Genomic DNA, 72089 nt, shown 5'->3' with positions numbered 1-72089 from the left:
AGCAATATGGTACTGCCTCAAAAGGCTAAACATAGAGCTTCCCTATGACCCAGCAATTCCACTACTTGACATTTACACAACCATCCAGAAACTAGGGCATACTAAATCCACTACCACAACAATGTTCACTGCAGCATTATTCACCATAGCAAAAATATGGAACCAATCTAGATGTCCCTCGGTTGATGAGTGGATCAACAAGTTGTGGTATTTGTACACAATGAAATTCTATGCTGCTGTCAGAAAAAACTACATCGCCCCATTTTTTAGGAAATGGAAAGTCTTAGAAAAAATCATATTAAGTGAAGAAAGCCAGACTCAAAGGACATTAGGCTCAAAGGTTCGCCTCATTTGTCATAATCAATAGAAACCTTGGGCTCTACTAGCAGAGATCTGCAGTAGAGGAAAACCTTGATATATATGGCCACATAGTATAAAGCTAATTGAAAAGACCTCCAGGATATTGAAACAAAAGCCATACAATGAATAATTGTTGTCCTTAATGTACTATGTTATCTCTCATCTCTTTTGCTGTCCCTTGGTTATCTCATATTGTTACAGTATCTCACTTTGTTATCTGATATATTGGATTTATTTGTATTTGGTCATTTGAAATTAGATAGGGAAAGGGGGAAAACCAAGACGAGGGGGGGTGGAGGGGAGGGTAATGGGGACCAAGACATGTGAAAGGGTATCAGTATATGTGAATTAATGCACCTTCTATCTGGCAAATATCATGTAACCCTTTTATTAATTACAATAAAAAATAAATTAAAAAATAAATAATTTTCAACAAATAAATAAACTACAGACCTATGGCCACCAATCTTTGATAAGTTAACAAAAAAAAATAGAATGGAAGAAAGACAGCCTCTTCAACAAATGGTGCTGGCCGAACTGGTTAATCACCTGCAGAAATCTAAAGTTGAATCCTTCTTTGTCACCCTGCACTAGAATTAACTCCAAATGGATCAAAGACATCGAGGTAAAAGCCAACACACTGAAAACTTTACAAGAAGGCATAGAAGATACACTAGGCCTCCTTGGCACAGGTTGAAACTTTCTTAATAAGGACCAAGAAACACAACAAATCAGTGAAAGTCTGAATAAGTTGGACTGCATTAAACTGGGGAGCTTCTGTATGGCAAAGGACATAGCTAGCAAATTAATTAGGAAGCCTACAGAATGGGAGAAGATCTTCACCAACCATACAACGGAAAAAGGCTTCATATCTAAAATATATCAACAGCTCAAAAAATTAAATCATCCCAAAATTAATCTCCAAAGGAACAACCATCACAGTAAAAGATGGGCCAAAGACATAAAGAAAGATTTCACTGAACAAGAAATAAAAATGGCCTATAGACAACATGAAGAAATGCTTGACATCTCTGGTCATAAAAGAAATGCCAATCAAAACAACTCTAAGATTCCACCTCACTCCAGTTAGAATGGCCAGCATCAAGAAAAGTAATAACAACAGATGATGGAGGGGATGTGGCCAGGAGGGATCACTACTACACTGTTGGTGGGACTGCAAACTCGTTCAACCACTATGGAAAGCAGTATGGCAGTTCCTCAAAAGACTGAACTTAGAGCTCCCCTATGACCCAGCAATTCCACTACTTGGCATTTACCCTATCGTCCAAAAACAAGGACAGACTAAATCTACTAGCACAATGATGTTCATTGCAGCACTATTTACCATAGCAAAGATATGGAACCAACCCAGATGTCCCTTAGTAGAAGAGTGGATCAACACGATGTGGTATTTATACACAATGGAATTCTATGCTGCTGTCAGAACGAACAGTATTGCTCCATTCGTAAGGAAATGGAAAGCCTCAGAAAAAATTATATTAATTGACGTAAGTCAGACTCAATGGAACCTAGGTCCAATAGTCTCCCTCATTTGTCCTAATCAGTAGAAACCTTGGGCTCTCATAGCAGAGATTTACAATAGAACAAAATCTAGAGACATAAGTCTAATTACTATGACACTAAATGTAAGGACCTCCAGGAGAAGGAAACAAAAGTCATATAATGAGTGATTATTTTCCTTAATGTACTATGTTATCTCTCATCTCTTTTGCCATCCCTTGGTTAGCTCATATTGCTACAATTTTTAACCTTGTTATCTGATATATTTTATATGTGCTTAATTGGTTATTTGAAATTGGAATTTGAAGTTGGATAGGGAAGGGGGGGAAATCAACATGAGCAGGTGGTTGGTGGGAAGGGAATCGGGACCATGTCATGAGAAAGGGTGTCAATGTTTGTGAAGGTATGCTCCTTCTATCTGGTTAATATAATGTAACACTTCTATTAATCACTATATATATGTATATATATATATATGAAAAAAGAATGGTATCTGATGCTAAATGAAAGGACCTCCAAGATACAAAAACCAAAGCCATATAACAAGTGATTGTTGTTCTTAATGACATATGTTATCTTTCATCTCTTTTTTTGTCCCTTGGTTATCTCATACTGTTACTGTATTTCACCGGGTTATCTGATATATTGTATATGTGCGTATTTGGTTATTTGAAGTCTGATAAGGGAGGAAAACAAGTTGAGGAGTGGGGGTGGAGGGAGGGAAATGGGGACCACGACATGTAAAAGGGTATCAATGTATGTGAAGTAATGTACCTCCTATCTGATGAATATAATGTAACCCTTCTATTAAGTCTAATAAAAAATATATGAAAAAAGAATGGTATCTGAGGTTAGGTATGATGCTTCTTGTCTGTAATTTCAGCTACACAGGAAACATAGGCAGAAGGAAGTTGGTTTGAGACCACCTCAGGTAAAAAGACCATAGCAAGGCTCCAATGAATGGTTCATTTCTGAAATTCTAACTATTGGGGAGGTTGAAGTCCAGGAGGATCAGTATTCAAATACATCCCAGACAAGAAAGACCTCACAATTCATTGAAAAACAGAAAGATAGAAAGAAAACGAAGAGAGAAAGAAAAGAACAGAAAAGAAAAAATGATCATGGATTAAATTGAAAAGCACCAGCTGAGCCAGGAAGACAAGGAAGTGTGAAGTTTTGGGTTCCAACTTCAGTATAACAAAAAACAACAAAAACCAAAACAAAGTCCCTACCTGAAAAATATCTAATAGGGAAGGGTGTTGCTCAAATGGGAGGCTGGCTGCCTGGCAAGTTTAAGGTTCTAAGTTCAAATCCTGATATTACCAGAAACTGCAAAATAATGTATGTGTATGGTATCTTTATGGACACATGTGTGCATGCATGAAGTCCCCATGATAAAACTTTTTTATGGTCTTTATTTATTTACAAATCTATCTATTAAAACCATTTCACAAGGAAGTTTCAATAACTGATTTTTTTTTTTTTTGCCTGTCCTGAAGCTTCCTGAAGGTTGGCGCTCCACCCTTCAGCTACAGCACCATTCTGGCTTTTTTTTTTTGCCAGTCGTGGGGCTTGAACTCAGGACCTGAGCATTGTTCTTGGACACTTTTTTGCTTAATGCTAGCACTTGACCACTTGAGTCACAGTGTCATTTCTGGCTTTTCCTGTGTATGTGGTATAATGCCCCGAAACTTGAAGCCCCCGGAAGGATCGCCAGAGGCCAAAGATCAATGCAAACTGCAATGAGTCGTTTATTGACAAGCTCGAGCATGGGTCTCTGCGCACTGATAGTGAAGTGCAGACCAGAGGCCCCGAGCCCAAAATTACAGCATCTTTTGTACATTCTTTGGTAGGGGGAAAGCCCCAGTAAGCATTAGTAACAAATCGATACACCACTCGGGAAAATTCATACCAAACTTCTAGCAATGATTGGCGCAACACAAAGTGGGAAAAGGGCCGAGGCTAATCATTGGTCGGGCTAGCGGGCTGTCGTGCTTTGAACTGATTGGAAGGAGTCCCTATGGTGATTCTAGGAGGATGGTTTTATCTCCATGGTAATCGGCTTGCGATTGCCCTAGTTTGCTGACCCCTGCAAGTCTGACCATGTAAGTTCCAGATGGCCCTTGAAGCCCCAGGCCTAGGTGGAGGGTCTGGAATGTGTATACGCCCTACCAGAGGGTACTTGTGCTACAGATCCGGGAGTGTCTAGGGCCCAAGGGCAAGTGGGTGGTTGTAGATTAGTCAGAAGAACTGCTGTTACCTTCCTCAAGGTTATAGCAAGCAAATATACAAAAGCAGAAAAGCAAGTTAAAGAAAATACAAATTCAATACAAATTCAAAAATGCAAATGGTTCATCAAAATATAGATATATATTTTTTTCTATGCTCCTCATTGGTACTGAAGAATCAAACCCAGGGCTTCATGCATGCTAGGTGAGCACTCTACCACTAGGCCACATTTCCCCACTCCAATAACTGATATTTAAAGAGAGATTACTTATTTCAAACCAGACATTTCCTAAGGAGCATTTGAAAAGCCAGCCCCCAATCAGAGAACAATAAGGCAGAGAAAAATGAGGCAACCCCAGTGTCATCTATTGGCAACGATTCTGGTGAGATAAGTTGGTGTGATTGGCTTAGGCTGGCACGTAACTTACTTTGCAATTCTGTTTTCTTAGTTTCCTGGGTACTGGGACTACAGACATGTAGCTTCCTTCCCAGTTTTCTTCATGAGTTTTATTTTCTTTAGAATGACATGAAAGAATGAATAATGAAAAAAGACATCGGACATCCCTTAGAAATATAACTGTTATCCTTCCGGAATTCGTGGAAAGGAAATACAAGCCATACAAAATGATTGAATGATTGTCAAATAATGTTAACCAAACCAATATCATGTTCTCTTACATGATATTAAATCTTTTCCCTCCTTCGAATCCTTAAACAACTCTTTTACTGTTTCCTTTATCAGTTTTGTCAGTATAGGAATACAGTATTCTTCTTAGTAAATCTGTAAGACAACCAGCATCTGACCCATGAAAGTAGAACTCAGATGACTGAAACAACCTTTTAGGACTGAAACCACCACTTTGTTTACATCCTTAGTTAATCCCTGCTTCAATTAGAAGGTGGTGTCTACATCTCTCCTTCAGTGTAATTCTTTTTTGTTATATTGTTCTCAACAATATCAAAGAATATCAATACTTTACCTAAAACAACAGGTTTATATAATTTCACTATTGCCTATATTCTTTTTCTTTTACATTTCTTTCTGTATCTTCCCTCACATTAGTCTGATCTCTAATTCGAAGTCTTCCTGACTTAGCCGCTTGGATGCCAGGATTGCAGGCACTTACCACCATGACTATATTTCTGCTTATCCAATAGACACACAAAAAGCATAGAAATCAGTGGGTAATTGTAGATATAAAATATATATTACAAAGATAATATTTTTCCTTACAGTACTTGCCACTTTATGTAATGTGTTTTGATAACCAAGGTATTTTTAAATGGTGAAAATCACATTTTTAATATAATTAAAGAAAAATGCAAAGCAACATCCCTGTTTTGTTTTCCTATTCTAATGCTTCCTTTCTGTCACCTTCAAATTAATGAACTAGGCCAGAACAAAAGACTAGCCTGAGAGGTAAATTCTAAAAACTTTTACCTTTTGAGTGGGGATAATGACTATAATTGGCTGAAAGAATCTTATTCACTTCTTTACGCAGTGATTTTCCAAGTGAAAGTGAAAAAAAAATTGACGTATAATATTTCAAAGAAGGAGGTAGAGAAAGGATTTCTTGTTTTCTGTTTCTGACCTGCCCATCAAGTGACTTCCTGCACCAAGGCTCCAGGTGATTGGCCCATTTGTTGCTAAGTCAAAACTCTGTAAAGGCCACATTTGACAGCCTATGTACTAAGGCCGTCAAGACAAGAAACTCAGTGCGTGTTGAGGACTTCCGGGAGACCGATGACCTTTCGGAAACCTGATACAAAATGCGAAGTGTGGATGCAGGCATTTGAGGATGGCTTGATGTAACATATGTTTGAAAGCATTAATTTTCCTTATATAAAAAACAGGAAAAGACATTTCTATAGGTTTTTACAGTCATGATTTGTGTAATTTAAGAGTACCTTATCACATAATCTAGAAAACTAAAACAGTAACAGAATTTCATGATCTACTTCAATTTTTGTTTTTCAAAAGTTAAACTCAAGCTCACATATTTGTGCTTGTGAACCCAGTGCTTTAATACCTATGCCATGTCCCTGGACCTCTTATCTGTCATTATTATTTTTTTCAGCCAGGGCCTCTTTAAAAAAAAAAAATCTGTACAAGACAATGATGCTCCTTCTTACGTCTCTTGTGCAGCTGGATCACAGGAATGTAGCACACCACCAAATTCAGCATTTTGCTCCTTGAAATTGGGTCGTGGGGGTGGGGGGAGGCAGAACCTCATGAACCACTGCTCTTTCAAACTCAGTCTCCTAATAGTAATATTTATTGTTTCTGGTTGATTTATTTACTTTAATTTTGATTTATTTACTGTAATCATAGCTACTCAGGAGGCTGAGATCTGAGGATTGCAGTTTAAAGCCAGTCTGGGCACAAAAGACTGTGAGACTCGTATCTCCCGATAACCACCAGAAAACTGCAAGGGGGACTGTGGCTCAAGTGGTGGAATGGTAGCCTTGAGCTGAAGAGCTCAGGGATAGCGCCCAGGCCCAGAGTTCAAGCTTCACAACTGACAGGCTAGGGAAGGGGGAGCAGGATGTATGCATCCATTTTTACAAAGGGTAATGTTTTATATCAAGATTTCTTTTCTTTTTTTCCCCTCCATTGGCAGTACTGGGGTTTTTAGCTCATTGTCTTGAGCTTGTTAGGCAAATGCTCTATCACTTGAGCCATTTCTCCAGCCATTTTTGCTTTAGGTTATATTTTAGGTAGGTAGGTGTAGTCTCAAATAATTATCCTCCCGTCTATTCATCCTACATAATTGTTATTACAGACACAACACAAAATGCCTGATTCATTTGTTGAGATGTATCTCATTAATATTTTTCCTGGCCTGGCCTTGTTATGATACTTCTAGAACACCATGTCCAAAGTAGCTAAGATTACAGGCTGACCCACAGCATCTGGCCCCATACAGTAATACTATTTTCTTGTAATTTCATAGTTAAATTTGGTACAATAATTGTTTACTTCACGAAAATAAGTTTCAAAGTGTTGCTTTTACCTTCTAAAACATATTTTGTATTTTTCTGGTAGGTAGTAAATATTTAATATTAAAATTCATCAGTCTATCTGATCCTAAAGTTTTCTTCATGATAATAATTTCCATCTTAAATTTAATTGTAAATGAATGAAGCTGATACATATTCTCTCTTTCTTGTCAACTTTAGTAAGGTATATATTTCAAGGAATTATATAATTTAATTTTGGTTTTAAAATTGTTTTGCAGCAAATGTATCTCTGATACTTGCTTTCATCCTTTTAACATTTCTGCAGTATGTGGCATTATTTTTTATTTATCTTTCAAAATGATTTTTATAGTCTCTCCCACTCTTCTTACTCTCCTTGTTGATATATTAATCTTCAAAAACAGTTTTTGGTATTATTGCTCTTCTTTTGCTTGCATACTCATTAGTGTTTGACTAACATTTATCATCATTTTCTTCTACTATTTTAAGTATAATTTAATTATTTTCTAACTCTTGTTTTATTTTTTTGTGTGTTCTTTTAATTGTATTTTATTGCCTGGATAATGTATAAAGGGGTTACAGTTACATTTGTCAGGTGATGGGTACATTACTTCTTGACTCTTGATACCCTTTCTCATATTTTTGTCCCCCTTTCCTTCTTCCCACCCCCTTCCAAGCATCTTGTTTTCTTCCTTCCCTTCTTTTAGTGTTCATTTTTCCTCCTTTGTTGCCATTTTTATTTCTGTACCATTGTCTTAAATATAAGCTTACCTGTTTTGGTAAATGTAAAAGGGAAGCACAGAAACTGTGGGACAAAAAGTGGACAAAAGCAGTAGTGACACTAGACAATGTTAAAATGAACTATACAAGTTGTTGTAAGGATAGAGAGGGAAAACCTGGAGTAGGAGTGATACTTTTAAAAAACAAATGTGCTAGTTACTTGACTAATGTAATTGCAATCCCTTATGAAGTAAAGAAATTTTATCATGAATTTATGTGAAATGTTAGTTTTTCTCTCTCTATTAAATGAAACCTATAGGTTTTGATATCATGAAATATATTCACAGATTTGACTACTAAGGAAGACATGACCTCCAGAGATATTTAATTTTTGCTGATACAGTCTTCTTTTTTACATACTTGTTTTGGTAATATAGCTTGCCAAACGTGTGTTTATAGATAGTATGGTTTGTCATTTTACTGAAATTCTTTTATCTTATTTATTATCAGGACAATGCTAGGCACACAAATTATACTGGGATATATGCCCCCAAATGCTTTTTCTATATGTGAGTATGTAGAATTCATATCACTAAAATGAGTTGTAGGTATCCCAATATACTCATTTGGGTCTACAGTTTTACTTTATTCAAATCTTTTAAGTAATAAATTTAATTTAATAAATTTAATATATTTGTTATTGTTTCTCAAAAAAGCTGTGATAGTTTGTCTTTTATAAAATTGACTTATATCATATATCTCGTCAAAGTATGGACGTAATATATAGTAGTTTCACCTTCTTCTTTTACATACAAAAGATATCTTCCACTAGTTTTCATTTTTTGGAAACGAACTGGTCCCAAACTCATGATCTTCTTCCCTAGCCCTCAAAGTGAGGGGATTATAGATGTACCAAGATACTGTGTTCCTCCCTTCTTTGTACTAGTGATTGTATTTTTCGTTAATTGTCCTCATCTATTTACTTAGAAAGGCACTTTTTCTTTTGATTCTTTTCTTGACTGTTTCTGTTTTCAATTTCACTGCAGTCTTTGTTGTCTTGGTTAGATTGTCTATTTACATTCAGGGGTGTTCTTTTGTTCTTCTGTCTTCCTGTTTCTTACAGGGGAAAGTTAGAATGGTGATGGGAAAACTTTTGGAAGAAGGATTGATTATATCTCAAGACTAGGAAAAAGAAAAAAAAAGTAAAAATCAAATCAATAATAGACACTGCTCTGTTAATTTTTGTATTCAACAAAGATTTCTTTATCGAATTCCTCTGGCCATAAAAATTGGTGCTTAAAACTTTTACCTAATCATCCTGATCTGGTAAGTCTGTCCTGAGCTCAAGACACAACAGAAGATCAGAAAATGAATGTTTAGTGGATAGCATACCCCATGGAGGTTGTTTTATCAAACCCTAACTTTCCCTTTTCCCTCCTTCTTATTATGTATACATTCTACAGGGAATTCCTCTGTGTATTGTCCAGAAATTTCTATTCTAATGAATGGAATAGAAAGGCTTTGGGGAGTGATTTTAGTTGGGTTTATAGAATTCTATTTTTCTAAGAAATCAAAGGAAGATGAAATGATATGTATTGAAATATTAATAAGTAATTAATATTTAATCATGTATCTTCCATATTCACTGATCTCTATTCCTTCATTGAGTTATAATCTTCCATGCATTTTTTTCTTCTTAGAAACTGTTTCCATAGTATAGAACTATAGACAGTGAATTATTTTGCTTTCTATTAATCTTAAGGATTAAACTATATCAGTTATCAGGATATCATGGTAACTATAGAATTTTTGATTCATAATCTATTATTTCATTCCTTGGCTTTGTGAAAATATCACATCCACATTCTCTGATACTTTGGTCCACACTGTGTGTGTGTGTGTGTGTGTGTGTGTGTGTGTGTGTGTGTGTGTTGGTACTGAGACTTCAACTTGAACTCAGGGCCTACCTATTTCTCCTTAGCTTTTTCACTCAAGATTGGTAGTGTATCATTTAAACCACACCTCTACTTTTCTCTTCATGGCTATTAACTGGAGATGTTTCACAGATTTTCCTACTGGCAATGGATTTAAATCGCAGTCCTTAGATGTCATCCTTCAACATAGGTAGCCCAGCTTTTCCCATGGTCTTCAAGTGTTCAGCTATCCTATGCAGCATGGATTCCAGGTATTTTCCTGATTTTTAACATTTTTGAGTTTTGCTTTTGAGAAATTCTGTTATATTGTTATGCCTTCCTTTGTAACAAGCCAGTGTGACATTCACATAGAAAGTTCACTGAGAATCTATATTACAAATATTGTTCAGTGTATTTGAGAATTATATCTTCTCTAAAAGTTCCTTGAAAAGGAGTAGAGTGGGGTCAAGTGTGGAGATGTATGGAGGAATGAAGACAAGACGGGGGAAATGAAGTCAAGCATTCAACATAATAGCATATAAAAAGGGTGACACTGACCAAGATGCACTGTATTCATAAAATTCTTTGTTGAATGGCAACTCCATTGTACAACTACTTAAAGATAATAAAAGTCTTTTTTTGAAAAAAGGAAAATGGAGGAATGGCATGGGTTGGAAGGGATGAGGAAGAGTGTTGAAAGGGGGGCAGGGAATTTGGCCTAGTGGTAGAGTGCTTGCCTAGCATGCATAAAGACCTGGGTTCAATTCCTCAGTAGCACATACATAGAAAAAAGCCAGAAGTGGTGCTGAGGCTCAAGTGGTAGAGCACTAGCCGTAAGAAAGACCAAAGACAATGCTCAGGCCCTGAGCTCAAGCCAAGGACTGGCAAAACAAAACAAACAAAAAAAAGAGTGTTGAAAGAGATGACATTGAATAAGATGTATTTAATTCATAAACTGCTTTGTTAAATCATCTCTTCATTGTACAACTGCTTAAAGATAATAAAACATATAATTTACAAAGTTCCTGGGCTACACAGTATGAGTCTACAATATGAACTTTTCTTTTCCTGATAATTGCCCTGGGCACCTTTAATCAGTACGTTTCATCAGGTCTGATTGTTTTTAGGTGATCTTGTATTATTTTTTTCTTATACTACTGATACTTTTGCTTCTAATCTCAAGGTAACCCTTTACATAGAAATGTTTGGTATGTTTCACATCTCAAATTTCAAATCAGAACTAAGTAAATAATATTTTTCCTCTACAGAGATTTCCCATATGTTCATTCAATATGACCATACTTCTTTCTAAGTCCTAGAACATATTTAGAGTAGATGCTTAAAATTCCTGTCTGCTCATTTCAACATCTGGACAATTCAGGCATCTGTTTATATTGGCTTCTTCATTTTTTGATTATGGGTCACATCTAACTGCTTTTACATACATATTTTCTATGTTTCATTCCACATTTCTGACAATACATTACAGTGAGTTATAAAATGTATATCCATGTTATTACATATGTTAATTTCTTCCTAATAGGTAACTTAGGGGGCTAATTTCTCTCCAGACAGTTTGATTCTTTGTGCTGGCAGAACTGGTTAAGCACCTGCAGAAAACTAAAGCTGGATCCTTCTTTGTCACCTTGCACTAGAATTAACTCCAAATGGATCAAAGACCTGGAGGTAAAAGCTGACACACTGAAAACTCTACAGGAAGGAATAGGAGATACACTAGGCCTCCTTGGCACAGGTTGAAACTTTCTTAATAAGGACCAAGAATCACAACAAATCAGAGAAAGGCTGGATAAGTGGGATTGCATTAAACTGCAGAGCTTTTGTATGGCAAAGGACATAGCTACTAAACTAATCAGGAAGCCTACAGAGTGGGAGAAGATCTTCACCAACCAAACAACGGACAAAGGCCTCATATCTAAAATATATCAAGAACTAAAAAAATTGAATCACTCCAAAACGAACCTCCAAAGTAACAACCATCCCATTAAAAAATGGGCCAAAGACTTAAAGAGAGTCTTCTCTGAAGAAGAAACAAAAATGGCCTATAGACACATGAAGAAATGCTCAACATCTCTGGTCATAAAAGAAATGCAAATCAAAACAACTTTAAGATTCCACCTCACTCCAGCTAGAATGGCCAAGATCAGGAAAACGAATGACAACAGATGCTGGAGGGGATGTGGCCAGGAGGGATCACTACTACACTGTTGGTGGGAGTGCAAACTCGTTCAACCACTATGGAAAGCAGTGTGGCAGTGCCTCAAAAGACTAAACATAGAACTCCCCTATGACCCAGCAATTCCACTACTTGGCATTTACCCAACCACCCAGAAACAAGGACATACTAAACCCACTAGCACAACAATGTTCATTGCAGCACTATTCACCATAGCAAAGATATGGAACCAACCTAGATGTCCCTCAGTTGATGAGTGGATCAACAAGTTGTGGTATTTGTACACAATGGAATTCTATGCTGCTGTCAGAAAGAATGACATTGCCCCATTGGTTAGGAAATGGAAAGACTTAGAAAAAATCATATTAAGTGAAGTAAGCCAGACTCAAAGGAACTTAGACTCAGTGGTTTCCCTCATTTGTCATAATCAGTAGAAACCTTGGGCTCTACTAGCAGAGATTTGCAATAGAGCAAAATCTTGATACATAAAGACATATAATGTGAAGCTAATTGAAAGGACCTCCAGGATACTGAAACAAAAGCCATATAATGAATGATTGTTGTCCTTAATGTACTATGTTGTCTCTCATCTCCTTTGCTGTCCCTTGGTTATCTCATATTGGTATAGTATCTCACTTTGTTATCTGATATATCGAATTTATTTGTATTTGGTTATTTGAAATTTGATAGGGAAGGGGGGAAAACCAAGACGGGTGGGGGGCTTGGGGGGGAGGGAAACGGGTACCAAGACATGCGAAAGGGCATCAATGTATGTGAATTAATGCACCTTCTATCTGGCAAATATCATGTAACCCTTTTACTAATTATAATAAAAAAATAAAATAAAAAAGAATAGACTATTTCAGCTTTACTATAATAAAGCAAACTTCTTATACAATATTACTAAACTGAAAACTATGACCAGATTTAGAACTTAGTGGGCCATTTTTGCAGTTTTCAGTTGACGGTACTCTTCTGGATAAAGGTTCAGGTAAACTGAGTTCATGACAATCTGTCCTTCTGTAGAAAATGCCTCACAAATATTATTTCACATAATGGGACTTTCTTCATTGTTCAAGGTTTGCCCATTTCATCTTATCCTGAAGGATTGAGGTGAGTCATCAAGCTCCCTCCACTTAATAGGCTTGTACTCAAAAGTTACACAAAATATATGGTTAGTTGTATCTCAGTTCTGTTTCAAGCTCCGTAGCAACTGTTCTCTGCTAGACCTGCTGGACTCTTAGTGTAAATGAAGCTTAGCTCTTTGAAAAAACTGTCCTTGAATCTCACATGCAGATCTCTATGTTACCCCTGTACTTCTCCCCATTCTACTGCATGGATATCCTCCAAGACTTTGACCATCCTCAGCTATGATTTCTACCTTTCTTCCTTCTCACTGCCTCAAGACAATGTCTTTGTCTAGCCACCACTTTTCTTGCTTGCACCCAGGAACATCCCATGCCTACACACGTTTGGCAAGCATAGCAAGAGGTTACTTTATCTGACTTTCTTACCTGGTATATTGTATATACATTTATTTGTCTATTTAAAATAGAAAAAGGAAGGGGGAAAACAAGATGATTGGGTTGGGGTGAGGGAGGGAAATGGGGACAAAAACATGAGAAGGAACATCAATGTGTGAGAAGTAATGTGCCTACTACTTGGCTAATGTAAGTGTACCCCCTCTATACATTATCCTGAAGATAAAAAAAAAAAGATTTTTGAGGACATAAAAAAAGAACAGAGGTTTTTATTGCTTGGTTCCCAAGCACAGCAGATCCTTACTATAAGAATGAGTCTATTTAATAAATATCCTTCTTATCTCTTCTCAATGTCTCCCTCCATCCTTGATATTTATTTAATGTATATGAGCCATAATTTTCTAAAACAATAGATAGGAAGGGACAGTGTATTATATCAATAACAGAATTTCTTTGTGTATTTTATGTGTCTCCTCTCAGTTCACTATCTCAGAGTATTTGGCTTCATTATTTTCTTTGACTTGGAACATATTTGCTATCATACTCTTAGTCTATCATTTTCTAGAATAGATAGCTATATTTATCATAGCAAGATAAGTTCGCACTGTCTCACAGGTCTCACAAAGTGGTCTACCAAAGTTGGCTGATTAGCCTTTTCTTTTTTTCATATATTTTAATGTAATTAATAGAAGGGTTACATTATGTTTGCCAGATAGAAGGTACATTAATTCACGTACATTGATACCCTATCTCATGTCTTGGTCCCCATTTCCCTCCCACATACTCCCACCCCTCATCTTATTTTTCCCCCTTCCCTATCCAATTTCAAATAACCAAATACAAATATATTCAATATATCAAATACAAAGTAAGATACTGTAACAATATGAGATAACCAAGGGACAGCAAAAGAGATGAGAGATAACGTAGTACATTAAGGACAACAATCATTCCTTATATGGCTTTTGTTTCTATATCCTAGAGGTCCTTTCATTTAGCGTCATACTATATGGCCTTATGTATCTAGGTTTTGCTCTATTGCAAATCTCTACTATGAGAGCCCAAGGTTTCTACTGATTATGACAGATGAGGGAAACAATTAAGCCTCTCTTCCTTTGAATCTGGCTTACTTCACTTAGCTCACACCGATACTCCTCAAGTTCTTCAACGAAATTGAAAATGAAGGTTCTTTACCAAACTCATTCTATGAAGCCAGTATACCCCTCATCCCCAAACCAGACAGAGATTCATCAAAGAAAGACAACTAGAGACCTATTTCTTTTATGGGTAATAGGGAAGCTCTATGTTTAGCCTTTTGAGGCACTGCCATACTGCATTCCATAGGGGTTGAACGAGTTTGCACTCCCACCAACAGTGTACTAGTCTTTGGAAAAGACTCTTTAAGTCTTTGGCCCATCTTTTCATGGGATGGTTGTTACTTTGGAGATTAGTTTTGGAGTGATTCAATTTTTTGAGCTGTTGATATATTTTAGATATGAGGCCTTTGTCCGTTGTTTGGTTGGTGAAGATCTTCTCCCACTTTGTAGGCTTCCTAATTAATTTACTATCCCCAAACCAGACAGAGATTCATGAAAGAAAGAGAACTATAGACCTATTTTTTTTGATGAATATCGATGCAAAACTTCTCAAGAAAAAACTGGTGAACTGTCTACAACAACTTAGCAAAAAAATTATACACTATGATCAAACAGGATTCATCACAGGGAGGCAAAGCTGGTTCAACTTATGCAAATCAATTACATAATTCAACACATCAACAGGAGCAAGGACAGAAATCACATAATTGTCTCAGTAGATGTGGAAAAGGCATTTGACAATATCCAATACCCCTTTATGTTAAAAGCTCTGGAGAAACTAGGAATCCATGGAACATTCCTCAATATAATAAAGGCTGTGTATGACAAACCCACTGCTAGTATTACACTTAATGGTGAAAAGCTAAAGCCATTCCCTCTAAAATCAGGAATGAGACAAGGATGCCCACTCTCTCCACTCCTCTTTAACATAGTACTAGAATTCCTAGCCAGTGCAATCAGGCAAGAAGCAAGCGTAAAGGGGATCCAAATAGGGAAAGAGGAAGTAAAATTTTCCCTCTTTGCAGATGATAAGATTCTGTATTTAAAGAATCCTATAGACTCTACTCCCAATTTCCTAGTGCTGATTCAAAACTTTGGAAGGGTAGCAGGCTATAAAATTAAACCTCAAAAATCAACTGCCTTCCTCTACGCCAACAGTGAGAGGAATGAGGCAACAATCAGGAAAGCAACTCCTCTTGCAACAGCCTCAAAGAAAACAAAGTATCTAGGAATTACCTTAACTAAGAATGTAAAGGACCTTTTTGATGAAAACTTTAAAACCGTGAAAAAGGTAATTAAAGCAGAACTGAGGAAATGGAAAAACCTCCCAAGCTTCTGGATTGGAAGAATCAATATCGTGAAAATGACAATCTTGCCAATGGCTATCTACAAATTCAATGCAATACCCATCAACATCTCAATGTCATTCTCTAAAGAAATAGAAGAGGCAATCCAAAATTTCATATGGAATAATAAAGACCCCGTATAGTAAAAACACTTCTTAGCAGAAAGAACAGCACAGGAGGAATTTCAATACAAAACTTTAGATTCTATTACAGAGCTATAATAATCAAAACAGATTGGTACTGGCCCAAGAACAGGCCTGAAGTCCAATGGAATAGAACTGAGGACCCAGATATTAAACCAGAGACCTATGGCCACCTAATCTTTGATAAGGGAGCCAAACAAATAGAATGGAAGAAAGATAGCCTCTTCAACAAGTGGTGCTGGCAGAACTAGTTAAGCACATGCAGAAAACTAAAGTTGGATCCTTCTTTGTCACCCTGTACTAGAATTAACTCCAAATGGATCAAAGACCTAGAGGTAAAAGCCAACACACTGAACACTTTACAAGAAGGAATAGGAGATACACTAGGCCTCCTTGGCACAGGTTGAAACTTTCTTAATAAGGACCAAGAATCAAAACAAATCTGAGAAAGGCTGGATAAGTGGGAATGCACTAAACTGCGGAGCTTTTGTATGGCAAAGGACATAGCTAGTAAACAAATTAGGAAGCCTACAGAGTGGGAGAAGATCTTCACCAACCAAACAACGGACAAAGGCCTCATATCTAAAATATATCAACAGCTCAAAAAATTGAATCACCCCAAAACTAATCTCCAAAGAAACAACCATCCCATTTAAAGATGGGCCAAAGACTTAGAGAGTCTTCTCTGAAGAAGAAACAAAAATGGCCTATAGACACATGAAGAAATACTCAACATCTATGGTCATAAATGTTACAGTATCTCACTCTTTTATCTGATATACTGGATTTATTTGTACTTAGTTATTTGAAATTGGATAGGGAAGGGGGGAAAACCAAGACAGGGGGGTGTGGAGGGGAGGGTAATGGGGATCAAGACATGTGAAAGGGTATCAACATAAGAGAATTAATGCACCTTCTATCTGGCAAATATCATGTAACCCTTCTATTAATTACAATAAATATATATATGTAAAAATGATTTTTTATATTAAACCACAGACTTATGGCCACCTAGTCTTTGACAAGGGAGCCAAAAAAATAGAAGGGAAGAAAGACAGCCTCTTCAAAAAGTGGTGCTGGCCGAACTGGATAAGCACCTGCAGAAAACTAAAGTTGGAACATTCTTTGTTACCCTGCACCTGAATTAACTCCAAATGGTTCAAAGAACTCAAGGTAAAAGCTGACACACTGAAAACTTTACAAGAAGGAATAGGAGATACACTAGGCCTCCTTGACACAGATTGAAACTTTCTTAATAAGGACCAATAATCACAACAAATATGAGAAAGGCTGGATAAATGGGACTGCATTAAACTGCAGAGCTTTTGTATGGCAAAGGACATAGCTAGTAAACTAATTAGGAAGCCTACAGAATGGGAGAAGACCTTCACCAACCATACAAGGGACAAAGGCCTCATATCTAAAATATACCAACAGCTCAAAAAATTGAAATACTCCAAAACTAATCTCCAAAGTAACAAGCATCCCATTAAAAGATGGGCCAAAGACTTAAAGAGAGTCTTCTCTGAAGAAGAAACAAAAATGGCCTATAGACACATGAAGAAATGCTCAATATCTGTGGTCATAAAAGAAATGCAAATCAAAACAACTCTAAGATTCCACCTCTCTCCAGTTAGAATGGCCAGGATCAAGAAAATGAATAACAACAGATGCTGGAGGGGATGTGGCCAGGAGAGATCACTACTACACTGTTGGTGGGAGTTCAAACTCGTTCAACCACTATCGAAAGCAGTATGGCAGTTCCTCAAAAGACTAAACATTGAGCTCCCCTATTACCCAGCAATTCCACTACTTGGCATTTACCCAATCATGCAGAAACAAAGACATACTAAATCCACCAGCACAACAATGTTCATTGCAGCATTATTTCACCATAGCAAAGATATGGAACCAACCTAGATGTCCCTCAGTTGATGAGTGGATCAACAAGATGTGGTATTTTTACACAGTGGAATTCTATGCTGCTGTCAGAAAGAATGACATTGCCCCATTTTTTAGGAAATGGAAAGACTTAGAAAAAAATCATGTTAAGTGATTAGCCTTTTCTAAACTCAGATCCAGTCAATTTATATTAACCTGATGTCATTAGCTGATTTACTAGTTTATCTGTTAATGAGATCCACATTAATGATAGCATTAACTGCATTTATTGACACATAACTCACCTTTAAAACTTAGCATTTATATATACAATGTTTATAACTTATCAGGAAAGTAACTACTGGAACTTGCATATATAGCCACTTATCTCAATTTCATAGACTGTGAGCTAGGTACAACAAGTTCTATTAAAATATACAAAAACTGGGCTGGGAGTGGGGATTAGTGGTAGAGTGCTTGCCTAGCACACATGAAGTCCTGAGTTGATTCCTCAGTATCACTTAAACAGAATAGGCAGAAAGTGGTGCTGTGTCTTAACTGGTATAGTGCTTGCCTTAAGCACTCAGAGCCCAGGCCCTGAGTTCAAGCCCAAGGACCGGCACACACACACACACACACAAAGCACACAGAGCCAGGCACGGTGGCCCATGCTTGTACTGTGGCCCATGCCTGTAACCCTAGCTACTCAGGGGGATGATATCTGAGGATCACAGTTCAAATCCAGGCTGGGCATTAAAACACTTATCTCCAATTAACTACTAGAAAAATGGGAAGTGGGGCTGTGGCTCAAGGGTAGGGTGGTAGCCTTGAGCTGAAGAGCTCAGGCACAATGCCCACAAGACCCTTGATCCGCAAAATAAATGTATATATACAAAAACTAAAAAGTTGTTGAGGACTGGCACACACACACACACGCACGCACAAATATGTATATATAAGTATGTATGTGTATATATATATAAGTATGTATGTGTATATATATGTGTGTGTGTATATATATATATGTATGTGTATATATATATATACATACATACAAAAACTGAAAAGTTGTTTAATAGGAAGACTAGGACTTAATTCTAGGCTCAATATGAACTCTCCAAATTATCTTTACAAATAAGCCCTAATATTATTTTATCATGTACAAATTTCCTCTGTTTACATGAATTTAAAACATAGATTATTTCCTCTTTTTTGTTTAAACAGCTATAGAATGATAATTTTGATAAATTTTAGGGATAAGATTTTGGGGTAGGAGGGGATAAGAGATGAGTCTATGGTTGATGCAATGAAAGGGTTCTATTTTGGTGGTTTAACAATGAAGTTGAGAAAACCACTTATAGACTAAACTATTCATCATCTTTACAATTTAAACAGTAAGTGATGAAAACATAATGGATCTACTATTCAAGCAACCTTTTTCATTTTTTAAAATTACTTTTTCATTAAATCTCTTGCTCTGGTTCTTTCTTAATTGTGGTGAATCTATTTTTGGTTAGAAGATAAATTAACATAATTTATGATTAGAGTGAGCACTCATAAGAAATAAGCTTACAGGTTTCTTGAAATTTAGAGAAGTTTTAAAATGTGACATATTAGGTCACAAATTCTGTATGCAGTAGTAATTACACAGAAGTTCAAAATTCACACAGCGAAGAAAATATATACAAATAAAAGTTTTTTTTATCCAATCACTTTCTTTTTTTTATGACTTTTTCTTTCTTTCTTTTTTTTTTTTTTTGCCAGTCCTGGGCTTGGGCTCAGGGCTTGAGCACTGTCCTTAGACTTTCTCAAGGCTAGCACTCTACCACTTGAGCCTCAGCACCACTTCCAGCTTTTTGCTATGTATGTGGGGTACCAAGGAATCGAACCCGGGTCCTCGTGCATGCTGGGCAAGCACTCTATCACTAGGCCAAACTCCCAGCCCCTTTATCCAATCACTTTCTATCTGCTCCTTTTCTAATTCTTTGCTGCCGGATATTGCCAGATTACCAGCTTGTTCCTATAAACTTCACAGAATGAAATTGTGCACATGAAAATATTTGATTATTATTGTTTTAAATAGAGTCAAAGGTGCTTCTGATTTTGGAAGAGCTGAGATAACTAGAGACCAGTGTTCCCATCAAATAACATACACAGAAACAGTTTCTTTGAAGCTTCAAAGAGATCCTAAGAAAGTGGGAGGTTATGAGTTCAGAAGGTTTAAGAACTAAAATGGCTTCTTGTGCTTCATTTTTTCCAACGGTATTTGATGGAACTCTAACCCTTACTCCTGGGAATCCATGATTAGGTCTTAAAAAAACCAAGATATTTTGGCAAGAATTTGCGGTCTTGAATGTGTTCTATATATCTCATGATAGTTTCCAAATTCAAAAGCAGGATAAATGGAGAAAAACAAACTTTATAAAAGTATATCAATGGAAACATTTTCATAAGTAACCCTCACCTTTCTATTCCCTTTGTACCTACTACATCACTTTTTAATGTTTATTTCTTTTCACTACTTATAAAATGTAGAAGAAAATTTACTAGATGAAGCAGCTTAAACAACTAGAGAATATCACTGCATAAAATGCCTTTAACTTTATAAACAAATTCTAATAGCCAGCAAGGTTTATCAAACATGAAAGTATCTGGTTATTACATACAATTGCTATATTCTGCCTTTTGAAACTTTACTTGCTATTTTATTTTCCAAATTTCATTTATAGAATATTTTCCACAGTTCTGTGTAAGCAGAATAAGAAACTTAAATCTCAGAAATATGGGAAAAGTCAATTGCCATATTCATACTCAAATGAATTATCACGAATTTACCACAAATTAGTACAAATTTAGTAAACTAAAACCAGAAATTCCTTACTTTATAGCTTAATGAGATATGGCCTTTTTAGGTTGAAATATTGGACTAAATTCCTTCTAGTCATGCAAGGAGGATTTGTTCTTTTGTGTTTCCATTTAAGAGTCATGTTTGCAATTTTTGGTCTCATCCTACACCTTCCCCATCTTTAAAAAAACAAAACAGTACCTTTGGCCAGTCATCCTCAATCATATTTTCTTATTAAAGATTTGAAAAGGTATATTGGGTCCAAGCTACATAAAAAAGGCCAAGCTTTCTCATTTCCAAAGTGGTGATTAACAATTTATCGCAAACTTAACCTTTCCTTTGCCATGTGGCCTACCATAGTCATATACTGCATATGTAAAGATAATTTGGAAATAGTTTTCTTGTGTCTTAAGGGAAATGGATAGTTCATTATGACTAAAAGGCAAACATACAAAGGGTAAATACATGAAAATTGACAGGACATAAAACAGAGACAGTATAGCTATGTTAATATGGTTATATAACCTTTAATGTTTGTAATACAATAGGATAATGGTTGAAAGTGAGTCTAAAATAGAAGCTATAAAAGGTAATAGTGCTGATCAGTTGAAAGACTTGTTATTTTACAGTGAGAATAACACATCTAAAAATTGTAAAAATAGGTCAAAGCATTCAGGAGGAGATCTGAGATGATAGGGAATGTTCTAATATCAATTAGTACTTACACTTCACAGTGAGAATGTTTGTATGTCTAAACAAGGAAACTGATTCAGAGAAAGGGAGAAGTAAGTAAGTTCATATACAAATTTTGTTACACTGGAGTCAAGAAAATTTAAGTGTTAGGAAGCCCTAGATTTGGATTTAAGTTTGATTTAGAAAAAAATGAAATTGTTCAACATAATGCCATGTAACTGCCAAATGAGATCATATCTAATTTACACAGATAGAAAGAATAAATACTATTTACACAAAACATCATTTTACATGGAGAAACATTCAGTGTTTGTTTCAAATATGTTTTTTTAAACCTATATTTTTAGTTTTTCATTGAAAACACACACACACATATATATATATATATATTTTCTTTTCAAACTTGATATTTACTGAGAAACAGACTGTAGATACCAGAATATGGAATTATAATGCTTTCACATAAAAATTCTGTTTTAATGAGACATTTATATAGCACTTTCTGCATTAGTATCATCTGTTCATAGTCTAGCTGCCAATTAAATGGAATAGAGACTTTCCCAGAAATTCACTTTTACATAAAATCACACTTGCTAAAGTGGTTCTTGACATGGTGTGTGGAATTCCCATCTTGTAGTTCTCATCTGTGCAAGCTGAAGTATTTGCATAGGAAGGTTAAGTGAAAGTAGGTTGTGTTTCTCTATTAATGTTAGTTCCAATTTGATCAAATATATATGAGTTTGCCATTTGATTTGCTGTGATTGTGGTTATATAATTGAAATTCCATAAATAAACTAAAATAAACAGTATTGAAGAGTTACTAGGTTAAAATGCAGCTCCCTCCACCTAAAGAATATATTGACATAGCAACATTATAGATGACACAATACAATAATTATATCTAACTACATATCAGTGATAAGATCAGTGAATATGAAACTTAAATATAATATCTCTGCTTTACCATGTTTAAACCACTATTCAGGTTAGAGGTTGGCAAATTTGCTCTGTAGGACTAATTTGTCTTTCTCAGTATTGTAAATGAAGTCTAAACACAACCAAATATTAGTTGATATAGTACTTATGTTTTACTATGTACTAGACTTGACTAGGAAGGATAAACAATGGTTTACAAATTCTAAAAAGTATACTAGAGATACTTGGGTTTGAAATAACCACTAGAGATTTCATTAAACTACAGAGATTCTGCACAGCAAAGGACATAGCTACAAACACACACATGTAAATCCACAGATGGAAGAATATCTTCACTAGTATACAACAGACAAGGGCATCATGGTTAAAATATACTTAAGAGTTCAAAAAATTAAAAAACAAAAACAAATCCTCAGAGCAAAAATCAACCAGTTAATAAGTGGGCAAAAGATATAAAGAGAGACTTCCAGAAGAGGAAATAAGAATGTCCAATAAACACATGAAGAAATGTTCAACACCTGTCCATAAAAGAAATGCAAATCAAAGATGGCATCTCACCCCAGTTAGAATGGCCATTTTCAAGAAAATTAATAATAACAGATGTTGGTGGAAATAAGATAATCCAATAAGAGGATCACAATATCTCAATACTATGTACATATGACCTTATAAAATGATGCTCATCAAAATGAGCTACACGATATGGAAACATATCATGTAATTTATGCTGTTATTTGTTTTTTCTTTAATGTTTTCCTTTAGTTTACTCTTTGTTGTAACTGTTTTTGATTTTGATACATTTTGTTTTGTATATAAGTTTATCCGAATTGGGAATGAGAAGGGGAATCACAGATACAGGGAGAAAAATGACCAACGGTGAATCTAAGCAGCAGTGATACTGACAAGACATTATGTTGGAAATGAACTTAAAATTTGAGGGAGGGAAAATAGGGTGGAGGGAAAGTATGAGAAAATGAGGGATGGATCTGCAATAGAGCAAAACTTTGATACATAAGGCCATATAGTATGAAGCTAATTGAAAAGACCTCCAGGATATTGAAACAAAAGCCATATAAGGAATGATTGTTGTCCTTAATGTACTATATTATCTCTCATCTCTTTTGCTGTCCCTTGGTTATCTCATATTGTTACAGTATCTCACTTTGTTATCTGATATATTGGATTTATTTGTATTTGGTTATTTGAAATTGGATAGGGAAGGGGGGAAAACCAAGATGGGGGGGTGGAGGGGAGGCTAATGGGGACCAAGACATGTGAAAGGATCTCAATATATGTGAATTAATGCACCTTCTATCTTGCAAATATCATGTAACCCTTTTATTAATTACAATAAAAAATATTAAAAAAAGAATTGAATCTAAAAGAAAAAAAAGAAAAAGAAAATGAGGGATGGGTTAACCATGTTTGACCAGTATTGTACTCATTCTCTTGCATGTGTAACTAAACTTTCTGTACAACACACTTACAATAAAAATAATATATTCCCTGGACATTTCTCTTCAATTAACTTGGAAAAGATAGGAAATGCTCAAGCAGTAGAGCATCAGCCTGGAGTGAAACAAATCAAGTGAGAAAAGCAAAGGCCTGAGTTGAAGTTCTAGTGCACACACACACACACACACACACACACACACACACACACACACAACCTACTAAGCACAAATCTAAAAAGATGGCAATCACTCACATAAAACACCCTACCAAATCCACCAAATTTACATACTAACACAGGTTAAATTAAAAACACTTACAGAAACCCAATAAAAACAATGGAATAACCACTTTCATTATTTCTTCCTGTAATGAACCTAGCAGATCTATATTTTTCTTACACATAATACAGTTCTATACAGAGAAATAGGCTTCTTAATGAGAGGTGAGTTTGGAAAGCATGATTCACTTTATTGGTAGCAGAATTCTTAACATAACGTTAACCAATCAGAGTTTCAATCTCGAATCCTGCTTACTTCTTTTATTCTTAGCATGTCTCTTTAGAGAGAGGCTGCACCTACAAACCTGGAATAATCGATGTTATAAAGTTGTTTGGCATTGAGTTAATAATGGGAGTTATTGAAAAGATGATTTGCACATAAAATATATGTCCTAAAATAATAATTATCATTATTTTGGTCAATATTCAAATGTCCCCAGATAATCTCCATTACAGCCCCATATACTCAGTTTTTCAGTTCTGCATTTCACGTAGTAGTCTCTGAGATTTTTTTTGTTGTTGTTGTTCTTTATTCTCTGTATATCTGGGAATTTGTCTCAGTTATAATAACAGGCACAAGCTAAGGTTTTTAGGCCTTGTAGCAATTTTCTCTTAAATAGCCATGGTACCTAAATATATACAATAATTTAAGACATTTTCTTTTTCTTTTTTTTTTTTTTTTGCCAGTCCTGGGCTTGAGCTCAGGGCCTGAGCACTGTCCTTGGACTTTCTCAAGGCTAGAGCTCTACCACTTGAGCCTCAGCACCATTTCTGGCTTTTTTTCTATATGTGGTACCGAGGAATCGAACCCAGGTCTTCATGCATGCTAGGCAAGCACTTTAACCACTAGGCCAAACTCCCGGCCCCAATTTAAGACATTTTCTACTGCTCCCTTAAAACAAATATAATTGAATGTATAGGACTGTAACATTGTCTTTAATTTCTTAGAATAATCATTTAAGGGATAAATGATCATTTTTCTGTGCTTTTGCTCAGTGCTTAATCTAATATTTTTATTATTAACAAGCAACTTGGATTTAGGGCAACTTTACACCACAATGTGAATTTTAAGAGGAAGATGAATAGGTGCCTATTTTAGTGCTTTTGCATTCAGAAATTTCCAAATGTCTAGAAGTCAGGAGGATGTCTATGTCTTCTCAGCATGGAAATATTAAATAATATGCAAAGCAGTCTCAAGGGAGGCCTGGTGTCAGACAGACAAGGGCATATTTTAGTGAAATTCCATGTCAAACTCTAAACACAGTGCTTTCTTATTGCCCCAGAACTTACCTTAAATGATATGCACATGCACTCATAAAAATATTGGGAATTTAATATGAACATGGAGCAGAATTAATAGTGTTTGTCATAAATTACTACATTCACAGCCCTTAGAATTGTGGGAATTTTCTATTGCAAAATGAGTTTTCGTAAGATTTCAAAAACAGAGATTGGTTTAAGTCAACCAAGGACTTTGTGGTTATATTTCCTACAAATCTTATCAGTATGCTCAATTGATATAATCATTATCAATATGTAATTTTAGGGAAACTCGTAAAAGCTACATCATCTATTAATATTCTTTGTCATTAAAATTTTCTACAGTTAGAATTAAATGTTTATGGAAATCATGATTGGAAACCTCATTATACTAAAACCCAAAAACTATACATCTATCTTCTTATATAAAATAGACATTTATGCTGTGCTTATATTTATGAATATAATAAATTATAAAGATTATGAATTATAATTCAAAATATCAATTTGAGGAGTCACATATACAAAATTACTTTTCTTATCAGAAAATTTATTTTCATTTCTGAAAAGATACTGTAATGCTGTTTTTCTGTAAAGAAAAAAAATTCCAAAAATCAGGGTCCTTTGGCTTTTTAGAAATCCAGCATTCCAGTAGGAAAATTAATGTGTCTTTTATCCATATAGAGACAGGAAACAAAAAAGTCCTTAAAAATATATGATGTTTAAGTTAGTATAATAGCACTGTCTCCTTAAGAGGAATTTTTTTCTTTTCTTAGTGATAATCACTAGATATTATATTGAAAATAAACTATACAATGTGTGGCAGGAGAAAGAGAAAATGAGGGAAGAAGCAATACTGTTCAAAAATATATGCATTTATCACCTGACTCATGTAAATGTAAGCCCTCTGTACAACAACTTTACAATTAAAATTTTTAAAATAAGTAAATAAGTATGTGCACAAAGGGATTTCAATTCAAAATGTCAGTTTGGGAGTACAATTGACCTTAATTCAGGTCATCTTTAAAATGTTTTATACAGTTTTTTTCTAAATATATACCTGTCTTAGTAATTTGAGGTATGTATTCTTCTGGGTACTTGGATGAATCTATCTTGGTTTAGTGGCATGTCTTGTCTCTTAAATCTATTATCTACATGTGAAATGAGACATAGGCAACATTACAACCAGACTTTGAGAGTAACAATGAATTGGGCATCAGGCAATTAATGTTGCTATTTTAGTCTTATATTTTTCTTATGCTTACCAAGTCTCAACTTTTGCAAACATTAATTTCCATGAATCCTTTTCCTCCATATTACAGAGATAAATAATGATATCATAAATGTATCTTTGTGTACCCTTTTTAAGTCAAAAAACTTTGCTTTATTCACTGAGAAATTACTTTCAATTCATCTATATGAAAGGTTCTTTGTCCTATAATATGTGCTATGTAAATAGTGTGTCAGTTTGAAAAGTTTTGAAACTGAAACAGTTGATGATTTAACTTTATTAACACAAAATGACCAAAATGGTGGCTTAAACGCTCGTGTTCATTTTAAATGCTTGCCAATTTCCTTGCAATGCTAAATCAAACATTTAAAGAACCAGAATGGGATTCTACATATCTCTTTTTCTTGGCCAAAATAAGCAATTGAAGAAAGGAAATCATACTTAAAGTTGCAAATCTAAACAGTATTTTTATAAATTTGAAAATTTCAGTTATATATTTTTATTAGTGTTGATTTGTGTTGATAACTGTTTATAATTAATTCACATTCAATGGAGATAAATGTGACTCACTAACATTTCAGTCACATCCTTTGATTTTCTTCCTATACTACCAGGAAAAGCAATAAAGAAGACTAAAATACAGCATTGGAAGGATAAAGAATTTGTGAAATGCATGATTGGACATCATCACTAATGGAGTAGCTGTAGATGTTATAGATTGTAGGGAAGAAAAACTAACAGTGCAAATCTAATAAAAAGGTAAAATATCTGTAGAATCTTCCAGAGTTTATGAAAAACATTGTGAGCTTAAAATTTTACATTTTTTCAGGCAGTGCTCTTTTTGTGTTGAAGACTGGCTCAAGCTACTAATTAGCAAATTCAAACCTCTGAGATAATTCAAAATCGCATTGAAATACTTCAGTTTTTGATTACAGAAACTATGTAGATTTCTTCTTTCCATATTATACAATACTTACGTGTGTACATACACCTTTCTATGCATGCATTCATGGAATATAAATATATATGTATATACACATACAAAACTTAGAAAGTAAGCATTGATAGTCATGTGCAAAAGGGATTCTTTACAATTAAATCAGATGGAGCAGATTAATTTGAAAGCCAAAGTACAGTGTAAACTCGCCACAGAAAGGGAACCCAGAGCTGAAAATTCCAAGGCACTGATCTTTAGTATGTAGTAATGGTTGGATGTAAGAGCACAACTCTTTAAAATAAAAAAAAAATGATTTGACTATGGATAACCTTTTGAAAGAGTTTCCCCTCTATTTATTGTATATGTTTATTTGTTTATTTTATTTATTTTTTATATTTTATTGTAATTAATAGAAGAGTTACATGATATTTGCAAGATAGAAGCTGCATTAATTCACATACGTTGAGACCCTTTCACAAGTCTTGGTCCCCATTACCCTCCCCTCCCCCTCCTCCTCCCGTCTTGGTTTTCTCCCCTTCCCTATCCAATTTCAAATAACCAAATACAAATAAATCCAATATATCAGATAAGAAAGTGAGATACTGTAACAATATGAGATAACCAAGGGACAGCAAAAGAGATGAGAGATAACATAGTACATTAAGGACAACGATCATTCCTTATATGGCTTTTGTTTCAATATCCTGGAGGTCCTTTCAATTAGCTTCATACTATGTGGACTTATGTATCAAGGTTTTGCTCTGTTGCAGATCTCTGCTAGTAGAGCCCAAGGTTTCTACTGATTATGACAAATGAGGGAAACCATTGAGCCTAAGTTCCTTTGAGTCTGGCTTATTCACTTAATATGATTTTCTCTAAGACTTTCCATTTCCTAAAAAAATGGGGCAATGTAGTTTTTTCTGACAGTAGCATAGAATTCCATTGTGTACAAATACCACAACTTGTTGATCCACTCATCAACTGAGGGACATCTAGGTTGGCTCCATATCTTTGCTATGGTGAAGAATGCTGCAATGAACACTGTTGTGGATTTAGTATGCCCTAGTTTCTGGATGGTTCAGTAAATGCCAAGTAGTGGAATTGCTGGGTCATAGGGGAGCTCTATGTTTAGCCTTTTGAGGCACTGCCATACTGCTTTCCATAGAGAGTTTGCAGTCCCACCAACAGTGTAGTAGTGATCCCTCCTGACCACATCCCCTCCAGCATCTGTTGTTATTCGTTTTCCTGATCCTGGTCATTCTAACTGGAGTGAGGTTGTTTTGATTTGCATTTCTTTTATGACCAGAGATGTTGGGCATTTCTTCATGTGTCTATAGGCCATTTTTGTTTCTTCTTCAGAGAAGATTCTTTTTAAGTCTTTGGCCCATCTTTTCATGGGATGGTTGTTACTCTGGGGATTAGTTTTGGAGTGATTCAATTTTTTGAGCTGTTGATATGTTTTAGATATTAGGCCTTTGTCCGTTGTTTGGTTGGTGAAGATCTTCTCCCACTTTGTAGGCTTCCTAATTAATTTACTATCCCCAAACCAGACAGAGATTCATGAAAGAAAGAGAACTATAGACCTATTTCTTTGATGAATATCGATGCAAAACTTCTCAAGAAAAAACTGGCGAACTGTCTACAACAACTTAGCAAAAAAATTATACACTATGATCAAACAGGATTCATCACAGGGAGGCAAAGCTGGTTCAACATATGCAAATCAATTAATATAATTAAACATATCAACATGAGCAAGGACAGAAATCACATAATTGTCTCAGTAGATGCAGAAAAGGCATTTGACAATATCCAATACCCCTTTATGTTAAAAGCTCTGGAGAAACTAGGAATCCATGGAACATTCCTCAATATAATAAAGGCTGTGTATGACAAACCCACTGCTAGTATTACACTTAATGGTGAAAAGCTAAAGCCATTCCCTCTAAAATCAGGAATGAGACAAGAATGCCCACTCTCTCCACTCCTCTTTAACATAGTACTAGAATTCCTAGCCAGTGCAATAAGGCAAGAAGCAAGCATAAAGGGGATCCAAATAGGGAAAGAGGAAGTAAAACTATTCCTCTTTGCAGATGACATGATTCTGTATTTAAAGAATCCTATAGACTCTACTCCCAAGCTCCTTGAGCTGATTCAAAACTTTGGAAGGGTAGCTGTTGGGGCCTAGCCTCCATCTCTGAGGCCTGATTCTGGCTCAGCTGCAATTAAAGGGCTTTGTCCAGGCATTTGGTCTTTTGCATACCTCTCTTAAGGCTGTGTATGTGACTCGATTGAACCCCCCGCAGTTTCGCGGGTCTCGCAGCAGCTCAAGTCTCGCGCACTTTCCTGCACCTGTCCTGCCCACTACCTGAAAGCCCCACCCAGACCCTTAGTGGTAGCACAGGGGCCCTCTTCCTATTGGCTAGCTTCCCAGTGCCCACCTTCTCCTACCCTAACAGTATATAACTAATTGTCTGACGCAATAAAGGAGGAGAGCATCAGAGAGAACGAGAGATCAGCAGAGATCAGCAGAGAGATCTGATGCGCTTTCATGGTTAACACTGCTTCCGACTCAGCGTGGTTTTTTCTTCCCCGGTGATTGGGGGAGGGCTGGGTCTTCGACACTTACCATCTCGCTCGGCTCCCGGGGGACTACAGGCTGGCCTTGTGTGTCCCTCCCCGTTCCCGTGTTGCTGCCCCGGACAGGAGAGGAGCAACAGGTAGCAGGCTATAAAATTAACCCTCAAAAATCAACTGCCTTCCTCTACGCCAACAGTGAGAGGAATGAGGCAATAATCAGGAAAGCAACTCCTTTCGCAATAGCCTCAAAGAAAATAAAATACCTAGGAATTAGCTTAACTAAGAATGTAAAGGACCTTTTTGATGAAAACTTTAAAACCCTAAAAAAGGAAATTAAGCAGAACCAAGGAAATGGAAAAACCTCCCAAGCTCCTGGATTGGAAGAATCAACATTGTGAAAATGACAATCTTGCCAATGTCTATCTACAAATTCAATGCAATACCCATCAACATCCCAATGTCATTCTTTAAAGAAATAGAAGAGGCAATCCAAAATTTCATATGGAGTAATAAAAGACCCCATACAGCAAAAACACTTCTTAGCAGAAAGAACAGAACAGGAGGAATTTCAATTCCAAACTTTAGATTCTATTACAGAGCTATAATTATCGAAACAACTTGGTACTCGCACAAAAACAGGCCTGAAGACCAATGGAATAGAACTGAGGACCCAGATATTAAACCACAGACCTATAGCCACCTAATCTTTGACAAGGGAGCCAAAAAAATAGAATGGAAGAAAGACAGCCTCTTCAACAAGTTGTGCTGGCAGAACTGGTTAAGCACCTGCAGAAATCTAAAGTTGGATCCTTCTTTGTCACCCTGCACTAGAATTAACTCCAAAGGGATCAAAGACCTGGAGGTAAAAGCTGACACACTGAAAACTTTACAAGAAGGAATAGGAGATACACTAGGCCTCCTTGGCACAGGTTGAAACTTTCTTAATAAAGACCAAGAATCACAGCAAATAAGAGAAAGGCTGGATAAGTGGTACTGCATTAAACTGCAGAGCTTTTGTATTTGTTTATTTTAAATAGTATAGGGAAGGGAGGAAACAAAATGAGGGCAGGGGGGAGGGAAGTGGGGACCAAGACATGAGAAAGGGTATCAATGTGTGTGAAGTAATGCACTTTCTATTTGGTGATATAATGTAATCCTTGTATTAATTACAATAAAAAATACTAAAAAAGACCTGAGATTCTAACCAGAATATTAAGGGATTACCTTAATAGTTACCAAATATTCCTTTGGAAGAGAAGAAAATATAAGGAATACTATTTTCAAAACTGTCATGAGAAAATATAAGGGGATATATTTTCTAAATTTATTATCTGATAGAGTGGTTACATTTACAAGGTAGTAGGTACATTACTTCTTGAACAATGTTACCCATTCATGTATTTTTTCCCATACTTTCCCTGCCTCCACCCCCCCAAGTTGTAAAGTTCATTTCCAACATATTGTCTTGTGAATAACATTGTTACATTGGTTCACCCTTTGTTTTTTGTCTCATCACATACAACATTTTTAATATAAATGTCAAGCTTCTTTGAAATTATTCTCTATACTGATATATAATATGTATATATAAAGGATTAACCAGAAATATGAATTCAAATTTAAGGACTTTATATTTCCAACCAAGAAATGTAGAAACAAAATATATTGTCTTTGGAACACATGACAAACTGGATTATAAAATCACCTGAAGTTTGCATTTAGAAATATATATATATATATATATTCATTGTTTCAAAGAATTATATTAAGCTTACATAACTTATGAGAATTGGATAAGTAGGAGTTGAATATTTACTTTAAAATTTGTTAGATATCTTGTGTGATTGTTGTTCTCAATGTACTATGCTATTTCTCTTCTCTTTTTTTGCCCTTATGGGTTATTTCATATTTTTATTGTATCTGACTTTGTTACTTGGTACACAGTATATATGCTTATTTGTTTATTTGTAGTAAGGGAGAAAACAAGATGATTGGGGAGGGGTTAGGGGAGGAAATTAGGGACAAAATCATAAGAGGGTTATCAATGTGTGAAAAAATAATGCGCCTAGTACCTGATGAATGCAACTGTAACTCCACTATACACTATCTCAACAGTAAAATATTGGTTAAATATATTATGTTTTTCATTAATATCTCTCATGTTTAATGAGCAGAAAATTTGTGCTAAACACATAAAACATCTCTTTTAATAAATTATACTAAGAAAAAGTATTATCATTGATAAAACCTTAATTTTTCTATAATTATTTTAGAAAGTGAAATGTTCATTTTCACAAAATGAATAACCATTGTATATCTATAATTCCATGGTTACATTAGAAAATGTATCCATATTTTATCATCCCAGTTTAACAGATCATCACTTATTAAATAGCAGTCCACATACTTTAGAAATAATACATGTTTTTTCCTAGATTCTCTTATTAGGCATTGATAGCTCACGTAGATAACAATTGTATTTCACTTTGCTTACACCTTTAAAGAGATGAACACTCTTGCGCATGTACTCTGTCCTTGCATAATTGTGCATAAGGTTAGATAGTCATAGGATGTCAGCATTGTTTCATTAAAATCTTGTGGTGAGTATTGTTTTTGACTAACAATTATACAACAGTGTTACCAAAATTAATTTGCTGTATTATTTTGATCTTTAAAATTAAAATAAAAATGTGCGTATTTAAGAAAACCAGAAAATACTATTAGAGAATGAATAAATGGTTAACTTGCAATATAGTCAAATATATTTTGGATATGGGGTTATGCCCTTCAGGCACAATGGGAACAGAAGTAACATGATGGAATATATATTGCTTCCCACGTGTTTTATGTCTCCCATTTTGTATTCCTATCTAAAAAAATCTCCATTCTTTCACTTAATTCTGTCAATTTTGGTGTGTGATTTAGCTTGAAGTACATGGAAAAAGAAAGCTTTCTCATACCAACATCTAACACAGAAAAGACTAAAACTTTCCGCTACCAATATGTCCACATTTTGACCAAAATAAATGTTTTTGGAGGAAAAAATACAGGAACAAGAACTCTTTACCTCTCTTTTCTTTTTTGAAGTAGGAGATAGCTTTATTCTCTGCAATGTTGTAATGTTTCTGTACAAAATTTAAACTTTCACCTACAGTAGTTTTATTTTGTTATTGTTTTGTTTTTTTGTGAGTTGTGGGCTTGCACTCTGGGCCTAGACACAGTCCCTGAGCTCTTCATCTTAAATCTATTGCCCTATACCTGGAGCCACAGCACCACTTCCACTTTTCTGGTGGTTAATTGGAGATAAGAGTCTTATGGAATTCAGGGTCTGGGCTGACTTTTAACCTTGAGTAGCTAGGATTACAGGCATGAGCCATGGAGTCCAGCTAAAATAGTTTATTTTCATCATAAAATTACTTTTTTTATTTGTTGTATTTAGCTTCATAGAATTTAGCATGCAATGAATCAAGAGTCTTTATTTTGATTAGCTATTACTGAGGTGTACACATGATACCCATGTTTCATCCATATATTCATCTGTACAGTAAGGAGTTTGTCTCCATTACACTCTAACATGTATAGGCAACTCCCAACAAAAGGAAATGAGCAGTTACTCTTCATATGGCCTCTACATATTCACTACAGTGGGTGAGGAGTACTGAGAGAAAATGAGCCTTAGTGCATATTGAAGAAGAACTTTTTTCAGAGAGAGAGAAAAGTACGGAGAGGAAAGAAAAGGAGAGAGTAGTAGCAGGGTAGAGGGGAACAAAGGAGAGGAAGATTGCAAGAGCTAACAGCAACAGTAGGACACAACACATCAACCCTTTGACACAATGTATGTACGTCCACATGATTTCATAAAGGTAAATTTGAAGATTGTTTTGTGGTCAAATGCTAATTAAAATCCAAATAACTAATAGGAGAAAGGTATTCTAGATCAAGACAATACACCTTTAAACAAGATATTCAGAGCAGTAATAATTCTTTAGCAATTTCTTACTAAGAGAAAAAAGTACAATATGAGAAACATTGAATTTTCCATGAAAATTAATCTCATGTGTTTACATAGAATAAAACGTATATGCTTATTAGATATCTGAAATTTAAATTCAAAATTTCATAATAAAATTACTAGTATGAAAGGAACCCAGTAAAGCAACGGATCTAAAATCTTTCCATTTCACAGCAAATAAGGTTAAAAATATTAGAATCCAAAGATGTAGCATCTAGCTGAGTTATAGCTATCAGAACTTGTCAATTCAGAAGAAACAATCATTTAACAATAAAATTACAGATAGTTACATAGTGGTAACTACATTTTTTCCATCTAGAAATCAACTAGTAAGAATATTATTTCATGCATTTAGTATTAGGTCTTAATAAGAGACACTTGGATTTTCATTTTTACTCTTGCATTCTCATGCTACCTAGGGGTATGGACTCATTTTCTCTCCTCATTAATGAATTAAAAGGCAGAAGTTATTTAAAGCCGAGAGAGAAGAGAGAAAGAGACAGAGAGAGACAGAGACAGAGAGATAATTTGAAGGAAGGAAGGAAGGAAGGAAGGAAGGAAGGAAAGAAAGAAAGAAAGAAAGAAAGAAAGAAAGAAAGAAAGAAAGAAAGAAAGCCAGCCAGAAAAGGAAAGTAGTGGGACTCTGAAGTAAGGCTTCAAAATGGAGTCTAATGGAGCCCTCTCTGAGGGCAGTTATATAGTATGAGATTTCTCCCATTTTTCATCCTCCAGATTTTCAGATAATGGTCTGAAAATGTTTGTTGTTTTTTTTTTTTGCATTGGTCATGTGGCTCTTTTCAGTATTTGAGCAGGCACCCAAGACAGTATAGGAAGAAATAAGTGCATGAGAAAACACAGTAGTCTAAGGCATTATGGGAACAAAAAGTATCATTAGACAGGGGCACATGTTATTGGCTATGTATTATGTTCACCATTTTTTATCTTTGTCGACCTCCCCAAAATGTCATCTAATTTCTATGTCTTCATTTTTATAAATTCTGGTGTGTTATGTGCTTTGAGTCATATGAGAAAAGTCCACTCTCACTTCAGCATGTAATAAGAAAACTGAGAAATATTTTAATATCTGACTTTGATGATTATGATTTTGACTAGGTAGTTTATTGAAAGACAGAAAATGAAATACTATATAAATTTTAACCCATGGGTGACTTTGTGACATATCTTTTTCTTTCATTAAATATTTCTTTCTTAAATATTCCACAGCTGACACAATGAGCATATTATCAAAATCTATATTTGCTCATATAATATACATCTCTCATCATTAAAGGTTTTGTGTCCTAGAAACCCATAGTGCAGTGAAAGCTATGTTTGCCACAACTCTACATAAATCTCAATTTTTACTATTAACTACAAATAAGGTACTAATTATTTATTCTAATATAATAATCAGATCCATAAGGGTGAATAACTGACCCATTTTTCTCAAAACAATAAGTTTAAGGAATAAATATTGCAATTACTCAAATCATTGTGTGTGTGTGTATATATACGTTTTTTTAATCAGAAGAAAACCATGAAACTAAAATTCAACTTTATAAATTCACTTATAAGGAGACTTCACTTGACTATATATTTCAGAATTTCCTCGTCTTACCCTAAATAGATTTCCTAGAGTTATACAAATACAGAACTGCAAAAGTGGAATTAAACATATTGAAAATATTGGTATGGCTTGAACCAGAAATGTCCCCCAGAGACTAATATATGAAAGGTTTCATTGGTTTTGTTGGGCTTTTGGTAAGTGACTAGATTCTGTGGGTTAATCAGTAGATTAACCTGTGGATCCAATCATAATACAATACTATTACCATAACCGGGAGGTGAAGTAAACTGCAAGACAGACTTAGTTGGAAGAATTAGGTTACTAGAGTGAACCCTGGAAAGAGCTATCCCATTCTTAACCAGCTCCCTGTCTGTCTTTTTCTGGATACTATAAGATAAATAGTTTCCGCAATGTTCTCCCACCAAGGTACTGTACATTATAAAGAGGTTCATTGCAGCAGCGCCAAGAAATCATGGACTAAAATCATAGCTCTATAGCCAATGACCCAAAATAAATGATCCTACTTTGTCATTTCTCCCAAGTACATGTCATATGTGTCATGTAAAATCTGACAGAGTTTGTGAAATTTTATTTCCTTCACCTTTCAAAATCAATGTCAAGTTACTTGTGGTTATTCAGTTTTCTACCATGGGGATAAATACCTTAGAGAAGACATGAGAAAGGGTATAAATGTATGTGAAGTACTGCACCCTCTATCAGATGAATATAATGTAACCCTTCTATTAATTACAATAAAAATATATGGAAAAATATTTTTGAGTCATTGTTTCACAAATGACAACCCAAAGTCAGCTGGATTCATTGTTTTGGGCCAGTGGTCATTGTGACAGTGAGAAGATATGGCAAAGGCAACCTACCGCATGGTGTCTAGGAAGGAGAATGAGATGAATGAGCCAGGGGTCCAGATACAGTCTTTAAAGGCACACTCTCATTGGTCTAATTCCTTCATGCCCACTGATTCTGCTACCTCCCCCAAATGTCATCCAATTTCAAATCCATTGTTTAGATCAGAGTACTGAAGATCTAATCACTTTTCAATGATTGGATCTCTTCACTGAAGGCCATATCTCCAACAGATTTGGAACATTCTATGCCCAAAGCCTAACACTACTGAAGAAATCGCAAGTGAAATCCTAAGTACCAGAAAAACCAGTCTTAGTCCATCCCATTAAATTAATTTCATGATAATTACTGAGATCACTATTCATTGTTGAACAGGAGCTCTGTTCTCAAATACAAGCTAGGTGGCTAAATTCGTTAAACTGCATTCATTCATTTAATTGCTTCCCTGGTACAATTATCATTCATGATCGTATCTTTGGATGTACAAAAGAAGCACCACCTAACTGAATCCATGAACCCCATAGACCCTTTTATTTTTTCATATGGAAGGCAATTTCCTCATCTCTTGTATAATGCCAGCATATTCCTCAGTCACCACAAAAAAAATGCTGACAATTCCAAAGCCAATTTGCCTCATGCCTGACAATAATTAAAAATGAAGAAAATCTATCACATTAAGTAATTGTCACACTAAGCAATCGTGGCAAGTGATCCATCAAAAAACGGTCCTGTTGGCTGCATGCAAATGTATTGTAAATTCAACAAGAGAAGTCCAGACATTAGTCTCCAATAGTCCTGGATGGGGCAGAGAATATGTCCTTGAGCTAAATGGTGAAGGCACAGAAAATAAAAGAAATTATTCCTATTCTTTAAAAAAATTTAGTCTAATGGACATCCAAGGTTTTACGGCTTTCCTGCAACATTTTTTGCCAGTCCGTGGGCCTGAACTCAGGGATGGGGTTTTTCTCAAAGCTTGTGCTCTACTACTTGAGCAACTGCATCACTTCTGGCTTTTTCTGTGTATGTGGTACCAAGGAATTGAACCCAGGCCTTTGTGCATGCTATGTAAGCACTCTTACCACTAGGCCCCACCACTTTTTTTTATGACTCTGACATCTTCAACATAGTATCTATAGAAGGGCTTCTCAGGTTCATCTTCTAATTCATCACTGTTAGTGGCTTCACTGCAGTCTATTATTAACATTAACATTGTTATATAATTTTAGGTCAGCTTTAGGAATATCTTTGGGTTCCATTTTGATAATTATTTTCCTTTCAGCCACTCTTATTTTTTTTTTCTTCACTGACTACATCAGACTCCACTGCGACATTTTTTCTGGTGCCAGTGGTGGAAGCCGAGTCATCAGGAGTCTGGTTCGCATCTTCTCTGTACTTGTCTGTCTGTACATAAAATGATTTAACAGAATCCTTGCCACCAAATTCAGTTTTGATAGTACTGTCTTTCCCCTCTCTACTATCTACTATTCGGTGGTATGATCTTAAGTTTTGATATGAATGTTAGTACAGGTCAGCACGTATTCATCTAGTAGTTTTCACAGCTGAATTCAATGCCACAGATATTACAGGTATAACTCCATCCAAAGCATGGTATTATACCATGTTTGTGTATTGTTGGTGTACAGAAAGGCTACTGATTTTTTACAGGTCAATTTTGAATCCTGCCACTTTGGTAAAGTGATTTATTAGTTCTAGCAGTTTGGGAGTGGAGTATATTGGGTCTTTCAGATATAGGATCATGTCATCTGCAAATAGGAAAAGTTTAATTTCTTCTTCGCCTATGTGGATCCCTTTGCTGTCCTTCTCTTGCCTTATTGCTCTGGCTAAGTTTTCCTGCACTATACTGAGGAGAAGTGGACAGAGTGGGTATCCCTCTCTAATTCCTGACTTTAAGGTAAATGATTCTAGTCTTTCTCCATTTAGTATAATACTGGTTGTAGGTTTGTCATATATGGCTTTAATTATTTTGAGGATTGCACCTCCTATCACCATTTTTCCTAGTGCTTTCAACATTAATAGATGTTATATTTTGTCAAATGCCTATGCATTCAGAGAAATTATCATATGATTCTTATCCTTAGCTCTAGTGAGATGATGTATTACCTTAATTGACTTGTGAATGTTAAACAAGCCTTGCATCTGTGGGATGAAGCCTACCTAATTGTAGTCTATAATTTTTTAAAGTATTTAAGGATTCTCTTGGCTAGTATTTTATTGAGGAGATTTGAGTCTGTGTTCATTGGAGAGATAGATCTACAGTTCTCTTTTTTTTGTTGGGTCTTTTCCTGGTCTGGGAATGAGTGTAATATTAGCTTCATAAAATGAGTTTGGTATGGCTCTTTCTGCTTCTATTTCTTGGAAGTTTCAAGAGTATAGGTGTTACTTCATCTTTAAAAGTCTTGTAGAATTCCACAGTGAAACCGGCTGGACCTGGGCTCTTTTTGGTTGGCATTTCCCTGATTACTTCCGCTATCTCATTGTATGAAATTGGTTTGTTCAGTTTGCTTATCTCTTCTTGGTTCAATGTGGATAGCCTATATTTATTTAAGAAATCATCCATTTCTACTAAATTTTCCTGTTTCTTTGAATATAGGCCCTGGAAGTATTTATTCATAATGTACTAAATTTCCTGAATATCAGTTTTGATTGTTCCCAGAGGATTTCTAATCTTGTTTATTTGAGTCTCCCCTCTCCTTTTTTTGATTAATCTTGCCAGGCGCCTGTAAATTTTGTTGACTCTTTCAAAGACAAACTTTTTGATTTATTAATTTTATGTATAGGAGATCTTATTTCAGCCTCTGATATTTCTGATTAATTTTTATTATTTCTGTTCTTCTAGTTGTTTAGAATTAACTTTTTCTTGTTCCTCTAGGTGTTTCAATTTCTTCTTTAGGTTGTTTACATGAACTTCTTCTATCTTTTTAATATAGACTCCTAGTGCAATAAATTTCCCCTTGAAAACTACTTTTTTAGCCATATAATGAGTGATTGTTGTCCTTAATGTACTGTTATCTCTCATCTCTTTTTCTGTACCTGTTATCTCATATTATTAGAGTATTTTACCTTGTTATCTGATATATTGTATATATGCTTATTTAGTTATTTGAAATAGGATAGGGAAGGCGGGTGGGGAAACAAGATGAGGGGTGGGGATGAGGAGAGGGAAATGAGGACCAAGACATGAGAAAGGGTATCAATGTTTGTGAAGTAATGCACCTTTTATCTGGTGAATATTATGTAACCCTTCTATTAATTACAATAAATAATATATTAAAAAAGTTAAAAAATCTAGTCTAATTGCAAACAAGTAAACAAGAACTTATCAGTGATATGTAACTGTATTAAACACACACAAATGTATATATATGTATATGTATATGTATATATATATATATATATATAATTGCTACAGACTTTATCCTTGGCAGGTAAAGTGTGATTCCATTACATGGTATTCATTACTCTGTGTGTGTGTATGTGTGTGTGTGTGTGTGTGTGTGTGTGTGTTTGTGTTGAGAAATAAATTTGAGTGTCCTCTCAGAATTCATGCATATTGATATTACATTTCAAAACAATGGGCATTCAGGTCATCATTTAGTGATGTGATACTACCGGAAATTTGCCTAACTGATACAGAAAATAAAAGTAAATTCAGGGTCCAGGAGTTTGACCTAGGGGTAGAGAGCTTGCCTAGCATGCATGAAGACCCAGATTCAATTCCTTGGTACCATGTACATATAAAAAGCCGGAAGTGGTGCTGTGGCTCAAGTGGTAGAGCTATAGCCTTGAGAAAACCCATGGAAATTGCTCATGCCCTGAGTTCAAACCCCAGGACTGGCAAAATAAAGTAAATTCAGGAAATTAGTTAGAGCAAATAATTTAGTGGCATAAAAAGACTATTTAAATAAACACTAGCCTCAAGCCAAAGGCTGGTGGTTCACACCTACTATCCTATCTAGTCCCAATCTGCCATAAGATAATCACAGTTAAAAGCCATAGAAGCATGGGGCCGGGAGTTTGGCCTAGTGGTTAAAGTGCTTGCCTAGCATGCATGAAGACCCGGGTTCGATTCCTCGGTACCACATACATAGAAAAAAGCCGGAAGTGGTGCTGAGGCTCAAGTGGTAGAGCTCTAGCCTTGAGAAAGTCCAAGGACAGTGCTCAGGCCCTGAGCTCAAGCCCAGGACTGGCAAAAAAAAAAAAAGCCATAAAAGCAGATAAACGTAAGAGGGTCTTATCTCTAATTATCTGGGGGGAAAAAAAGCAGCAAAAATCACCAGGAGAAAAAAAAAAGAAGTGAAAATGTAGTTCAAGTGGCATACATCAAAAAGAGAGTTCAAAGGAGAGTTCAATCCCTACTCCCCTCCATACACACACATCTATTCCTGATGTAGTTGGTGAATATGGATATTTTCCATAGGAAATAGATAAGCAAGCTAATGAAGGTCAATTTCCCAGTGTACTGGTGCTGATTTACATCTGATTAGGGACAGAAGTACTCTGCTGATGACTGTGTTTTGACTAAAACAAGTTGACAATTTTTAATTGTGACAGTCAGAAAGGACAAGAACAAATGGTTTGAAAACAGAAATCACCACAAGAGGACTAATCTCAAACCTGCTGTACAGGGAAAATAATCCTGAGGGCAAAATGGCAATTGATACAAAAGTGGGTAATCTTTCCAGACCTCTGAGGAAATATCTAAAGCCATCTGCTGATTTTATAGAGGGAAGCAAATGGATTTCTTTTGATTATGGAGATTTTTAAAAATACATGCTGCTTAATAAACACTTCATAGTAATTTTGATAGACTGAAAGGGCACAGGCATAAAAAGAAGAAGGTGACGCAGTATAAATACTGGTGTTATCTCTACTCAGGTCTGATGTTTATCTTTAAGAAGGCATCAGTAGTGTAAGTATTATGAAGAATAAGAAAGCCAGCCACTGGTCAATTGACTGGGAACAGCAAAATCTGCACTTAACCAACTTTTAATTGAACATACTAATTGGGAACCTCTAGAGTTACCAAAGTGGAGAGCTGTGATAAAACTCAAATAGCTCCAATTCCCTGGAGAGCAAGAGGATATCGGCTTCTTTCTTCAAAGAACTGATGCATGAAGGTGTATTGATACCTTCAGACTCTTGATATAATAGGTTTGCCCTGCCAGTGAAATCAACAGCTGATAGGCCTTGGTTGATCCATGATGCAGAAAGAAGTCACTTTCTAAATGCAAATCTGTCATAGTCACTGTAGGAAGAAGTTCAGTACCACCTACACTCACTCTTTTATATTCTGTTTTTCATCTATTCCCAGAAGGTATCCAGACACAATTTGCCATAAGAAGAAAGAATGTGAAACCCATTTGTTCTCTTTCCTACAGGTATTTTGTAGTGACTATCTTCAACTTTGATAATGAATTTTGCATGAAGAATTTTCTTTATGATGTGATCATGTTTCACTAAAGAAATATCAACAATAGGGTCCTGGAGTTTTGCCTAGTGGTAGAGTGCTTGCCTAGCATGCAGGAAGACTCAGGTTCAATTCCTCAGTACCACATACATAGAAAAAAGCCAGAAGTGGTGCTGAGGCTCAAGTGGTAGAACACTAGCCTTGAAAGTCCAAGGACAGGTCTCAGGCCCTGAGCTCAAGCCCAGGACTGGCAAAAAAATGAGAAAGAAATATCAACAATATTTAAGGAAAAATTCATTCATTCTTAATTGGTTGAGGCGTTTAGTAGCGTGATTTTCATGGGTTGGTGAATAAATTTGGTAAATTTACTATAGTATATTTAATTTTAATTTTTTGTAAGACAAACAGCATTGACTACAGACAATGATGTGCTTTGAGATTTTTGACATAATATAGAAAAACAGTGGAACTTGCAATGGGAGACCCAACAACTAATAGATTTGTTTACATTTTACTCTCTGAATGGTTATGATGCCAGGTTCATCACTTCTTTGTTCTCTTTTCTTGGACAAGTTCTTCTCTCTGATCTTTACTTACCCATATATTTAATTAGGCTATTATTTGTCCCAGTGTGAAATTATATATTATGTATCAGCTATTGGTGGTGTTTGGCCACTGGTTGACACTGAACATAACAAAGAGAAACATTAAATAAATAAAAGCAGAGATTCCAATATGTCCCTAAGCAATGTCATTATAAATACAGGATTCAATAAAAAAGGAAACACTTCAATTTATTGCTAAAATAGGAATGTGATATTCTTAGGAAGTAAAATGAACTGCAAATGGATTTGAAGGAATTCCTAGAATTCATAAGAAACAATTGCTACTCTAATTTCACTAAATATCTAGGAAATACAGCTGTAGAAATTAAGTATGAAAGCCATGATGAAAATAATTTATTCGGACAATTTTGTATGGATTGGAAATCAGCATTATTGAAGCATTTTATATAAAATGGAGTTTCCCATATTTCAATATTTAAAGAAATTGGCTTAACTAGTGTATGTACATATGGTAGCTCCTGTCACAGCAAAGATATAGGATATTGCCACCAAGCAGAAAGCCAATGTTTTGTCAGTCCTGTCTTTCCCCTTGCCCCCTAGAAACTACAGGTAGATGTTTTTGATATTTATAGAATTTCAGATAATCTGAACCATACAGAATTTAACATTGCTTTTTGGCTTTTTCCCCATAGTACAAAATTTTAGAGTCTTTTTCTTGTTAGTCAATGTAACCGCTTTGTTCTTTATATTGATAAATATTATTCCATTGCATAGATGTCCCAACTTTTTATTTATTCAGGTTGGTGGTAATTTGAATTCCTTGTAGCTGATCAGCATATAGTCTTGTTTTAAATATTGCATGTAATTCTGTATGTGAAAATAGGTATCCACTGCTCTGGGATAAATGACCAGTGGTCTCTACCGTATCATTATGTACATCAGAATGACCAAATCGTCTTTACACCCATTGTTGATGCCATCTTCTATTGATAACATCAGTGTACAAACATTCTTCAATTCGCTTCCTTGCTATTGTCAATCTTTATATCCTTTCAGTCAATTCTCATAGATGTAAATTTGCATCTCTTCATTATTTTAATTCTCATCTTCCTAATGACTAATGGTGTTGTGTACCTTTTGAAGTGACTATTTATCATCTGTGAATCATTGACAAAATGTTTTCCACTGTATGAATCCTTAAATTCAAGCATATGAGGTAAGACTTATTATTTTAAGAAAAGGTGTTTTATAAAATACAAATGATTATTTGGCTAATATAAATATCATTGCACAAGAAATAAAAATTAGGATAGTTTAATATAGTACTATTAGGATGATTTTAATCTCACATAAAATAAAAGAATCTTCAGTCTTTTTCATAGAGACATCCAGCTGACATTTCAAGCAGAAAGCTATGAACTGTCTAAAAAGATACATTTTAGGAATGACAATGATTATAATAATAAAGAATGAACAGCAAGTATTTGATTTACATAGCAACAGATTAGGAATTTGACCATCTATACCATGAATTATAAAAAAGTATGCCAAAATGCCAAATGTCACAACAGTAGCTGGGCATGGTGGCATATACCTATCCATCTAATGGAAGAATGTCTTCTATTTCAACATGGACACTAACCTCTAAATAATTAAAACAATAAAGGTATGGATCAAATGATAGAACTACTGCCTATTGAAAGTATCAGATCCTAATTTCAAATTCTTCTGACAAAATCATTTTTTTAAACAAGTGGATTTTTTTATTGTTTTTGTTTTGGTCTTTGCTTTTTAAAAATGTGATTAGTGAAAATATTTATTTTCTTTCCCCTTTATTCTTTTTACTTTTTGTTGCCCCCTATTGTCACTGTTTTTAATTTTTGTGTCCTGTGTTTTGGATATATAGTTATCTGATTTGGAGAAGGAAAGAGAAATAACAAAATGATTAGACAATGGACAAGGGGTAAACTAATTCAACAGCAATACTCACAAGGCACTATGTTAGAAATGAACTTTTCAACTTGGATCAGGGCCTTCAGAGGAGGAAAAGAAAAACAAAGGAAAAGGTAACAATTTTTTTCATATATTTTTATTGTAATTAATAGAAGGGTTACATGATATTTGCCAGATAGAAGGTGCATTAATTCCCATACATTGATACTCTTTCACATGTCTTGGTACCCATTTCCCTCCCCCTCACCCCCACCCCTCATCTTGTTTTCCCCCCTTCTCTATCCAATTTCAAATAACCAAATACAAATTTATCCGATATATCAGGTAACAAAGTGAGATACTGTAACAATATGAGATAACCAAGGGACAGCAAAAGAGATGAGAGTGCTTCAAAAGTCTAGAGTTATTCTTGTGCTAAATGTGAAAATGAAATGATCTTAATTTTCAAGTATAGAGATTATGGCAAGCTTATGTTGCCCTCTGAAAGTGTCCTCAATGATTTAGGTCAGGAAAGCTAAAGTGAGAATGAATTTAGTAGATTAATTAATATTCTTGAAAGATTGTTAACAGAATCTGTTATCCTGGAAGTGGAACATATGCCAATCATTAACCAAAGTCTCTACAGAAGACCTCAGAAGATGAATGTTATTTAAATGTTGTTTAAATATCACTCTTAGATTATAACAGATAGGCAGAAAAAGAGATCTATTCTGAACCATTGAGACAGGACTGGTGCTTACTGACCTTCCTAAAGGAACATTTCATCTTGAATGTTTATATTATTTTATATATTTAAAGTGATTTGGCAATTGATGATAATGTAATGAGCACACCTGATCTATCTATTATTTAGAATTTTGGAGCAGATGAGCATATCATCAAACTTCCAGAATAACCTCAATTGAAACAGAAAAGTCTTGATCCAAGCAGTAAACATGCATACAATGTCCCCATATCTTGACATTTCACTCTTAAAAATCATTGACAGCAATCTGTTCAGAAACTTCATGCTTATATCAGTAGGTACCATAGTTGAAGAGACTACAATGCACATTTATATTCCCAACACTCATGAGAATAAGGGCAGAAAGATATTGAGTTTCAAGCCATCTGAATTTTACCCTGTCTCTGTCTCAGTCTCTATCTCTGTCTCTGTCTTTCCCACACATATTCATACATATAAACACAGAGAGACATATACACATGTGGGTAGAGCCAGTCAGATCTGGCTGAGTCAGCTAGAGAAGCAGTAGAAGCAGAATAAGATGCCTAATATCTGTAATGCTGAGGGGCAGAAATGAAAAAGATGTTGTTTCAAAGCCAGTTGGGCCAGGTAGTTAATGAACCTACCCCCTGGTTCTCAACAAACAGGAAGGCATTCTAGGCCATAAAATAATACCAGCTACACAGAGGTATAAGCAGAAGGATTTTTGTCCAAGGCAAAAACAGATAAAAATATAAGATTATTTGAAAAAAAATAAGCTAAAGCAAGAGAAAAAAAATAATGCATAATGCCTAAAGCTTCTTGATAGCATTCTTTCCTCCTCCCACTTCCCATTCCCCATTTCATTTGTCTACCCTTACCCCTAGATCCTACACCACTCCTTGCAAATACTTATTTCCTGGTGCTTATTTTGTTGGGCTTTGAATTTGCCTTTAAAATAAATTATACAGTTTGAATTCTCCCTTGAGTCTACTAATTTTCAGTTAATATCTTTGTAAATACTTGTATACCACCGAGTGTGTTCAGTTATAGATCTATAGGCTATTCTAGATTCCTTAAATGAAATAAAACATGAAATCTTTGTCTCTCTAAGCCTAACAGTATAATTTTCCAAGTGTTTGAGTGTCTCTACAAATGGATGAGCAAAATTTTATTTTGCATATGTCCGACATGTTTTCAAACCATTTGTCTATTAAGGAATAGCTAGGCTGATTCCATACCTTGACTATAGTGAATAGTGCTGCAGTGAGCACGGTTGTGCTGGTAGCTTTTCTGTATCCTGCATAATAATCTTTTAGATAGATGTCCAGGAGTGGAATTGCTTTGATGACAGTCTTTATTTTTCATTTTTGAGAAGCCTCCATATTGCTTGTCAGAGTGGTTACTCTAGTTTATGCTCCCACCAACATTATAATAGGATTCCCTTTTGACCTCTTTCTTGCCATCCTCTGTTACTGTGTTCTTGATGATGGACAGTCTTGATGGCCAGTGTAACTGAGATGAGGTGGAATCATAATGTGTGTCCATTTGCATTGTCTTCCTGGTTAGAGATGTTGCTCATTTTTTCATGTATCTTTTGCAAGGTAAGTAGTGCTGGAGGTATAACAACATTAAACTATGGTAATAAAAACAGCATGATACTGGCACAAAAACAGACCTGAAGACCAATGGAATAAAATAAAAGAAATTCCCCTACCACCAAATAAGCTCAAAGTGTAGGCTGGAAGAAAGACAGCTTTTAAATGAATGACGCTGGGAAAACTGGATATCCATTGCAGAAAACTGAAACTAGATCTTTAAATATCACCTTGTACCAGTATCAATTCAAAATGGGTTAAAGACCTCAATGTAAGACCTGAAACCATACAACCATTAGATGAAGGAGTATGAAAGATATTAGGACTCCTCAGAATTGGTAGAAACTTTCTGAGTAAAGATTCAGAAACAACAATCAGAGAGGCTTGATAAATGGGATTGCATCAAACTTAAAAGTTTCTGCATGGCAGAGGACATTGACAATAAGCTAGCCTATACACAAGTGGCACATCAGACAAGGGCCTAATACCCAGAATATACAGAAATTAAAAAAAATTAAACCCTCAAAGAATGAACTATCCCCAAATAAATGGACTAATGAAAGAGAGATTTGTCAGAAGTAAAAATGACTGCCATATGAAACAATACTCAACAACTGTGGCTAAAAAAATATAAATCCACCTTTTCTTAATGACTGTTGGATGGTTTTCATATCATAAGAAATTTCTTTGGATCCTCATTTGTTTCCACTACTTGTGTGCTGTACCTTTTCTTCAGTTACTTTGGTGTGTAATCTAGCCCTCTTTATATAGTTTTACTTGGGTATAACCTAGGAAAATGGGTAGGCAAACCTATTGCAGTTATATGTTAGAATAATCTGAATAATAATACACAAATTACTGTTTCATGTTGGATGATTATTAAATATCAACAAGGTATGCTACCTGCATTACTAATTTCTAGGTTATGCTGATATTTTTCCTTTATGCTAATTTCAAAACTATTTTATTCTTAAGGTGATGCTAAATTATATACCATTTTTGTTACTCAAGAATTAATTATTTAGTAAAATGGTGTGGGAGAACACATCAATGATTGAAGATCAGTGTGGTAAGTACTGTCATAATGACCTAGGAGGAAAATCATGGACACAGGATGGAATTAGAATACAGAAAATGTTTAAACATGTATTAAATACATAGTTGGTATGATTGCTATTATGTGAGTCACAATCTTGAACATTAACATCTTATTTTATTTATTGTCTTATGGTTATGTTACAGTGTATTGAAGTTGTCAGAAAACTTATTTTTAAGTATTACTTGTTCAACTGATGTTTTTATTCATTCTATAAGTGCTTCAACAATAGCCCTCTTTATTCTTAGGCATAATCATAACTGTTTTAATTAAAACATATTGCTTTATAACAATGATATAAAGGAACCAACTCCAAATCAAGCAAAAAAGATTATAGAAATTATTAAATGCGAATGTAACTTCTCACCAAGTACTGCCAAACACTTTGAATTCATTTATAAATTGCTTGTATAGTTAACCCTATGAATTTTAATAATTATGGTTTCTTGTTAAATATAATTGTGAAGAGTAATTTGTAACTAACTAGGAAAATATAGGTAGCTACTGATACCCATAGGCAAAAATGTTAGTGTATTCAATTCTTATTTTTAGTTATGGAAAAAAACCCTGAGATAAACTATTTTTAAGGTAGAAATGCTTGAATTAAATCATGATGGCAGGGGTTTCAGCCCATGATTGGCTTTCTTTTGGGTGTTTGAGAAGCAAAATATCACTGAGAGAGCGTAAGTGGTAAAGCTGTGACTCTCCTGTTGCCTGGAAAAGGGAGAGAGGGAGAGCAGAAGAGGCAGCCTTAAGATAAATTCCCAGGACACAGCATTCAATTAAGACCCACATTCTAAATTTTACTCATCCCTAGTGGCTCTTTGCATTATTAACCAACTAATATAATAATTCATGAAAGAAGTCAAAACTATTAATCTAATCAAATTCCAAAATCCCCACTTCTGAACATTGCTGATTCTTAATAATATACTAATATAGTAATATGTACCTTCAGAGAGTATTTCTGATCCAAGTCATAAGTTATGTTCCAGTGGCTAACTTCTGTCATTCCCTGATATTCTGGAGGCTGAGATCTAAGGAATTCAGTGGAAGCCAGTATGGGCAGGAAATGACTCTTGTCTCCAATTAACTGCCACACAAGGAAAGGTGGAACCCGAGCTATGGCTCATGTGGTAGAACACCGGCCTTGAGCAGAGAAGCCCAGGATTATGCTGTGGCACTGAATTCACTCATCATGATAGTCGTACCTCAGGAAAAAGAAAAGGAAGAAAGGGAATAAATAAGAAAGAAAGGAGAGGAAAGGAAAGGGAGAGTAAGGGAGAGAAGGGGGGAGGCAGGAAAGGGAAGAAAGAAGAAGGGAAGGGGAGGCATCTACATTCCGGTATTCAACTCTTTGCCTCATCTTTCTTTTTGTGCCCTTGTTTAACAGCAGGATATGGAAAAGTGGGGCTCTTGGACTCTAGATTCTGCTGAAAATTCTGCTTTAGGTTAAGATCAGTCAACTATAGACTGTTAAGAAATAAAATTCACTTCATGTAAACTATCTTGAGGTTAAGTTCTTGTTACTGTTTTCCTTTAATATCAACTTTTTTGAATTAACATGTAATTGTAAATGTGTCATATATTACAAAGGACAGAATATGGGGCTTGAGAAAACATAACAAGAGGCAATTGCTTAAGCTCAAGTACTTGGTGATTATCCACTCTGACAAAGTCAATTGAAGATGGCATGTGAAGAGTAGCTGGCAGTGTAGACTATACAGTAAAACAAAACAACATCATCAACAACAAAAACATGAGCATTTGAAAAATATTTCAAACTGAGTACACATGAGAATAAATTGCAGGTAAATAGGGATGAAGATGGAAAGAGAACTTGTACATTTCATAAGGATTTGTCTAGCAGGAGAAAGATAATTCAACCAAACTAAGGGTGTTATTGGCATTTTTAAAAAGAGCTGTCTTTTAAACAGTAGAATGATACCGGAACAAATGTTATGTGGAATTATCAATATTATACTGTAAAACTGATATTGTAATTTTATTGCATTTCTGATACTTCCTCATTTTTATATCTTAAATTATCCTACAGCCCCCAGGTGTTTCTTGTAATAAACTTTCCATGAAAATTCATGCCACCAGGCATGGATATATGTACTCACAGAAAGGGTTTTAGTATTCTCATTTTTTATTTCAGAGAAAGTTACACTCCATTGCAGGCAAAAGGGGAAAATAGTCCATTTCTTTTGCAGATACATTTTAGTTTACCTTCAGTGTTTTTCCTAATCTAAATCACATGGAAGAAAGCATTCTAAAAGAAAGTGTGTCCAAAGTAAGGTTTGGGCAATTTGTTGCAGTGATAGTGTGATAGTAGGTTGTTATTGTTGTTGGTGTGGTTGGTTTTTTATTTTTGTTTTATTTTGTCACTCATGGGGCTTGAACTCTGGACCTGGGCACTGCCCCTGATCTTTTCAGGTCCAGACTCATGTTCTTCCACTTGAGCCACAGTGCCATGGTTTTTGGGTGTTTATTTGGAGATAAGAGACTCACAGACTTTCATCCCCAAACTGGCTTTGAACTGAGATTCTCAGATCTCAGCTTCCTGAGTAGGGAGTATTACAGGCATGAGCCACTGGCATCTGTCAAGTAGGTTCTTTTTATAAAAAAAAAAAAAAAAAAACAAGTCTTCCTATAATGTTCTCCAAAATCTTCACGGTGAAACTATTTTAGTCTATAATCTAATCAGCTTTACATCAGTTCCTTTGAATGAATTCAAAGATGTCCCATCGTTCCTCATGGCAATCTATTGTCTGGAGGTCTCCAACTGTCAAATTCAGAGTATCACCATAAAATGGAGGGTATTTCCTGTAGTTCACCAATCTAATTAACATGATCAGTCAACTGAGAAAACTATCACACCAGCGGAGTCAATTGTTAGGATTATTAAGGTATTTTTAGATTAATGTCTGTAATAATACAGGAATGGTAATGCTGATCTTTAAAGAAAGGTAATAAAGAATTGTAACTGAAAAATAGGCCTGTCAGTTCCCTCTCCAGTCTATATATGATCCATTTAACCTAGAATGTGTGCAAGTAAATTAACAGAACTTTGTTTTCTCAGTTCCTTTACCCCAAAGTTACTCAGAGAATTTCATGTCTAAAATAATGAAAATAGTTTTATAATTATTTTTTTCCAATTGTTAATCCTATTGAATGTCAAACAAATTTAAATAGGTGAAGAAAGGAACAATATTTACAAAAGTTTATTTCTCGGATATGTGTTCTACTTTAGAAAATATGAAGCATCCTGTTAAAATTCACATTTAAAATTTGGAACTATGGATAAGTGAGACTGCATTAAATTGCAGAGCTTCTGTATGGCAAAGGACATAGCTAGTAAATTAAGTAAGAAGCTTACAGAATGGGAAAAGATCTTCACTAACCATACAACAGACAAAGGCCTCATATCTAAAATATATCAACAGCTCAAAAAATTGGATCACCCCAAAATTAATCTCCATAGAAACAACCATCACATTAAAAGATGGGTCAAAGACTTAAAGAGAGTCTTCTCTGAAGAAGAAATAAGAATGGCCTATAGACACATGAAGAAATGCTCGACATCTCTTGTCATAAAAGGAATGCAAATCAAAACAACTCTAAGATTCCACCTCACTCCAGTTAGAATGGCCATGAACAAGAGATCTAGTAACAACAGATGCTGGAGGGGATGTGGCCAGAAGGGATCACTACTACACTGTTGGTGGGAGTGCAAACTCGTTCAACCACTATGGAAAGCAGTATGGCAGTTCCTCAAAAAACTAAACCCCTATGACCCAGCAATTCCAAGACTTGGCATTTACCCAACCATCCAGAAACAAGGGCATACTAAATCCAGTAGCACAATGATGTTCATTGCAGCACTATCTATCATATCAAAGATATGGAGCCAACCCAGATGTCCCTCAGTTGATGAGTGGATCAACAAGATGTGGTATTTGTACACAATGGAGTTCTATGCTGCTGTCAGAAGGAATGACATCGCCCCATTTGTTGGGAAATTGAAAGACTTAGAAAAAAATCATATTAAGTGAAGTAAGCCAGACTCAAAGGAACATAGGCCCAATGGTCTCCCCTCATTTGTCATAATCAGTAGAAACCTTGGGCTCTCCTAGCAGAGATTTACAATAGAACAAAATCTAGAGACTTAAGGCCAAATAGTACAACACTAAATGTAAGGACCTCCAGGATAAGGACACAAAAGCCATGTAATGAGTAGTGACTGTTGTCCTTAATGTGCTATGTTATTGTTCATCTCTTTTGCCATCCCTTGATTATCTCATATTGTTACAATATTTCACCTGGTTATCTGATATATTTTATATGTGTTTAATTGGTTATTTGAAATTGGATAGAGAAGGGGGAAATCAAGATGAGCGGGGGGAGCATGGGAGGGAAATGTCATGAGAAAGGGTGTCAATGTTTGTGAAGTTTTGCACCTTCTGTCTGGTGAATATAATGTAACCCCTCTATTAATCACAATAAAAATTATTAAAAAAAGAAAATAAGAAAATAAAAAGACCTGCAAACAGTTCAAAAAATAAAATTTGAAAATAGTAAGTTGAAATATAAATCTAGACAACTAATTTTTCTTTGGTTCTTATTTTTAATTATCAATCATAACTCCATAGATTAATGAATTAGTTTCCCTACTTTCATGATTGTTTTACATCAAATTAATACAATTTCAATTTGTTTCTCTGAACTACTTTTCAACTTGAAATCTTATATTGTCAAAACACTTGTGTAAGTTATAATAAATTGTTATAGAGGGAAATTATATAGAACTATTTCTGTGCTCCTTATTAGTAAATATAAATTAATATTCCTTTGAATTATCAATACCATTGTTCTGACATATGGGAAATACATTTTATAATTAATAGGCCTAAACTGAATGTCAGCCAACATTGTCATTAGCATTGGTCAAATGTACACAACTTCTGGATATCAGAGTCTTGTCAATTTAAAAAGAAGTTTTACAGTATCTTCTGTCTTTGCCATAGAATTGTAGAGATTCTATGTAAATTCTCTGATAGCATGGAGGATATACAACATGAATGGACAGTAAGCCAGTCTATGAATTATTTGCTTATTTGAGTAATTTTTAACAAAATTATAGTTTTTTTATTTTTATGTTAGCAATTTGGTATCTAAAAACATACTCACCTAGTATCTGCTAATATAAATGTAACTATGCAACCCTCAAACTAAAAGCTGAAGCACTTTCCATAATAATATTTTGATTCTAGTTAAGATCTATTGTCATATAGGCAAATGTAATCAGTGAGTGACAGAAAAATACATTGAAAATTAATATAAGAAAAATGAGTGTATTGGTCCCTGTTAACTCACTAATAAGAGAAATAAAACAATAAGGAACCCATCAAATTTAGAAATAAAATAGAGAAATGGGATATATTAAATTCTTGATATTTTCACAATCCAGATATCATGTGTTTAGAAGTCTCTGCCCTAATGGGTAGTCCACTGAATGCTTCAAAGATTAATGGAATGATGAATTATCTGCACATTGAGCTTCTAAAACTCTAATGTCTCTTTTATTCACCAAACCTCAAACCCTGTGCTGTCTTAGAACTCTATAGAGTCTTTAGCAGTTAGAAGACTCTAAAGATATGCGCCTTAACATGGACTTACCAGCCTCCAGGACAAAGAAATAAGTTGATTTTATTGATGAATTATTCGCTCTCAGGCATCTTGTTATAATTACAGAAAATCGACTAACAAATACAATAACATTGACTATATAATTTACCATAATACTGCAAGAAAATTAAACTAGTATTTTATGTCTCCTGATATAATTCATTGGATATGAAAGGACATCTCTACTAGAATTTTGTTGAAAGTGCTTAATAAATTTTATAATTGGGAAATATGAATAGCAAGGTATACTTGGGGCTATTGCTTACAGTAATTGGTACAAATTCCTAAAAAAGGAAATTGTAATAAAATAAGCAAAACTGTGAAAGCTCTCAATATAAATAAAAGACTAGAGAAATATGTGAAACAAACATACTATGTGATCCTTGACCAAATCTTGTACTAAACAAGATGATGATTCCTTCCTATTATTCCTGTAATCCTAGATGTTTAGAAATCAAGGATTGTGGTTCTGTTCCACTCTGGACATTCAAATTTTTGAAACTCACTCTCAATCAATGGCTGAGTGAAGAGATTCACTTTTGTCATCGTAGTGACAAGCAAAGCACAAAAAGGAAAAATACCATGTAGGCGAATACAGGCATTGTCAGATACCCCACCCTAAAATTACCCAGTGATAATAGGTATTGGCAGAGTGGCTCAAGCATAGAATATCTATTTATAAAATACAAGCCTCTGAGTTCAAACAGTAGTACTGAAAAAAAAATACTCCCTCATAAATACTACTCCTTTGGAGATTGTAAATGGGTTTTGAAAAAAAGATCTCAACATTAAGTATTTTCTAGCTATGTCTGAGTATGATTTTGGAGAGAGGCACAAAGGACTACACTCTCAAATTAAGGGCACTCTGCAAAGTAATTGAGCAATGCTCATACAGATGTCAAGAGCAAAGAAATAGAGTAGAAACTGCTATTGCTGGAGATTGAAAAGACAGAATGAATAAATTAAATGCTAGAAAAGGAGAAAAGGACATCAGAGGAAAAACTACTGAAATCTAAGCAAAATTTTAGCTTAGATAATAGCCTTAGTTTTTCTGTGGAGGATATTAACATTAAAACAAGCTGTGCAACAGAAACACAGGAACTCATTCTATTTATGTCATTGCTTTTCTTGAAGTTTAAATTTATTTCCAAATACAGAAATGTAAAAAATTTAAATTCCAGTTAATTACAAGTTATTTATCCAATTTGCTTCAAGCTCTGTTACTAATGGTCAGTACGTTTCTTTTTTTTTTTTTTTTTTTTTTTGCCAGTCCTGGGCTTGAGCTCAGGGCCTGAGCACTGTCCTTGGACTTTCTCAAGGCTAGAGCTCTACCACTTGAGCCTCAGCACCACCACTTCCGGCTTTTTCTATATATGTGGTACCAAGGAATCGAACCAGGGTCTTTGTGCATGCTAGGCAAGCACTTTAACCACTAGACCAAACTCCCAGCCCTGGTCAGTACGTCTCTTAAGTGAATGGTTGTACTTTGACTATTTGGCAAAAACGATGAGTACCATGTTCTGTGTTTAAAGTAAAACAGTTCAATTGAAAACCTATTCAAAAACCTAAATTTATTATATTTGAATGAAACAATTGGCAGTGTAACTGCCAGATTACAAATGCTACATAAGAAGTACCAGAAAAAAACAGATCATGATTAATTCTACATACATTTATATAAGAAGTATTTGGTAAAAATGAATTGTATTTTAAGATATGACAACTATACGTAGTGTTCACAAAGACAAAATAACACACGTTGAAAACAAATATGGAAAATTAGTATACAATTTCTGAGTATAACATTGATGAGTATATATTGTCTGGAAAGATATTCACAATAACTAACCAAATTGGAAAAACTTTTATGTTCCATCTAAATGTGTTTTCTAATATCTGAATGATCAAACTAACAATTTAAAGTGATTTTCTTAAAACAGGTGACTGGACTGTTGGAAGTGAACTTGGATATTATTATTATAAGATGCTCAACAATGTTACCTAGTACTTTTTTAATGTTCTTTTTATGGTAATTAATAGAGGGGTTACAGATAGAAGATGCATTACTTCACAAATATTGATACACTTTCTCATGTTTTTGTCCCCATTTCCCTCCTCCCACCTCCCCTCATTTTGTTTTCCCCCTTCCCTTTCCTATTTCAATTAAACAAATAATTGTGTATACAATGTACCAAATAACAAGGTAAGAAACTGTAACAATATGAGAATAACCAAGTAACAACAAAAGAGATGAGAAATAACATAGTACATTAAGGGCACCAATCACATATTATATGGCTCTTGTTTCCATATCCTGGAGGTCCTTTCTTTTATCCTCATCCTATATGGCCTATGTGTTACCTAGTCCTTTTAAACTTCATTCTTTTTTGTGAACATTGACCTCATACCCTTTTCTGCCGGTTTGGTTGGTTGTTTATCATATTGTTTCCTAGACTCCCTGTCTTATTTCCTTAGCTTGGTACAGCTCTAAGAAGCTTTTTGAGCAAATAATGCAACTTTAAAAATAGATAATGAAAAAAATTATACTTTTATAAACCTCGGGTTAGGAACTATAATCCTTCAGAATTTTATATATCCTCCTTTATTTATCTCTAAATTCTAACAATGATGTTGAGAAGTATATACTCTTCCTGATTCCTGACTTCATACCTATATAACTGTATGTAAACTGCATTTCTATTTTTCTTTTGAGAGTCTTATGATCTCCCTCTCCTTCCCCCCTCCTTCCCATCTTACCTCTCTTCTTCAATCTAACCACCCGCATTTGTTCTTCTGTGATCTTTGGTTCTAGGAAATTTCTTGGATTATTTCTTTCATGACATCCTTTTACTATCCCCTGCAAGACTTTTGCTTTATCAGAAATGATTTGCATATTGGACTGCTCTTACCTGATCTACTAATGGCCTTATCTTTTTTTCATTATGTTTTGCCATGTATTGTCCCTTTTTTAACTCACTTTAACTTTGTTTACTATGTTTTAAATTCTCCAAATTTCTTTTTTCTCAAAAAATTCATTTACAATTCTATCTCAGCCTTTGAGTTCCTTTATTTTGAGGTATTGAAGTATGCACTCAAGAGTCTGTCATTTGACAGGTGCTGTGCTGTTTGAATCATACCCGTAGCCCTTTTGAATCAGTTATTTTTAGATGTAACCTCATAGGGTTTTCTGGTACTATCTTGAACTACATTCCTAACACTTATGCCTCCTGGATAACACATCACCTAGATTCAAGACTCCATGCTCTGCTATTTTGTTCATAAGGGTCTCACTAACTTTGTCTGGGGTAGCCAGAAACTGAGATACCCATGGTTAGAATAGCTGGATTACAGACATGAACAACTGCATTCAGAAATATTTTAGAACCACATTGATTGTTTAATCCCTGTTAACATCATAATTCTGTATATTCATTTGATTGCTTTTATCTCTCAATTGTGGTCTTTGGTTGTATCTTCCAAAGTAAGGATATAGTAATCAGCTTGATTATATGAAAACCTGCAGAAGGTTTGCCCTCCTGGAACTTTAATCTGATCCACTTAGCCTAAATAATTCCTTGGAGAAATACTTGATATTAATGCATTTTTAATCTTTTTTTTCTTCCTGTGAGCCACAGCTGAACAGAACACTATTACAGTTATCTTCTCTATTTTTTTCCTATCCAAATGTGTCTGGTTAATTTCTTCAAGGAAACATACCTCTAATATTCCATCCAAAATGAGTCAGAAAAGCTAGCACATCTCTCAGATGTCAAGAAATTAATCTGATAGAAGAATATAAACTATTTCAACTATTTCATTTTTTCTTAACATCCAGAAAAGGAACTTGAATTTTAATGTGCAGTTTATTTATTTATTTAGGTGTGAGGCTCGAACTCTGAGTCTGGGCACTGTCCTCAAGCTCTTCAGCTGAAAACTACCACCCTACACCTGGGCCTACCATTTGAGCCACAGTGCCCCTTCTGGATTTCCAGTGGTTAATTGGAGATAAGTGTCTCAAGGATTTAGTGACTGGAATGGGCTTTACCTGTGATCTTCAAATCTCAGCCTTCTGACTAGCTAAGATTACAGGTGTGAGCCACCAGTGACGAGCCTTAATCTGAGTTTTATATATAATCCAACCTATTAATACCAGGTTTCAACCTGCAATGTAAATTGCATTGCCTCATAGATTTCATTAGTTTGAGTTTAGAATTTAGCATCCGCAGTACTCCATTTTGGCACATTCCATGACACTGTGACTGACTACCACAAGATATGTTACTGATAATGCATAAATTTTATTCCCCTCACAGTTAAGAACATTGAAAGGTCAAAGGGCTGCATCCATTGATAGTTTGCCTGGCTATTGATAGGAAAGTCTGCGAAGTGTTGAGGTCAATAGTCATCATGTGGCAGGAGTGGTACATGGCAAGAGACAGAGCCAAGATGGATTTTAGAACAAACCCAACGCTTTATAGAATCAACTAACCTGTCATCTATGAACCCCTGAATAGATAAATGTATAGCAAGCAGCTCTATTCTCATGACCCAGTCACCACCCAAAGTTCTCGATTCTTCAATGCTATTGATATACAAATTCAGGAATCATAATCCCCACAAATAAAACAACCCAAATCATAGCACTGAAATTTTGCTGTGTATATATCCCCTTCTATTACAGTAAAGTCATAACTGCTGCTGTAAGGTCCTGTCTCATTCAATTTGTCATTATGTATTTATGTCTTTTAATATTTTCAGAGTTGCTATTGTTTTACTAAGGGTGACAAGGAAGTATTAGTGACTTTATAGTCTTAGAAAATTTATCTTTGTCTAAAATTCTCAGGAAGTTTTTTTTAGGGCTGAATTGTCTTAATAATATCCTATCTTTAGGCTACCCTGGCTATCTATGTGAGTCCTTAGAAGACAAGCAGGGAAAGGATTAGACTGTGAGATTTCTAAACACTGAGTTTTAAAGTTTCCCAAGACACCATACGTATATATGAAAGTTTTAAAATACCTTAATGCTTTCAAGTCCAAACTACACAAATTCTACAGAAACAACTTCCATCTAGTTATAAAAATTACACTTTGAGGCCGGGAGTTTGGCCTACTGGTAGAGTGCTTGCCTAGCTTGCATGAAGACCTGGGTTCGATTCCTCGGTACCACATACATAGCAAAAAGCCAGAAGTGGTGCTGAGGCTCAAGTGGTAGAGTGTTAGCCTTGAGAAAGTCCAAGGACAGTGCTCAAGCCCTGAGCTCAAGCCCCGGACTGGGAAAAAAAAAAGTTACACTTTGTGAGAAAATTGCAATTAGTTACCTGGTCTATTGAAGAACAGAGAGGACACAATATTGCCTGTGGATATGATATATATGAATTGTTTATAATTTTTCTCATAGTTGGAACCTAGATCCAAAATGCATTATGCAGCAAAATAAATCTTACATAAGGCTACATATTATATGCTATTATACAAAAGAAGATACTATATAAAATATCTGATCTGGAAAACCTAACATATGGAAAAAATGGAAGAAATCATACTTTGTTGTCAAGATGTTTAGAACAAATAAATAAAGTTCCTAGAACTGAAGTGGTATTAGCATCCTGTCCTATATGTCTTGACAGAAGTTTTGGAATCACAAATGTATGTACAAGCCAAAAACATGCCTAGTCAAGTTTTGGAGTTATTATAATTCACCATGTTGAACTTTGTTCCTAGAAAATAAGCACAAATTAATGTAGGATTCAAAGTACTGATGTTGGTAAAATGTTTACTATTGAAGTGCACAGATCTTCAATTTATTTGCCATATATTCAAGAAGAAGAATTGATAAATTGGTATATGGACGTGCAAAAAAATAAATACAGCAGAACATTTATGAAATATTGATGTGTATATGTAGTTTTCTTTTGGTTTTCTACAAGTTGAGTTTTTTTTCCAAAGCAAACAAACAGTTGGAGCCAACACTTTTCATTCTTTTTTACCCTAATCAAATGTCACCATTTTTTTTTTAATTTTTATTTTTTTTTTTTTTTGCCAGTCCTGGGTTTGAGCTCAGGGTCTGAGCACTGTCCTTGGACTTTCTCAAGGCTAGAGCTCTACCACTTGAGCCTCAGCACCACTTCCGGCTTTTTTCTATATATGTGGTACCGAGGAATCGAACCCGGGTCTTCATGCATGCTAGGCAAGCACTTTAACCACTAGGCCAAACTCCCGGCCCACCATTTTTATAAAGAAAAATATCAGTTTCTAACAGCTTTACCGTGCTTCCCTCAATGATTTAACATAACCATCTGAAGTCAATTCCATATTTCTCCATCCATTTTTCTATATTTCCACATCATGTGCTCATAGGCATAAATAATTGTAGTATTATTATCCTATAAGCCCTTGAAAAGTTTTGGATAACATTCAATATTTAATAGTTTTTTATGTAAAAGTATGTATACAAATGTTTTTCATTGTTGTACATTATTTTATATTACATTTATCTATATAATTATTTGTATATATATTATATTTTATACATGAATTACTGGATATATAACCAATTGATTTACCTTGTTCAATACTTCAGTTTTTCCTTTTCTTTTGATCTCATTAATTACAAATGCTCATATATTTTCCATCAGGTAACATTTCCCTATGTATCTTGAAATGGTTTATTTACAAACGCTATAATAGTGTATGCATTTTTATGTTTGAGATTTACAAAGCTTCTGTACAAGTTGACTGTAAGAAATCATATTACTATTATCAGCAGAAGAATATTCATGCCTTTCTCCATGTAATAGCTATTGTACTAGAAGGGGAAGATTTTCAATATTTTTGTCATTTTGATACATTTTGACTACAGCATAAGTTGAAGTTAATTTTTCTTACCTTTGCAATGTGGGCTACAGGTCTGGAAACTCCAAATGGCCTACTCTTAGTGTCCATTTCTAAATAATATTTTTTATTTATTCAATATTTCCATTAAATATTCCCATGTTTTCTATATCTTTGTTAAGTATAGTAATTCTAATTAATATCTGAACCAGTTAGTTAATAAAGTTTAGAAAATAATAATATTTCATGTTACATAGGTATTTGGTAAGGAGTTTTAATTTTAAATTTAACTAATTTTAACATCTGGGAGACAAACATGGGAGAGATAACAATGTTCAAGAAGTAATGTACCTAGTAGAATGTAACTGTAAGCCCTCTATGCATCACTATGATAATAAAATAAATAATAAAAATATTTGTTGCAGGGAATGGTGGCTCACACCTGTAATCCTAGCTACTCAAGAGGCTGAGATCTGACGATTGAGGTTCCAAGCCAGCCCAGGCACTTAAAAGTACACAAGACTCATTTCCAATTAACCACCAGAAAATAAGAAGTGGCACTGTGACTCAAGGGATAGGACGGTAGTACTGAGCTAAGAGCTCAGGGACAACACCTAGGCTCAGGAGCAAGGAGGTAGATTTGAGATGAAGAGCTCAGACCCATAGTTCAAGGCTCAGGACTGAAAAAAAGATTGTTAAGAATCATTATGTTTAGGACATATTTATTATTTATGAAATGTCATTAGCTAATAAGAAATCCTATTGTTTAGATTTTTCTTATTTAAGAATTTTGTTATTTATTAAATCCTAATTTTAATATGATGGCTATCAAATTACAAAAATGTACTTCCTGACTTCAAATGATAAATTTTTAACATATCTAAATATATTGAAAAATATTTAATGTATATATGTATAGTATGTCTTTAATATCTCTTACAATGTGTCAGAGTGCTTCAGGAAATGTGAGAGAGTGCTTTAGGAGGTCCAAGATACAATTAGGAAGCCTAATTTAAGGCTAATTGGTATTGAGGAGGGTCTGGAGAAAGAGGTCAATAGTATTGGAAATATACTTCAGGGAATCATCTCAGAGTATTTCCGGAATATCCAGAAGGGCAGGCCCATCCAGATACAAGACGCTTTTAGAACCCCAAACAGACCTGACCAGAAAAGAACATCCCACGGCCAAATTATAATCCGAACTGGATCAATAGAGACCAAAGAAAGGATCCTAAAGGAAGCCAGGGAGAAGGGATCAATCACCTATAAAGGCAAACCAATCAGAATAACAACAGATTTCTCAGCAGAGACCATGCAAGCAAGAAGTGACTGGAAGCATATATGTCATGCCCTTAAGTCAAATAACTACCAACCAGGAATACTGTACCCAGCTAAGCTCTCATTCATACCTGAGGGAACAATAAAAACAATTCATTCCAGGGAAAAGCTGCAACATTATTACAAAAAATTCTCAAAGATGTTCTACACATAGAATATCAATATAAATGCAATACAGAGAAAGAAATGGCACCTAAACATCATACCATCTAAGTACCACAAGAACTGTCAAGACACAGGCCCTAATGAAAGCTTTTAAAAATGGTAGGAACTAATAAATATCTCTCAATCCTAACTCTCAATATCAACGGACTTAACTCTTCAATTAAATGGCATAGGCTGTCTAGTTGGATCAAAAAGCAAGATCCATCATTCTGCTGTCTTCAAGAGAAACATCTTACCCCCAAAAAACAAATATTTTTTTGAAAATGAGTGGTTGGAATAAACTCTATCAAGCTAACGGCCCCCATAAACAGGCTGGAGTTGCCATCCTCATATCAGATAAATAGACTTCAAACTAAAATTAGTGAGAAAAGACAAAGAAGGTTATTACTTACTACTAAAGGGATCTTTCCTCCAGGAAGACATAACGGTTCTAAATATCTACACACTTAATTCCAGAGCACCGAACTTCATCAAGCAAACTTTACTTTCACTGAAACCATGCATAGATCGAAACACAGTGATTGTTGGTGACTTTAAAACACCACTCTCACCTATAGACAGATCAACAAGGCAAAAACTCAACAGAGAAACCTTAGAACTGAACAACTATATAGACCAACTAGATCTAACAGACATCTGCAGAATACTCCACCCAGCAACAACACAATATACGTTTTTTCAGCAGCACATGGAACATTTTCCAAAATAGACCACATCTTAGGCCATAAAAAAAAACCTGGACAGATTCAGAAACACTGAAATTATTCCCTGCATGCTCTCAGACCACAAAGGCATCAAATTGGAACTGAACACACATTTCCACCAATGAAAACCCTGTATCTCATGGAGACTGAACAACACATTGTTGAATCACCAATGGGTCATTGAAGAGATCAGAACAGAAATCCAACAGTTTATGAAATTTAACAATAAGGAGCACACAAAATACCAGCTCCTTTGGGACACGGCAATGGCAGTACTCAGAGGAAAATTTATAGCTCTGAGTGCCTATGACAACAAGATGGAAAAATCGCAAACCAACAAGTTAATGTGCCACTTTAAGCTCCTGGAAAAAGAGCAACAAACCAACCATAATCCCAGGAGAAGGAAGCAAATTATTAAAATCAAAGCAGAATTAAATGATTTGGAATCCAAAAAAACTATAGAAAGAATCAACAAAACAAGGAGTTGGTTCTTTGCAGAAAAGGCATTTGACAAGATCCAACACCCCTTTATGTTAAAAGCTCTGGAGAAACTAGGAATCCATGGAACATTCCTCAATATAGTAAAGGCTGTGTATGACAAATCCACAGCTTGTATTATACTTAATGGCGAAAAGCTAAATCAACATCGTGAAAATGACAGTCTTGCCAAGGGCTATCTACAACACAATACCCATCAATATCCCAATGGCATTCTTCAAAGAAATAGAAGAGGCAATTCAAAATTTCATATGGAATAATGAAAGACCCCGTATAGCAAAAACACTTCTTAGCAGAAAGAACAGTGCCAGAGGAATTTCAATTCCAAACTTTAGACTCTATTACGGAGCTATAATTATCAAAACAGCTTGGTACTGGCACAAGACAGGCCTGAAGACCAATGGAATAGAACTGAGGACCCAGATATTAAACCACAGACCTATGGCCACCTAATCTTTGACAAGGGAGCCAAAAAAATAGAATGGAAGAAAGACAGCCTCTTCAACAAGTTGTGGTGGCAGAACTGGTTAAGCACCTGCCGAAAACTAAAGTTGGATCCTTCTTTGTCACACTGCACTAGAATTAACTCCAAATGGATCAAAGAACTCAAGGTAAAAGCTGACACACTGAAAACTTTATAAAAAGGAATAGGAGATACACTAGGCCTCCTAGGCATATGTCGAGACTTTCTTAATAAGGACCAAGAATCACAACAAATCAGAGAAAGGCTAGATGAGTGGGACTGCATTAAACTGCGGAGCTTTTGTATGGCAAAGGACATAGCTAGTAAATTAATTAGGAAGCCTACAGAGTGGGAGAAGTACTTCACCAACCATAAAATGGACAAAGGCCTCATATCTAAACTATATCAACAGCTCAAAAAATTGAATCACCCCAAAACTAATCTCCAAAGTAACAACCATCCCATTAAAAAAATGGGCCAAAGACTTAAAAAGAGTCTTTGAAGAAGAAGAAACAAAAATGGCCTATAGACACATGAAAAAATGCTCAACATCTCTGGTCATAAAAGAAATGCAAATGAAAGCAACGCTAAGATTCCACCTCACTGGAGTTAGAATGGCCAGGATCAGAAAAATTAATAACAACAGATGCTGGAGGGGATGTGGCCAGGAGGGATCACTACTACACTGTTGGTGGGAGTGCAAACTCGTTCAACCACTATGGAAAGCAGTATGGCAGTACCTCAAAAGGCTAAACATAGAGCTCCCCTATGACCCAGCAATTCCAAGACTTGGCATTTACCCAACCGTCCAGAAACTAGGGCATATGAAATCCACTAGCACAACAATGTTCATTGCAGCATTAGTCACCTCCAGGATATTGAAACAAAAGCCTTATAATGAGTGATTGTTGTCCTTAGTGTACTATGTTATCTCTCATCTCTTTTGCTGTACCTTGGTTCTCTCATATTGTTACACTATCTCACTTTGTTATCTGATATTTTGGATATATTTGTATTTGGTTATTTGAAATTGGATAGGGAAGGGGGGAAAACCGAGGTGGGGGGTGAGGGTGGATAATGGGAACCAAGACATGTGAAAGGGTATCAATGTATGTGAATTAATGCACCTTCTATCTGGCAAATAACATGTAACTCTTTTATTAATTACAATAAAATATTAAAAAATAAAGATATCTTATGTATAATAGATAAAGCTGATATAACTTCAAGTTCATAGTTTTTATCAATTTATATTACATAATAATCCCCGTGTAGAGAAGAATCAGAAGAAACAATCAATTGTTAACATGGGAAGAACCCACGAAGAAATAAGGGAGAAGTCACATAAATTTTTTTTAAGGAAAAAGTGTTAGAAATTTAAAACTGGCTGACAGACGTGTTAAGCCAGGAAGAGTGCAGCTCCAAGAGTTTGCACCTCTTTCAGGTTCTAATTTTTGGGAAAAAAAGGATTGCTTGATAATTGAAAAAGTGAACCCAGTATTAATTGCAGGATTGGGAGGAAAAGCAGGCACTGCTGGAGACCCATAAAAATCTACTGGCCCCTCTCCCACGTCAGTTCTCTTTGTCATTGACTAAAAACCCTCAGCAGGTAGAGAATTGGAAATTAATTTTTTTTATTTATTTTTTATTCCTTTTTTGTTTTTTATTGTAATTAGTAAAAGGGTTACATGATATTTGCCAGATAGAAGGTGCATTAATTCACATATATTGATACCCTTTCACATGTCTTGGTACCCATTTCCCTCCCCCCCAACACCCCCTTCCCGTCTTGGTTTTCCCCCCTTCCCTATCAAATTTCAAATATCCAAATACAAATAAAATCAATATATCAGATAACAAAGTGAGATACTATACCATTTCTCATATTGGTATAGAAATTAATTTTTTTGATGTTGATTTTTGTCATATATTTTTATTGTAATTAATAGAAAGGTTACATGATATTTGCCAGATAGATGGTGCATTAATTCCCTTACATTGATACCCTTTCACATGTCTTGGTCTCCATTTCCCTATGACTTTTAACCTTTGAGGAATAAAATAAATGTGCATCATAGACCAAAATACTATTTTAAAGAAAAGATGAGTGGAAACATGGAGATGTTCCCATGTGATACCCAGAGATAGATTCTAGGCTTAAGATACAGGATGAATCAATGAAACGAAGAACTAAAGGAATCTGAAGCCTGTAGGACAGATGGTAAACATAGTAATAAAAATCTTCAAACTCAGATGGGTCTCTTACTAGATTAATACACACAGCCACAGGAAGACTTAGTACCAGGAAACATGTTCTCATTTCCAAGAATTCATCTTGAATGGTACATACTAGGTATATGGTTTTCAACAAGAAATGAAGAAATAAATAAAATGACTAGGAAAAGAAGCACATTGCTAGCAGAGAAATCAATAAATAAAGACACAAAAATAACACAGAGGCTAGATATTTTATCAAATAATTTAAAATATCTGTAATAGAAAGCTTGAACATTCATACTGGGTCAGCTTATTTCACAAGAGACACAGAAAGTAAGAGTCAGAAACACACTGGAGTGTTTTAAATCAATACCACAGTATAAAGATTCAAAAATATGCGCATAAAGGCCTTTCAGTAGACTAGATGAAAGAAAAAAATGAATAAACTTGAAGAAAGTTCAACAGGAATCATCCTAACTAAAATGCAAAGGTTAAAAAATGTGAAGCAAAAAATACCTTTACAAAGATCAGAATATACAAGTATCATGGGGAAAAAGCAAACATATGAAAATGAATAATTGATTTTAAAGATCAGTTAAAAAGAATGAACAGTACAAAAATATAAATGTTACAATGTCAAAAATACTCCAAACTTCATAAAAAATATTACACTTATGGGATAATGCCTTCTAATAATAAAATATATTTTATAGCTATATTATATTTTAATTATTAAAAGTAAGTACAGGGACTGGGAGTTTGGTCTAGAGATAGAGTGCTTGCCTAGCATGCACCAAGACCAGAGTTTAAGTCCTTGGTACCACATACATAGAAAAAAAGCTGAAAGTGGTGCTTTGGCTGAAATGGTGCTGTGGCCTTGAGAAGGTCCAAGGACAGTGCTCAGGCCCTGCGGTCAAGCCCCAGGACTGGCAAAAAAAAAAAAAAAAAAAAAGACTGAACATGCCATGTGCTGGTGGCTAACACCTGTAATCCTAGCTACTCAGGAGGCTGATATTTGAGGATCTTTGTTCAAAACCAGCCCTAGCAGAAAACTACTTGAGACTCTTAGCTCTGATAAACTACTCAGAAAAGGCTGGAGGTGGTACTGTGGCTCAAGTGTAGAGCAATAGCAGGGGTTATGAAAACGCCTAGGAGCAGGGCCTTGTCCCTGAGTTCAAGTCCTAAGATGGGAAGAGTAAAAAAAAAAGACTGACATAGAGCTTCCTATGACCCATTCTTGTGCATTTATCCAAAAACAAAATAAATCAAAATGTTGCTTTCTCCATATCTGAAAGGAGCCAGTTTATTGGAGAATTAGTAAATTAAAGGGCTGTGATGGAAAAAATATCCAAAATATGCCTTCAAAATATTGTGATGTCAGAATGTAAGGTAGTAGGAAGAAAGTAAAAGAGAAAGGAAGGAATGAAAAAGGAGGAAGGATGTGAATTTCACTGATATCAAGATGAAAGAAAAAATATCAAAGGCAGAGCAACGTGGACAACTAAATAAGTAACTCATGTAATAGTTAAAATATTTACTTTACCCTAATGTAAATAATTAAAATAACTATAATTAATTGAAATGAATGTAATGAATAAAAAGATCTCTCCATTAGAGAAAATTTTACCTCTGTTACTGAAAAGAACAGGCAAGATGAAAGAAATTCTACTTAGAATATCTCAGTAGTAATTGTTTTTGAAACTCTTACTGAAAGTTTGAGGTAAAGCTAGGTCTTTGCATAATCCTCCCTAAAATATGCCTTAATTCAAAATGTTAAAATAGGAATTTTTATAAAATATATGCCAAGTACTTTCTTAACCAAATCACTAGATACCTTAATGTTTGTATCATTTATATCATGATTTGACAATTTAAGAGTACAGTTGTTTCATCATATTATTAAGAAGATTCATATGTATCAATCAGAAAGACACACAGGTCGTTCAACTAAGCATGAGATCCAACAAAAGATCTTGTAATTTGTTTAAAAATTAGGATTTGGTGATAGTTTTAATAGTGTGTATCAATACTAATTTCTTGATTCCCAACAATCGTCCTATAATTTTAATATTAAAAGCAGCAGCAGGAGAATGTAGAGGTAGTGAAATAGGAAGATTATTTCTTCATAAAAATATTTAAAATGAATCAAGACTTCTAAATATTTAAAGAAAATTGTAGACAAAATTGGCATTAAAATTCTAAATTTCTAACTAATAGTATTAAAGGTTTTAAAAAGCATAAACTTCTCTATACTCCTTAATCTCAATATTTTTTCCTAAATGAAATGCATTTATTCTTTACTGCATGTATCAATCCATGTTAAAGGTCTTACAAAGTTTACTTAATATTCCTAAACATACAATAAAAATGCATAACAAACAATAGCTGTCATATGCTGATTCTAGTAGAGATGCCCTTTCATATCCAATGAATTATATCAGGAGACATAAAATACTGGTTTAATTTTCTTGCAGTATTATGGTAAATTAAATAGTCATTATTATTGTATTTCTTAGTTGATTTTCTGTAATTATAACAAGATGCCTGATAGTGAATAATTCATCAATAAAAATCAACTTATTTCTACATTCTACCCAAGAAAATATCCTAAAAATTTAAATGTACATCTGAATTTTTGCCAGAAAATATAGTATGCTTTAGAGCTCTGGAACTGTCTGACATTGCACATGCATCTACATCTCTCATCTCAAATATTGTCATTCACTTCTTAACTATTCTGTTTGTTTCATCCAGCGTTAGTTCCTACTACACATAGTAGATGGCATGCTTACAAACTATTTAATAGGTCTTGCAAAAATAAAAAACATATTAAGTAATCATCTATAGATTCTATGTTTTATTTCATGTCTACCGTCTATCTTATACCATCTACTTTAAATGCCCATTTTTTTAGTCACTTGAGCCTATGCTTTTTTCTTATGCCTAAGTCTATGAACATACACTTTCTATCCAGAGAGCTTTTCTCTCAGAATTTAACATTAATTTTTCATACTTAGACTATAGTTCATTTATTAAGAGCAACTTGTCCTCAGGTTTTGATAAAGTTATACAAAGACTGATACACACAAAGCCCCATGTAAAAAGGTTTGAAGACAGTGTACATGTCAGTACAATCAAAGCTTCTGTGCTCTTTTTGTGCAGTGTTTATTTTCCTTAATGCTTTCTGTGACCTTTGAGTACAATGAGCACCTTAGAATTTGCTCAGCTACTGCCATATTGCCTGACACCTCTTAAGATATAAAATCACATGACTGAATGAATGACATCACTGTCAAGCTTTGAACCATTCTTCTGTCCTCCTGAGAAGCATTTTCAATTCTTAGTCCATAAGAGAAAATTGGATAAGATTAATTTCGGGATTCACCACCAATGAGAAAAAACTCTTGGAACAAAATATCACATAGGCAGAAAACTATCCAATTTTAGCTTATAGTTACATCTTAGAGCATTCTGTTGTGGGCATTCAGAATATTCCTTCCCATTGGGCATTCTATTTTATGCCATCTTCCTGTAATTACTTTCCTTTGATGAAGGTAGAACAAGGAAAGGAGTTGGAAATGCTACAGCCAAGTTATTGTATCTAAAATATGTAACAGTTTTCTACAATAATTAGCTAGTTGTGAGACTTTATTCTATCATACTACCTCTCAGGGGCTTCACAGTCTCATCTGCTAGGAAACATGGAAACATGGCTAATCTACCTAGTCTCACGGAATTCTTCACTAAAATATTCCATGCCAGATGCTAATGAGCATTATGAAATTGTCAGTAACTTATTTGTCCCTCAAAACTCTGTAATTAGAATGCTATATCATTTGCTGCAAAGCACTTGGGACTTTATAAAAGAGCCTTCTAGTAATGCAAAGTAGTTCTGTGGTTGTAAAAATTTTATTATTACTGTAAAAATGAAAGTGCTGGTTTATAGAGTATTGGTATATATCCTAATGTTGTAAAAAAAAACTGGTTTGAAATAAAATTATTTCAGCGACCTAAAAATTCATTACTTGTTTACTTATTATGCTATCAAAAGTAGGTCTCACTAGCCCAAGGCCACAGTGGTATTCTGCAACCACAAACATAGAACCCACTGTGTGCTAGGTAAGATGGCAGATACTGGGAATTAAAAACTGAATGAGACTTTTGCTTTACGCTGAAGGCTATCTCATAAACTCAAACATAACCATATTTATGTATGCTTATTCACACAAGTTTATAGGGTTATGAAGGCATGCAGGGAACAAAAAAGTTCAAATTCAGGATATAGAGAAGCTCAAGAAAGGATTTTTGCAAAAAGGATTACTAAGCTGAATTTCAGATAACAAACCCTATCATGATACATGGGTTTTTCTTTTCTTCAGGACTGTTTTCCTGCTCCCATGCATTTTGGAAATTAAAAAAAATGCATATATACCTGCAGTACATTCTCCAGCTATGCTCCTGTAGAGGAACCATTCCATGTGAGGTTTGGAATATCTGCCCATTTTTTTCAAGAACTCTACAGCTTTCTTTGTGCATTTTGAATAAAATAGAGGCTATCTAAAAAATTCATGTATGTATGTATATCTATATAAATATACATATATAGATATTTAACAGAATTTTCCATTTAGCACACAACAATTATGAAGAGACAAACTGAAGAGTAGGTTCTTGTTGATATCACAAATCAATGAGTAAATTTTTTTAGAAAAATGAAAATGTACCAAGACATGTGAAAGGGTATGAATGTATGTGAATGAATGCACCTTTTATCTGGCAAATAGCATGTAACCCTTTTATTAATTACAATAAAAAATTTAAAAAAATAAGATGACTAAGCTCGGAAAAAAAGATTACTAAATTTTGATATATAAAAATAATTTCAGTTGCTGCAGATTTCTGTGGTTGTTTTGGATGTGTTAAACCACACTGGATAAAACAAAAAAAATAATTTTCAAAGGATGTACATGAAGGGCTGATAGAAGTGTGTGTGTTCACACATGTGTGTAAATGTCCCTATACTTATTATGTGTTTACCATGTTTCATGATTAAAATTCCTATAGAGGAATAAATACAGTTTTTAATCTTCAAAAGTGTGAAATGTATTTAAAGAGAATATAGGAAAGCTTGAAATGGATACAGAAAGTGATTCCTTTTCTATGATATCTCAAACTCCATGTTCTTATCATTCAGAGAAGGAAAACTAATATGAATATTTTAAACTAGACAAATACCATGTATCTTAACAGCATTTGACACTAGCTATGAGACATACTTTTTAAAGTAAATGTATAACATTTAAGGATTGATGATTTTTTGAAATAATTTCTTTATACTTATTTAATTAAGGCTTTGAGACTGTGGCTTAAATCTCAATATAAAAATAATAAAGGAAATCGGGAAATTAAGAAGATATGAAAATAAGGTACACATATTTGTTTCTGCTAACTCCACCCCTCCTACTCTACTTGAGGAAAACACTGAGAATCAATCCTACTACTTCTTACTGAATATTGATGTCTCTAAATATTCTCAACATAAGACTCACCAGTGAGAATTATTATTAAAATTAATGAACTTAAATTTCTATTAAGATAAATTAGTACATACTGGAGAAGAAAATTCAACTTTGTACCATATTTTCCCCACTGACCCCACATAATTAACCATGAAGCATTTCCCGGGTATGTTACAGTTATTTTATATTTGGCTAGACTCTAGGGTTTAGAGAACACTTCAGACATACAAATCTAGATAGAGAGAGAACATAATCTTCAAGGAATAATTGAAAAGAACTAAATGAATATATGGGCTAACTTACACAAAAAGACATCAGGAAAATGGTTGAGTTTCAGATATGTAGGTAGGTAGGCTTGAGAAGATATTGAGATCAGGAATTTGTGAACATATTAAAATATTTCATATTCTCTAATTACAGGGAGATACAATTAAACAATTGAAGGTGGACTGAAGAAGTCTTCTGGGGTTTCTGCTCCTAGTTAATAATCCATATGGTTCATTTACAAAATCAAACTGAAATAGGGAACAAAGATTGAGAAATGAATGTGGAACAAAGATAGAACTCATATCTTTGGAAATGAGTTACCCATCAAGTTACCTTAACTTTATTTAAAGTTGCAAAAAATTTATACTATGAAAATGTTCATACTATGCTATTTTTATTATTATTTTTATTAGCAAGTAGTTGTACAAAGTTTAAAATTACATAAATCAAATTATTAGTACAATGTTTTTGGATCAATATCACAACTTCCATTATTTTTCTCCCAGTTTTTCCAATCCAGTCTTTACCCTA

The sequence above is a fragment of the Megascapheus bottae genome, chromosome 7 (genome assembly GCF_031878675.1).
Source record: "Megascapheus bottae isolate mThoBot1 chromosome 7, mThoBot2.hap1, whole genome shotgun sequence".
In the NCBI taxonomy this organism is placed as follows: domain Eukaryota; kingdom Metazoa; phylum Chordata; class Mammalia; order Rodentia; family Geomyidae; genus Megascapheus; species Megascapheus bottae.
The sequence above is the reverse complement of the archived record's forward strand: the minus strand, read 5'-3'. Positions refer to the sequence as shown.